Genomic DNA, 72,089 nt, shown 5'->3' on the forward strand with positions numbered 1-72,089 from the left:
GTTCAAAAGTATGGACGTGCTTCAGTGTGCAAACCATACCAGAAAAATAACTTATTCTTTGATAAAACGTCCTGAAAGTGTGTACATTCTAAGCGAGAGTTTAATGACCGAAGCATAGAAAGCTGTAAACGACCTTAAGATTGATTTTAGAACGCCACGGATCACGAATCGGCCGACACATCCCGCAAATCCTCCGGCACAACTGTTAGCCAGTTTTGGAAGAGATCTTTAATGATCCCCTGCCTAAATTCTTGAATTATGTCTCTAGAGCAACGTTTTTCTGAGGATAATTTACCTGCTGACTCATTTCTTACATTCTAACCTCACATAATGTTTCAAATGTCTTATCAAGACTTTTTAAGAAAAACAAAACATTCTTGTAGTTACTACAATTTAAGCGGATTTCTAGGAGAGACTGAACTGCGGTGCACTGTGTCGGAACAAATATATGTGGCAATGAAGGAAACTGAGTTTATTTCGCTAGTTAAGGAAAAACGACTGTCATGTACCATCGAAAAAAAAGATGGCTCTGAGCACTATGCGACCTAACTTCTGAGGTCATCAGTCGCCTAGAACTTAGAACTAATTAAGCGTAACTAACCTAAGGACTTCACACACATCCATGCCCGAGGCAGGATTCGAACCTGCGACCGTAGCGCTTGCTCGGCTCCAAACTGTAGCGCCCAGAACCGCACGGCAACTCCGGCCGGCGTACCATCGAAAGATCGTTCAGTAAGTTACAAAGAGTCAAGACTTAGTTACGTGCGACAATAACGGAAAATCGTCTTGTCGGCCTGTGAATGGTGAGCGTTCATAGAGAGAGGGTTCTAGCAGCACAAAATTAATCTGGAACAGAAATCTTAACCAGATTTTGCCAGAAACCCCGCAGGTTATTGTTGAAGTAAAATTAATTACCAACCCAGCTGAATAAATATTGTTTAATTCGTACTACTTGTCGAATTTTCTTACTTTTGCCCCACCCACAAGCAGATGCTAGGTACACCCATGCGTCTCGTGTACAGACAACACTGTCCTGTCGAAAAATGGCACCACGATATTGTCGCATTAGAGGCAACGCGACAAGGAGACGCTGGATGTGCTTGATGTTCCTCCAACCACCGCCGTTGCGGAAAAGCGTAGCCGACGCTTCACACACCACGACACCAGAAGTAACGTCGCTGTGCGGCTACGAAACATCGGAAGAAGGGTCTTCTTCCCAGGTCGTTGCCATACCTACCGATCATCCGGGGTAATGCAGAGCCTCGATTGACTGTGGAAGACAATGCGACGCTATTCACCAAGCTGACCATGCTTCCCAGTTATGGCACAAACCCAAATGCGACGCTTGTGTTGTGTTGTTAAGGGCAGCCTGCCTACTCCTGGGGCGATGATTCCCTAGTGCGGCTACTGCTGGTTTCCGACTAATGGTGCAGAGTGAAGCAGAATATTGCAGGAAGTTCCCTACTTGTTTTTGGATGGCAGGCGCAGATATGAATGGGGATCCTCAGTCGTGTCGGTCTGACGTCGTCAGCCGGAACCTTGACGACGAGAGTACCTGCTCTTACACTCCCTCGCAGTCCTAACATCGGACACTGTCACGCTAAATCTGAATAGTTTACGGTTTGAGGAGACCCACAATGAGTTTTCTTTTGTGCTGATGACACTGTCTCACACTAGTACACGGTATCTCCGTGTCCTTCAAAGTGATCGCTCAATATCTGGCGCTGTGCGCGCTCCTCATAGAGTGGCGGATACAGAAAAACATCAAGGACCGGGCGCGAAAGATATCCTGAGCTAACTTTACTTTTACCATAATAAAAAATAATCAAGTGACATGCAAAGTTTGAGAAAGCTTTATTTAAACTGTTTATACGCAAACAAAAGTCAATACTATCTCATGAAATAAAAAAGCTACAATTGTAGTTCTCTTCCTTAAGTGATGAATTCTGTGCGCCTATTCTTCCAGGCAAATTGGTTAATTACATCGTCAATAGGACAATCAACGTCAGGGCGAGTGTTTAACTGAGCTAAGCCATTGAGTCGATCCTCCTTCATTGTCAACCTCGTCCATGTTTTTTTACGCAGCAATGTTGAAAAACTTGTTTCTACTGTAGCAATAGATGCAGGTACACAAGCAAGTATTTTGTACATCGTGTGCAAAATAGGATAGTCAGATCTAGGAGAAACAGACAACTCTTGCATAACAATATCACGACCATTAAGGGCGTTTATGCTCGTTTGCTTGTATTGAAGCATCTCACCCACAGTCTCTTTTTAATCACAAAGAGCGATTTTTCTTCAAAGACCGGCAATTCAGTTAAACACTGATTCAATTTACGTGCCAGATCATTGCCGTCATGTTTCTGTAGTTGTGAGGGCGAAGGTATGATAAATATTTTCTTCAGCGAAACGTTGCGGACGAGGGGGGGGGGGATGATCGCCTCGCACGGCCACCATATGTATCCCCCACTGCCCTCATATAACCCACCAGGCCTGGTAACAATACCCTCTGACATTGTATTCGAAGTCTGTTCAAAAAATTCCGGGACATTCGTAATTTCGCGCCAATTGTGTATTGGTGTGAAATGCGGTTGGCAACCCTGCAGAAGCCTATGCTTAATGTGTAACTGCCGGAAGTGTTATTGTTGTTCGTCTGATAGTTATTGTTCGGTGCTGTATTGAGTACTGAGTGTTGCGAATTGAGAGATGGCAGAGTTAGAGGAGGAACGCGTCTGCATTAAATTTTGCGTAAAAGTCGAGCAAATCCTTATAGAGACACACCAAATGATACAGGAAGCCTACGTTGAGGAGTGCTTAAGCCGTATTTGGTGTTACGAATGGTTCACATGGTTAAAAAATGGCCAGACGGAAGTTAAAGGTGACCCTTGTTCTATCGACGAAGCTCATATCAGGAACGTCATCGAAATTTTGCGTGCCAGTCGAAGACTGAATCCGAGAGATGTCAACATTTCAGTTGGATCATGTCATGAAATTTTGACATAGTATCTTGGAAATCATCGGGTTGCCGCTAAGTTCGAACCAAGTCGCATGAGTCAAGACCAGGAAGACCTTCGCCTTGCAATTTGTAAAGAGCTTTTGGATCGTGCAAATGACAACGAGATGTTCCGTAGGTCATTCGTAACTGGTGATGAGACGTGGGTCTGCGGTTACCATGTTGAGAGTAAGATTCTATCTTCACAATGGGTCGGGAAAGGTTCTCCAAAACCAAACAAGTCTCTTCAGGTCAGGTCAAATGTCAGATCGATGCTGCTAGTTTTAATTGACTTTGAAGAATTAGTTCGTCATTAACCGATGGTACTACCGGGATGGCCGGCCGCGGTGGTCTAGCGGTTCTAGGCGCTCAGTCCGGAACCGCGCGACTGCTACGGTCGCAGGTTCGAATCCTGCCTCGGGCATGGATGTGTGTGATGTCCTTAGGTTAGTTAGGTTTAAGTCGTTCTAAGTTCTAGGGGACTGATGACCACAGATGTTAAGTCCCACAGTGCTCAGAGCCATTTGAACTACCGGGATGTGTTGCGACACCTGCGAGAAAATGTGAGAAGGAAACAGCCTGAAAAGCAGCGAGACAATCCTTGGCTCTTGGATCACCATAACGCACCCTTACATTCATCCCCGTTGGTGCGTGATATGGTACGAAAAACGAAATCAGAGAGCTGCCTCATCCTCTGTACTCTCTCGACCAGACGCTTGCGGACTCTTCTTATTTCCAAAGTTGAAAACCCCGTTGAAAGGACGAAGATTTACAACGATAGACGAGATAAAATTCGCAAACGGCGTTTCATAGAACTGTGGGTGAAGCCCGATCAACAGGGACTTACATGCATTGAGCGAAAATAATAGTGCATTGAGAATCTGGATCTGCATATTAAAATTTAAAAAGGACGACTGATTGCTGCAATCTATAATTTACAAACATAAAATGTAGACTAAAATAATATGAAAATCATTTCTGAAAAAAGAATTATCTTAATATCGAATATGATTTTATTTTCGAAATTTCGTTCTGACTTAAATTACATGGTATGTTACTTTATATGGAAATTAAATGTAGGTGATAAACCATGTATACCAGTCGAGAATAAAAGCTTTTGAAGTGTGGTGTTACAGAATGAAAGCTACAGATTGCATGGGTAGGTCAAGTAACTAACAGGGAGGTGCTAAGACGAAACAGCTTTATGGCTCAACTTGACTAAAGGAACGAATTGGTCATTGGGATGCATCCTGAACTACGAGGAATTATTTAATTTCGTAGTTGACGAAAACTATGGGGGAACAAAACTGTACAGGGAGCCATAGGCTTGAAAAAAATTAGTATACACAAGAGATTAAAAGACCTGTAAAGGAGAAGAATGAAACGAATATTTAGATTGGACACCACAACCAAAACATCAGCTTCCGTAACGATTCTACTTATCAGGGGGTAATCGTGTAACCAAATAGTTTACACCTAAGCATTATTTTCCTCTTGTTATGTTTAATGGGACACACATCTGAAAGAACATAGGTACATTTCGCAAGGAAAAAAATTATTATATGTAGAAAGTTTGAAGATTAGGAGAAGATTAGGAAAGAGTTTCCTATTTAATATTAAATGCGAGAATGTTACTGGGACGACTGCAGCTGTCGGGGCGAGCTAAGACGATATCAGCGTTGGCTGGGTACAGGCGAGGTGTCGAGTGCGAGCCGTCAAGAATTTTCCGTATTGTGTTTGTTAGATGCCTGGTTTGAAAGCACTGCCAAGTGTGAAGCTCGATACTGATGAATTGGGCGTTGATTAAGAAACATGGATCTTGTTTTGGAGGAGAAAATGTTAGCTCTCAGCACAGTTATAAAGGCATTCCTCTAACTAATTCTTTGTATCACCATAGATGAATACTGGGATAATTCCACTAAAATGGCAATTGCTGCCTAATCTAGTGAGAGCTTTTTTCACCTCATGCTCTACGAGAGATTAAATTATAATCGTCCTGCGTCTTTCCGCGTGAAGGTCCATGTTGCCAGTGGACCCATACACGCCATAGTTTGCTCTTAAATTACATATTGATTGTAATCGAGCTACGGTTCTGTGCTTCGCAAACGCACTATCTACATCACTCATTTTCAGTAAAATCCTTTTCTTGTAGGCTGGAAAGAAAAATTGCTGTCCGTGGACGAGATTAAAGCAAAAGCCGTCACCACAGAAAGTAACCCTTGCACTGTTTTATGAGGGCGCAGTGGACAATAAATAGCAATCCCTCCGGTTTCCACAGTTCTCCTGAGTAGAAATCAGCAAACGCGTCACCTCTAAAGGAAACCTTCCTACGTCGTCTCTACATACATCAAGCTCGAACAGAGCCAGAGGTTTATCGCCAATTCGTACTCTTCCGCCTTAACTGCCCTTGTCAGTCCACACTCGACAGTTACGAATGCCGTTAGGACACGAAAATCCGATGAACCGGGCAGTTTCCTCTTTCGCAGTGACGGGCCATGAGAGGCAGCCGTTTATTAAAGCAACTTGAACCAATAGCGTCATCAGTTTTCTGCTCAGGCAGTTGATCTAAAGATTACATTACCGCTTTTCATTCCTTTATTGGGACCTCCTGGCACAACAGGTGAGTATCTCCATTTGACTCTGGCTTTATTTGAACGTCGTCCTCCTGAACTGTTCAATAAAACCCTCCACGAATTCCTCTCTTCTACAAACCTCTTCACCTAATGGTTGCATTTGCACCCTACATACGTCTTCAGTTATTTGTTGAGTATATTCCACCTACAGTTTTTAGTCTCTAAAGTACTCTCTTAAACTCTGAAGTTATATGTGTAGCACCACGGAAGTGATTCCCTGATGCCTTCACAAATGTCCTCTCATCCTGTGCCTCCTACTTGCCATTGTTTACCATACGTTCCTTTCTTCGCCGATTCAGGAGAGAACCTCCTCATTCTTGACTTTATCATTCCATCTAACTCTCAACATTCGTCTGTAGATGAGAATCTCAAGCTCTTTGATTCTTTTCTGTTCCAGTTTTTCCACTGTCCATGATTCACAACCACGCACTGCTCTGCTGCAAACGTACTTTGTCAGAAAATTCTACCTCGAATTAAGGCTTCTCTTTAATACACAATAGATTTCTCTCGGCTAGGAACGCACTCTTTTCCTGTGCTTCTCTGATTTTGATGTCCTCCTTGCTTCTCCGTCATGTGTTATTATGCTTACAAGTTACCTGAGTTACATAACTTCTTCTACTTCGCCGTCCCCAATTTTGATATCAGGTTTCTCGCAACTCTCATTTTAGCTACTACCCATTAATTTCGTCTTTCTTCTGGTCACTCTTAGTTCATATTCTCACTGAGGATAGCATGTTATCATTGGTACCTTTTCACCATTTATATTAATCATATTCTTCAACATTTTTTATTTTTCTTTTCCTTCTTCACTTCTTCGATGTATTAGGAGAAAAGAAAGTGCATTCCTGTCTTACACACATTGTAATCCGACACTTGGTTCCTGCTCTTCCAGTTTTATTATTCACTCTTTGTTCTTGTTCACAATCCAATCCGTTTCTCTCTACAGCTGCTCTTATTTTTCTCAGAATTTCGCGCATCTTGCACCTACATGCATTATCCAGCGCTGTTTCTAGATCAACAGACTGTATGAACAACTGTTAATTTTACTTAAGTCTGGCATCCATTATCAAATTAAACGTCAGAACTGTCTCTCTGGTACCGTTACCTTCTCCAAAGCCAAAATGATCGGTTTCTATTAAGTTCCTGATTTTGTTTCCCACTTTTCTGTATAGTGTTCTTGTCAGTGACTTGAATGCATGATCGCTAAAACTCGCACGCATCCGTTCTTGCAATCCTCTGGATTATGTGGATTATACATTTCCCAAAAGGTGATGGTACACCGTCAGTCACATACATACACGACACAGATCAACTTCAGTAATTGCTTTGTTGCACTTCACCCAACGATTCTGGAAATTCCTAAGGATTGTTACCTATTCCTTGTACCTTATTTTACCTCATATTTTCCAGAGACCTTTTAAACTCTAATATCGAATCTCTTAAGTCTTCAATTCCTTCTTCAATCACTTCATCCTCCCCCTCGTAGAGACTTTTAGTGTTGTCTTCTCCGTATCTGCTCTCTTCTGTGTATACCAGTGTAATTTACATTGCTTTCTTAATGTTACCAACCTTGCTTTCAATTTCACTGAAGGTTGTTTTGATATTTTTCTGTGCTGAGCAGTCCTCTCGATGGTCGTTTCTTTTTCAATTTCTTCACATTTCGTCTTGGTTGCCCCGTACTTCATATTTACTTCATTGCCCCTCAGCATTTTTGTATTTCCTTCCTTCGCTAATCAGTTGAAGCATTTCATCTAGTATCTAAGATTGCTTCACGGTTACCCACCATGTCCATATGTGCTGAGCGGTCTAGGGCACTGCGATCATGGACTGTACGGCTGGTCCCGGCGGAGGTTCGAGTCCTCCCTCGGACATGGGTGTGTGTGTTGGTAATTAGGATAATTTAGGTTAAGTAGTGTGTAAGCTTAGGGACTGATGACCTTAGCTGTTAAGTCCCGCCGGCCGGAGTGGCCGTGCGGTTCTAGGCGCTACAGTCTGGAACCGAGCGACCGCTACGGTCGCAGGTTCGAATCCTGCCTCGGGCATGGATGTGCGTGATGTCCTTAGGTTAGTTAGGTTTAATTAGTTCTAAGTTCTAGGCAACTGATGACCTCTGCAGTTAATTCGCATAGTGCTCAGAGACATTTGAACCATTTGTTAAGTCCCATAAGATTTCACACACATTTGAACATTTTGACAACGATCTCGGTCACGGCACCTTCCCATCCTTACTTCAGAAACCCGTGGTGAGTCACCCCTTAGCCGCCGGTGTTGCATTATCTGTCGGTAACAAACGACGTCGTACTAGTGACGGTAGTGGCTCCGGTGACCAGGTCGTAAAAAATCAAACCGATGACGCGGAGTCACGAGCCTCCACACAGGACACGCATATGTCGGACGGCTCAGTTTCGACCCGCCAAATTCACATTGAATCTCTCGACGCAGAAACTGTCAATACGAGTGCAGTCGAGTGTTTGCAGCAATCCGTTCCGATGCCGCTTCTCGACTCGCCACAGGTGGTTAACACACAAGAGGCGGCAGTCAGTCAACTGCACATCGTAAACACAGAGGATGATGCGCGCGGTGTAGAGCATAACATACACACCCGCCACCTCAGAACTGCTTCCAAACAACGCGAGGAACCGGAAAGCTGTATACAAACAGCCAGTGTGGCTCCAAACAAACAGTAGCCTACTGAAGCCGCGTCTTCGGACTTGCCGTCACTCGTTCCGCCGGCCGCTGTGGCCGTGCGGTTCTGACTCTGCAGTCCGGAACCGCGGGACTGCTACGGTCGCAGGTTCGAATCCTGCCTCGGGCACGGGTGTGTGTGATGTCCTTAGGTTATGACCTAAGATGTTGAGTCCCATAGTGCTCAGAGCCATTTGAACAATTTTTTTCACTCGTTCCGAAGCAAGGGCTTTCACATACTGCTTACAGCCATGACTCGCCGACTCCGCCGTCTTCTATGACACTTCGGAAGACTGTGCGGCGGCAAAATAAAGTTAAACAAAATGACTCCGTGGCTGGAAGTAAGTCAAAATGTATAGTCAGTGCAAAAACTGGTGAAAAACCTGCGGATGTAGGTTCGAAGTCCGACGGTGAGATGGTCTGAGATTCCTACTCTTCCCAGCACCCACACGTGTATGACGATCATGAGTCAAGCTTATAAGTTTTTGCCCCTGAACATTAATAGAGTTAGGTCAGATTTAAAATTAGCAATGCTATGGCAGTTTATCTATCAGTCCGAAGCTGATACAGTTCTGTTACAGGAAGTGTCTACCTTTAGTTTTCATGTATCAGGATTTGCAACAATCGTGAACACCGCGGCGGACGGGGGTACAGGTACGGCCATTTTATCAAGAGACGGAATACCAGTGAACAATATCGAAATGTTAGACTCTGGTAGAGGCATAGCTTGCCAAATTTTTGACGCCATCCTCGTCACCATCTATGCTCCATCTGGAACGACTCTACAATCAGAAAGAGTTAACTTCTTTAAACAAGACATCATCTACTTGTTACGCCGCAACCCAATCCAGATGATAATAAGTGGCGATTTTAACTGCGTGATCCACAGGAATGATCAACCGGCAAAATTTAATCACTGTAGGGAACTACATGATCTGGTGCGTCACCTGCAGCTGAAGGATGCGTGGGAACTAAAATTTCCTACCCTGGTAAGGTACAGGTACCTGACTTCCACCGCATGTAGCCGTCTAGATCGTTTGTACATCTCTGAGAACATTTGCCAACATGTTCTGGACGCTGATGTCATTCCGGCTAGTTTCTCCGACCACTGCGCCCTCTGTGTCACGATAAATCTGGCCAAACAGCATACTAAATGTAATAGGATGAAGTGAAGCCTAAATGTTCCTATTCTCGCCGATGCCTTGCTACAAGATGTCATCTCCACGACATGGGCGGATAGTCTCAAGCAATGCTGCAGATATCCGAACAAGATAGCCTGGTGGAATGCTGTGGTCAAACGGAAAATGCGATTATCCTGAAGAAACTACAGTTGGCAACGGGCGCAAGATGTCAAACGCACGATTGATTTTTACCAGAGAGTTGTATGCGACTACGACACCAACCAACACACAGCTGACGACCATCAAACAAATAAAGGCGAAGCTTATAGGCATAAAGCGAACGCAGCTTGAAGGACTGAAGATCAGATCTAAAGCAAAATCGCTTCAAGAGGACGAACGTGCATCGCTGTATCTCCTCATAAAACATCGTGCCCATCGCAAGCGAGCTTTTCTCGGGGAGCTGGACACAGATAATGGACTCCGTTTGACCCGACGGAGTGGTATTCATACTGCAGTTTACCGGTACTTCACGGATCTGTACTCGCAATGCGATACATATGGTGATGATGGCGCGCTCTGCCAACCGTAGTCACGCCTGCTGACAACTCGGCGGTCGTACACGATTTTGTTCCAGACGACGTCCTTGAACTGACTTCTGGCTCGCCATCGAATAAATCCCCTGGCCCTGATGGTTTGCCACGGGAGTTTTATGTGCGCTTCTGGCCAATAATCGGACACGCATTTACAAATGTTCTCAATGAAGTGATGCGAGGGAGTGACGTACCGGCCGTAATGAAGGAAGGTCGAATTGTATTGATACCAAAAAGCAAACACCGAAAAACCTTAGATAACTTCCGACCGGTTACTTTACTCAATTTTGATTACAAAACCTTTGACAGAGCACTCAACAGCAGATTGTCTCCATTAATGAAGCAAGTGATTCACAAGCATCAGTTATGTTTCCCTGGCCGCACAATTATGACGCCCATTTCGGAATATAGAGATGTAATAGCCATAGCGTCAGTTACCAACGTGAATCTCGAATTGCTGTTTATCGACTTTTGCAAGGCATTTGATCGTGTCCGTCACGAGTACCTCCTACAGCTACTGCAGCGGTGTGGTTTTGATCAACGGGTTATTAATGTCGTGCAACATTTCGTCACGGGCATTAAAACCAAAGTCAGTTAAAATGGACAGCTTACTCAGCCCATCGAGGTCCAAAGAGGAGTGCCACAGGGGAGCCCTCTCTCCACGACATTATTTGTTTTATCGATCGATCCACTCTTACGCTCCATTCATGACAAACTTGCAGGCCTGTCGATCGCTGGGACGTTCTTCGTGGTTCGTGCTTACGCCGACGACATCTGAGTGTTACTGCGCAACGACGGAGACGTATCAACCCTCAAGACCACGGTAGACGAGTACTGTCTTGCTTCCGGTGCTAAAATCAACGCCGATAAATGCACCCTCGTCAACATTCGAGGATTCGACGCAGTTATTGTATCTTGGGCGAAGAGGGTCGAAGCCCAAACCACTCTGGGGATGATTATCGACAAATGCCCGCTAAACGTGAATGCAAAAAATTGGAAGCAGGTCACCAATAAAATGCAATGTGCCATCTATGAAAACAATTGGCGGTCCGTTGACATTCTCCAACGCATAAGACTCCTCAGCAGTTATATATTCAGTAAAGCGTACTATACGGCCCAAATATTTCCAGTCCCCAAGATGAAGGCCAAACACGTGATGAAACTCTCTAACAGATTTATCTGGCAGGGGCATCTGTTCAAAGTAAAATACACCACGCTGACGTCTTCCAGACAGGCCGGCGGACTCAACATGCCTGACATTAACGGAAAATGTATTGCGTTATATATTAAACGAATTACCCACTTGTTGGGCAAGGAACCTCTCAGCGTAACCAGTTGGCTCTTCCGAACCTTACAACCCACCGATATGCACCCACCCATTGATGCAGGTAAAATGCATTACAAACTACGACATGTCAAGCAGTTTTTTCTTGAAGTAAGCTATATTGATGGAAACTATCTCAAGCAGGATTTACCGACGACGCACCTGTTATTAAAAATATGGACTTATACAGTAGCCCAGAATCTCATTGTACTTAAATACCCGAGTGTTCATTGGAAGGCAGTTTGGGACAACGTAAGTTTAACCGCCCACACTGCTGATGTGGCGTCTACATGGTATAAAGTGGTAAACGATGTTATATATAATGAAAGGTTGCATAGAATCGGCTCATGTGACAGTAATAAATGCGTCCGCTGTGGTCTGGTCGACACCTTACGCCTTCGCTTCACTTATGGCGGTCATCTCATTAACTGGAAATGGGTGCAGCAGAGGCTGGGCCTGATTACCCGCAGCAGCCCAGCCAGCCATTGCACCGACATCCTGCTCTGGCCGGACACGAAACATTTTCCCGCTACCAAGAACAGCACCGTGATGTGGCTGTTAGGACAGTGTGGGACATATACCATCCTCCACAACAGGAAGATAATCTCATTAGTTTCGAAGCTTATATGAGAACAGCACGTTGGAGATAAAACGTTACCCAAATTTCAGGACGATGTTTGGTAACCTGTTAGACATAATTTTTGAAAAACAAGGCGTAGGGTAATTCTCGACGCCTGTAAGGACACAAATCACATGCACGACGATGTAGCGGACGAAATACACAACGAATAAGGGGTTACACTTGTTCCCAGGACTGCTCCCGACTTCTCAACGGTGTTATTAACTTCATTTGTCGTTTTCCTTAATTTATGTTGCCTGTGCATGTCTTTGTTATTCGTTTTTATGCTCCAAATGACTTTCTGTGAAGAGTTTGGTCGGTTGTGAATCAATTGACTGAACTGCAATTCTAAGTTAAGACCGTCAATTATGTATTTTTTTTAATGCTGTTTAATATCTTTGCGTTTTGGTTCTATGTCTCTGTCTAGACTGAAGATGCTATAGTCAATTTTTGTTCTGTTTTGTAAGCTTAAAAATGGCACTACATGGCACTACATTGAAATTTGTTCTTCAGTCTATTGTAGGATACAATTCGTGTTGAAACAGTTCCAGTACTTCATTGTTTTGTTTTTGTGCTTATGTGCTTATATGATTGTTTAATAAAGAAAGGAAAAAAAAGATGGCAGAGCACTTGCCTACGGAAGGCAAAGGTCCCGAGTTCGAGTCTCGGTCCGGCACACAACTTTAATCTGCGAGGAAGTTTCATATCATCGCACATTCGGCTGCAGTGTGAAAATCTAATTCTGGGTTTAAAGCTGATTCAAAGTTTTTGTACTTTCAACATTGCAGCACAGTCAGCAATCGTGATAATCTGGTATATAAGAAAGTATCAGCCTCGATTGCGGTAATGAAACCAACCATTACCTAGGTTTGAGCACGAAACAATTGAGCCTTCTTCAGAAGATATATCTGAATCTATAGTTTGTCTAAGAGGGCATGGTCTAGAAAGAAAACTAAAAGAGTCTGAATAGGCGTAGTAACACTTTTAAAATGTGGCACGTGATGTCCACGCATTCACCAAACGAAAATCGTTCCATCGGATTGACATGAAGAATAGCGTGATTCATGAGTCCAAATCACTCGTTTCCAGCTATCCTCTACGCAGTGGCATCGCTCTTTTTACCATCTCAAACATCAGCATTGACCTGGGAAATGTGTGGGTTATGAGACTGCTGACCAATGTATCCCATTATTTTTAACTACTTACGCACATTGTGCTAGCTGGACTGTTGTTAGCACTTTGGATCTCACGACGGGCTCCTTTCGCTAATTTAATTCGGTTTTTACAACCAACCCCGCAACACTCGATGGTGACTGCCCGACAGTACATGAGATCTGATGGGTCTTGATTTAGTTGTGGTTGCCGGTGAGCGTTTCCGCTTGACAATCGCAAAACCAAACGTCGACCTGGGCACCTTTAGAAGAGTTGAGATGACTATGATGGATTTATCACTCTGGTGACATCCATGAGTAAGCAACGTCCGTGGTGAGTGAGCTCTTCTGACCGACCCATTCTGTTGTTATTGCGTCTCTAACGAAACAAATGCTTCATAAAATTTATTCATACATTACAGAAAACAACTGTAGCTCCAATAACAGCCAATTAAAGACGTTGATGTTTGTTATGTACTATATTACCAAATTCTAGAGAAATTGTAGCCGTCACCCTCTTACAAAAGTAAACAGGAACAAATAACAGCTCATACATTTTTTAGTTGATGATGGTGGGATATAAGTTAGATTCTTTTGTACTCAGACATGCTGCGATATACTTTGGATCTAACATACTATTTGCATATACTTCTTTCTGGTATACCTTTATGCACAGTTATATCAACGCCTGTGCTTGTTACAGGGCACCGATCCGAGACTAACATTCATTATTTCGAGCAAAGTGCAGTCTCGTTTTGTCTATGCTATCATTTTGCCTTGCACGAAACACAGAACGACTATGTGTGTCCAGGAGCACACACCACTGCCATGTGTTAGATACTGCTTTTTGTTCCCCAGCTACCAGAATTGCATGTGAGACTGTCAAGATGATGTGGATCGATTCCCAATGTAATTATAGTATATGATTTTTGTATCCTGCCTGGAAGGCGGCGCATAGGTCTGCTCCTGAAAACTGAAGGGTAGGCCTTATGTAGGAAGCTAGAAGGAGCAGGTGAGGTAGAACACTTGCTACTGCAATTGAAAGTGGTTTTACTATGTACTTAACTTTGGCAGAGATGAGCACGTAGGTGCGAAGCTGTACATCAAGTTACAAAGTTACAAGTAGTGGCTCGCCCAATATGAAATAAAAACAATGTTGTTTGGTCGTCTACTCGGTATCAAATGGGCTGAACCTGAAGCGGCGCTCGTAGAGCTGCACAGCGCCGGCTAGAGGTCGCTGTCGTCAGTGTCGGTGTCGTAGTGCCAACCTAGCAGAGCGCACCTACGTTGTGGCATCGTAGCTATCGATACCACAGTAATGTCTACTTTGTATGTGTAAAGAAGAATAATTTGAGAATTACAATATCTAATACCATACATGTTTTAATATTTTTGTGGGATCTAAAATTTAAAAACCTCTCTCATACCGGCCTGATTTAGCTTCACTGCTCAGGATAGTAAAAAACATGCGTATATTAAGGGAATTTTCATTCACAAAGCAGGCTTATCACATTCACACAGTTCAATACTGTTCTACCCTGATTAAATTGAGCTTAACTTAAATTCCATAAGGCAGTGAAGCAATTTCGAAGTCTCGGTGCGACGAAAATAGTCAGTCGATCTCCTAAAAACATTTGTAATAATTATTAATTTTCGGTGATCACATGGGGAAGACCGGAGATCTGCTGGTAAGACCGTGTTAGCCTATTTATTTGAAGTAATAAACTGGATACCTTGAGCATACAAAACGGTAGGTTCGTCCAGTGTAAATCAGACGTTCCCCACTGATCCCGTGCAACATAGCGTAGTAAGCAGACACTGTCAATAATAATCAGTTAAATAATACGCGAACACACTTACTTTAGTTTAGTTCATGTATTAAATTACTTCTCATACAGAATCTCATCAAGATAGCGACTAGCTCAACAATACATACATATACATCTTCCTTCTTTCACGGCTAATCGGCAATATCCTTCATTCTTTTCATAAGAGAAAACAGATAGCCGAGAAGCTATTCCATGGAGTAAATGGACGCTCCAAGGAATAACAGGGCTTGAAACTACTTTGCATTAATAATCATCGTATATTAAAGTTTAGGAATCGGTAAGATAAGAAGAGATATTTCGAGATATGTACTGAGTTATATAATTTATAAAATTTCTAAAAATATCGCGGAGAGACCGCTGCAAGAGACATTACAATGTGATTGAAAATGACTGATTGTCGAATTAATTAATGGCACTATTTAAATAAAGATCACTTAAATTTCGGCCTACTATGGATGGCGTTTTCTTCATTAAGTATTTGGTTGTCTGTATCCAAACAGAAACAAAATTTTAAGGTTCAAGATATCTGGTCCAGACTGCACAAAGGCTGATCCCAAACGAAGCACTCGTATTGATTCTCACTACCATGAAATGATGTTAGTCATTCTTGGGCCTTCCTTGTCGTTAGGGAAAAGTCGGCCCGATCAAAAATAACCAAAATTTTCATTGCTATAGAGTGGTAGTGGAGAAGCTTTGCAAACATGCGTTTCTTTTATTACTGTCTTGATAAACGTCTCCTGTACCTAATACTCGTGTTATTTTGACAACGTTCTAAAGGGCTCATTTATTTACAGTTTCCGGTATGTTCTACAGGGTAAATATAAAGAAGGTGAAAAGCAGCTGGTTATATTTCCATTCCATCGTTTGATGTATCGGAATAATTTGCGAACATAGTGGGATACATGTTTCTCCCGAACTATCTCCCGGGACACGGTTTCACCGGTTCCACGTTCTTAAGTGACCTAACGAACTGTCAGAATTCTTCATTAACCCTCGGCCTCGCTAACATTGTTGCGGGTAATTCAATATCATGCTCAGGTTGGCGAACACAGGACGAGAAAATCAATATCACCATTCCTCCTTTCAACTGCTCGTCTTCTTCGTGAAGTATTTTCGCTCATGAATCAGTGTAGGAACTCTTATGAATCAGTATACTTACGCATGGTTTCTTATATAACAATTAGCAGAGATATTAACAGCTCTATGATTCTGCCGTTGGAAAACACAGATGTCTCTAGCCAGCACACGTAAAGCATCACTGTTTAAAATATCTGTTTTAAACTTATTAAATCTATGTTGGATTTGAAATGGAACATGATGTGGACGATATGATAATAATCGCTATGAATAATTGCAGCATTACCAAAAGCAATGTAGAGGCTCTCAATGTACTTATCTTTGATTTTGTCAGTTGCTCTATGGAAGTGAGACACCAAATAACAACGTCCAACAATTTAAGACAATAAGCTGGATCCATGTTAATCACGTTAAAAAACAAGTGTTTCGGCAGAACAGCCTTCCATCTTCACAGGCAGAATTCGTTAACTGGAAAAAACACTGATAAGTAAAAACACTGATAAGTAGACTTCTACTGTTTTGTACGAACCGATTCGTGGTTTTATTCGCTGAGGTATTCCGATTCTTGTGATGGAGTGTATCTGAAGGTGGAAGTTCATTCTTCCGAAACAAATTTGTTTTAGTGAGATGATATTTTAAGATGACTGACATTATAAGTGTGTTTAAGCCGAATTATTGTTTTAAATGAGAAAATACTGGTATTTAGACGTAAAGTGGTTTATCAACCTGTCTCGTTAATCTGAATTAGGTTCTCTGTATTTTTCCATAATGACGTTAGAATCATGACAGGTTAGTTCTAACAAGAAGGTCGTGGCCAAGGACACCTTGCTTTTCTAACTCAAATACTTTATTATCTCTCAGAAAATTTCCAACACCTGAAATGAATGGACTGAACGAATTGAAATAGTCGAAGAATGAATAGATCAACAGTGGTGGGTGGCAGAGTTGCTAATTTGCCCACTGATCCCTCATATGAGCGTCAGCCTACATCACTGAGGCTTTAGTAGCCCAAGGTACTGCCCCAGCTGACAAGTAACTACCCATGTCACATTTCAACAGGTTTATTACCGATCTCATTCTATAACAAGTGAACACGCCTTCTTCACAGAACAGCTACATGTACCATTGACATGTGGCCCATCGAACATGTCTGAGACTTGTTGTTCGTTAGCTTGTTCGTCACGTTCCTCCAGTACCAGCTGTCGATGTTTTCTACATCCATATTCTGTAATCCACTGTGAAGTGCTGTCCCGCAGTTGGGTTCCGTTCCAGTCACATTCGCGTATGGAACGCGCTAAGAATGGCTGTTTAAATGTTTATATGCGCGCTGTGATTATCCCAGTCTTGTTTCTGCTGTCACTACGGTAGGGATCCGTAGTAGACTGTGGTATGCACAGAGATTAATCAATATTAGTACCCGGAAATTTATAAGTATGTTTTCCAGGGATAGGTGATATCTACTTTCGACTAGGTGGCAGTTTGGTTTTTAGGATTTCAGTGACTTTCTCCCTTGGATCAAATACATCTTTAGCGAGTCGTGCTTGCCTTCTTTGCATCGGTTCACTACAGCATCTAAGCTCTATTTGGTGAAGGTCTCACACACTTGAGCAATATTCTACGATGGAACGTACAGAATGTGTAGACTGACGAACGTCTCCCATTATTCTACCACGGAAAGATGTCTGCCACCTGTTTTACCTACGACAGAGTCTATGTGATCATTCAATTTCGTACCTCCACAAATTTTTATTGACAGGAATTTGTATGATCTGACGATTCCAGTTAAGACTCCTTGATGTTGTAATGACGGATTACTCCGTTTTTGCCTTTTGGGAAATGAGCACTTTTATATTTCTTACATTTGAATCAAGATGTTAATATGTCAGCCACCCAGCAGCATAATCTAAACATTAGCCTTAAAGATGGTACTTCGTTGTAGACAGCTGCACCAATCGCAAGAAATCCGGTTTTATTGTTAACATTGTCTGCCTATTCATTAATACACGTACATCAAGAACAGAAAGGGTCCCAACCGATGTCTCTCGCGCCCACCTGAGGCTACTTCCACATCTGCCGACGACTTGCTAGACAAGATAATACGCTGTGTCATTCCAACCAAGAATTCCTCTGTCCTGCCACAAATTCCATTTGGTACCCCTTATTACAATACTTCCAGTAAAAAGTTTTGATGTGGTAGTAAGCAGAATGCTTTTTAGAAGTGAAGGTATACCGACTATAACTGACTGTCTTGATGTGTAGCTTTCAGGGTGTTATGTGGTAAAAGGAAGAGTTGCTTTCACATGATCGACATTTCGGTATCGCTGCTAGTACCACGGATGAGGTCATTTTGTTCTGCATACATTACGGTTGAATTCAGACTATGTCCTAACAGCGTGTAACATATGTATATCAATGACACTGAACATGAGTTTTGAGGATCGCTTCTGTGTACCTTATAGAGACCTCTGTTGTGTATTATGGTAAACAGAGAACCTAATTGTACTGCAAATATTCTGTATAAGGCAACAGAGTTTCAGTCAGGCTTGAGACCTTGTATAAATTTAAAGATTACAGCTGTTTCTCAACATCACTGTGGGTCTTGTCTAAAACAGTCTGGAGAATGAGTATCCAGAAACACGTCCACGGTTTAATGGTAAATATTTTTATGGACTTCACCACGTAGTGACTGCACAGTTATACAATTTTCTTAAATTGAAATGTCCATGAAACACGGAGAAGCTCAAAGTTGTTCAACGTTATTAAAATGGGTGCATATTCTATATTGTCTAATTATTGTACCTGAGCTGTATATTGTAAATCTGAAATCTGATACAACACCGAGAGTCTTCAGCTCTTTGAGGTAGCAAGTCCAGCACATGTGCTAAATTGTCGCGTTGGTTGAAGCAATAAAGAATATTGATGGGTTTTCACTACAACTTCTCCTAAAACATCTTTTCCGCTGATGTGACACGATTTTATGTTGTATTGTTCTGCAATCGGCAGGAAAGAACTAATAGTCAATTTTGACACACTTCATTATAATTAAAGATAAATGCGTGCTTGGCGTACACTAAGTTTTAAAAACATAAACAATGAGAAAACCCCACAACACTTGTGGTTGCAAACCAGATAAGAAAACAAGACAATGGAGGAAATACTGACCAAAATATACACTACCATTTACAAAATACAATGTGCTACTACAATGCTACAGCGAATGTATACAAGGCTACGGGCCGGCGTTAGTTCTGGCCGGAGCTGTTCCTAGCAGTTGGTAAACACTGCCGGTCTTTTTTTTTTTTTCGTTTATTGAGTTTCGATTCCCCCTAAAGGGGGTGGGCCGGCAGCAGCTTATTACGCCGCTCTTCAGCCTACAGCATTTGTTTTAAAAAGATGAAGATAAGAAAAAATAATAACAGTTGGCGATAAAATCGGTGACTTACAGGTAAAATGGCAGAAAATGCTGGAGCTTAAAACATAAAACACAGGGTTGATGATGCTAATAAAATACACAGGAAGCAGAAAAATAATAGACAGACAATTAAAAAACACGGCGACAGTCTGGGTTCTGTTCGCAAGAGATATAAAATGCACACCCAGCGACAGCATGATTTCTGTTCGCAACACTGTGGAAGGATGCACAACACTGAACACTCACTTAAACACTGCACTAAAAAGTTGGCACAAATATGACATACCACACCCGAGAGCAGGTGGGGGAAACTGGTCAGATGACGGGAAAAAAAGGGGGAAAGAGAGGAAAAGTGAAGTGGGAGGGGGGAAAGGAGCCAATGGAAGAGAAGGATCCATAAGAGGGGTGGGGGGTGCTGAGCAGACGTGCCAGGGAGTGGGGAAGGCAGAGGAGGGGAGTACAAAAGGACTTGGGGGGGGGGGAGAAAGGAGATAGGGAGAGGGTAGGTGGGGAGTAAACGCAGGATGGAAGGGGGGAGGAAGAGGGAGCTCAGGAAAAGGACGGAGGAAAGGAGGGGGAGGATCAGAGTTGATAGGAGGGATAAATGGAGGGAGAGAGGGCACCATCTGGGAGGGGGAGTTGATGGAAGCCACCTTGGGAAAGGAGATGTATGGTGTAGAGATGGAGGGTAGGGGGGGGTACAACAGTGAAGACACGGCAAGGGGCGGGTATGGGTGACAAGAGGAGCAACCAGGGGGTGAGAGGGCTCAAGGCGGCGGGAGGTGTAGAAGATGCGGATATTTTCGAGGAACAGAAGCAGATGGGGGAAAGGAATGAGATCATAGAGGATCCGCGTGGGGGACGGGAGGCGTATACGGAAGGCGAGGCGGAGTGCATGACGCTCAAGGATCTGGAGGGACTTATAGAATTTGGGGGGGGGGGCAGATATCCAGGCGGGACTGGCATAACAGAGGATGGGACGGATTAAGGATTTGTAGGTGTGGAGGATGGTAGAGGGGTGCAACCCCCATGTCCGGCCAGAGAGGAGTTTGAGGAGTCGGAGGCGGTTGTGGGCTTTGGATTGGATGGAGCAGAGATGAGGGATCCAGGTGAGGTGACGGTCAATGCTGAGGCCAAGGTAGGTGAGGGTGGGGGTGAGGCGGACAGGACGGGCGCAGACAGTAAGGGAGAAATCCAGGAGCCGGAAGGAGCGAGTGGTACGACCTACGATGACTGCCTGGGTCTTGGAAGGATTGATTTTCAGGAGCCACTGGTTACACCATGCAGCAAAAAGGTCAAAGTGATTCTGGAGAAGGCGTTGTGACCGTTGGAGGGTAGGGGCGAGGGCGAGGAATGCGGTGTCATCAGCATATTGCAAGAGGTGTACTGGAGGGGGGGGGGGGGGTTGGGGTGCCGGTCTGACTGTCCATGCGTGCTTATAAAACCGGGTCGGCGGAGTGCTACATTAGTCATATGAGTTGCGATTGGTGGAATACTGTCACATGTTGTTTGGCGAAGTAGTTCCGTGTTTACTTGGGAAGTCTATTACTGGCGGTGTTTCTCACCGCGCTCCTGGAAGGAGGTCGGCAGCCCATCTTGCGTGTCGGTTGTGCGGGCCCTCTAACTACTAAGGGCTCGCTACAAGATACGTGATACAGAAAACATTAATTTTTCTATATCAAGCACTGCTAATTTCGTTTAGTCATCAATTACTCTTCATATAGTAGTGCCAACACTTGTAAACCTGTTACATAAACCTTCAACAACATACAGAATACAAATACAGAAAGTGCAAAAAAAGTACACTCATTCCATAGAAAACCTGTACTTCGCAATAGTACGATGTTTAAGTATGATCTCTGTAGCTTGTGAACATGAACTCACCATTACATTCATAATTATTTAGTATCTTGTATCTCATTCAGTAATTTCAATATGTAATTAAAGGCGCATAATCTTTGAGCCAGCAGCAATTTATACCACTTCCTAACTACGCCATTGCCGTGCCTGTGTTACCCCGAATTACACTGCGATGTTCCTTCAGACACGCAAGCACGTCCAAAGAAACGGGCATTGCTGTGATTATAGCCATCATGAAACACAAGAAATGCATTCGCAGTTCCGAATATGGACAAGCATCAGCTGTATAATAAATGAAATCTAAATGTCATGTGACTAGGGCATCCTGTCTTGTAGACCATTCGCCAGGTGCAAGTCTTTCGAATTGACACCACTTCGGCGACTTACGCATCGATGGGGATGAAATGATGATGAGCAGAGAAAATCTCCGACCCAGCCGGGAATGGAGCCCAGGCCCTGAGGATTGATATTCTGTCGCGCTGACCAGTTTCTCTCTCTCTCTCTCTTTTTTGCATTTTGCTCATTATTGTTCGTAGTATTTGGTCGTAGCTGACATCACATGACATCCGTGGAAGTTCGCTGTTGATCCTTTCACTGAGTTTTTTTATTACAGAGAGTACCCAGCTCTCTGACCAAACACGCTGAGCTACCGTGCCGGCACCACTCAGCTACCGGGGGGCGGACATCTGTATAATGGAATGATGACAATAAAAATTGTGCTGGAGCGGTACTCAAACTCGAATTGCCCGCTTATCGCCAGCGGTCGCCTCACCATTTGGCTATCCAAGCACGACTCACGGCCATGTATACATGTCCGAGGGAACATTGCCTCATAATTCAAAATAACCAGGTACTGCAATATCGTACTTATCCGCCGACCCGGACAAGTGACTTTCAAGCAAAATGTTTCCCCCATTCGCGAACATACATACTGGATGTACGAGTCCAAGCTGTAAATATGTGGTTGACGACGTGTAGAAGTTTGGGTCTGCCGGTCAGTCGTGATCAGATAGCCAAATAGTAAGACCAACGCTCGAGATAACCGGGAACTCCGGGTTCCATACCCGGTGCGACACAAATCTCCGTTGTCGTCATTCCATTATACAGCTGATGGTTATCCGTATTCGCAACTGCGAATACATTTCGTGTCCTTCCTAACTAACCAGGTAACTGAATAATTAGGACGAGAGAAGGAATGTTGCTACAGTGACACAATATTGTGTCGCATGTGCTAAAACCATGAGTTGTTCCTTATGAAATGATGTTTGTGGGAGAATTACTTTGACCATAATGAAATGAAATGTAGCAGTTTTCCCCTGCTCCTTGCCTAGCTCAACATGAGGAGGTTTGCTTACCTGACATCTTCTAAAATTTTTTCTTTCTTCCCACCGGCTTTCTTCCAAGTTGGCCGAAGATCCTGGCATGCATTCATTAAATAGTGAACCCTGGAATAAATAGAGGGAAAATCTCAATGTCACCACAATGAAGGTCCCAAAATAAAAGGATATCACTTGATTTTATTCTCTCAGTCTCAAAATCAGGAGAATTGGTCTCTATAACTAGAAGCTGTTTGAGAGCCAGTGTAACCGATGTATGCATCAAAGATAGTATTTTTTGTGGAGCCCCGTTGTAATTCACAAAACCATCTTAATATGGTTTAGATTGAACACGGATGCCTTGTGATCTTGCGAGATGCGCTTCCACAGTTCTGGAAGACTGTACCCCTTGTTGCCCACAACAAGACGTGCTTTGAACACGATGGTACACCAGCCCACTTCTATGTTAATGTCCACCAACTCCTGAACAACACATAACCTTATCGTTAGATTGGATAGATTTCCAAGAAATTTGTATCAATAATTTTCTTTTACAAGAATTTACGAACCACATACATTGTGCTTGGTGAGCCAGCCTAATTGTTTAACACCTTCTCACTCAGGGTAGGCTGACCAGTGGTCTGTTAAGTCTTCCAGTGAATTCCATCACTATGTAAAATCTCCAATTAAAATTTGAGCGTTAGTTTAGAATTACTGAAAATGTGGTTAGAAAGCCGTCAGTGTGGATAATTCCAGAATAGTTATAGGCGTGTATGAACTCGTGAACAGTAAATATACATAATGAGAGTTACGCACCTCGTCGCCAAGCCTATAAGGCCTCTCCCTTCCCCCTCTCCCTCTCCCTCTCCCTCTCCCTCTCCCTCTCCCTCTCCCTCTCCCTCTCCCTCTCCCTCTCCCTCTCCCTCTCCCTCTCCCTCTCCCTCTCCCTCTCCCTCTCCCTCTCGCTCTCCCTCTCCCTCTCGCTCTCCCTCTCCACTCCCTCTCCCTCTCCCTCTCCCTCTCCCTCTCCCTCTCCCTCTCCCTCTCCCTCTCCCTCTCCCTATCCCTCTCCCTCTCCCTCTCCCTCTCCCTCTCCCTCTCCCTCTCCCTCTCCCTCCCCCCTCCCCATCCCTCTCCCTCTCCTTCTCCCTCTCCCTCTCCCTCTCCCTCTCCCTCTCCCTCTCCCTCTTCCTCTTCCTCTTCCTCTTCCTCTTCCTCTTCCTCTTCCTCTCCCTCTCCCTCTCCTTCTCCCTTTCCCTTTCCCTTTCCCTCTCCCTCTCCCTCTCCCTCTCCCTCTCCCTCTCCCTCTCGCTCTCCCTCTCCCTCTCCCTCTCCCTCTCCCTCTCCCTCCCCCCTCCCCATCCCTCTCCCTCTCCTTCTCCCTCTTCCTCTCCCTCTCCCTCTCCCTCTCTCCCTCTCCCTCTCCCCCTCCTTCTCCCTCTCCCTCTCCCTCTCCCTCTCCCTCTCCCTCCCTTCCTCCTTCTCTCCCTTCCTCCCGCTCTCCCTCTCTCTCTCTCTCTCTCCCTCTCTCTCTGTCTTTCTCTCTCTCTCCCTCTTTCTACACCCTCCAGTACGACACAGTTTGTGGGTTGGAGGATTGGGTAGGTCTACCGTTCTATACAGCTCGATAAATTACAGTAGAGTCAGCCTTGCAACAAACAGTTTTGCAAGGTTGTTTATTTTGCCACAAAACAGTATAAACAAATGATACTGAAGCAGAAGTAATGTGAAAAAATACAGAACGTAAACGACTGCAACATGCACAGTAGACAAAAATGTTCTTCGTTTTTTCATCTTAATGAATTTTCGCAATCACTCCAACAACTGATTATTGCGCTCAGAATGGAGTGTAACCACTTCTGGGAACAACAAAAGCCCGTTAACGAAAGGCCGTGCTGTCAATGATGCCATACATTCCAATTTGAGGGACTAACGCACATTCTTCCTGCAGAGCGCTGTGCAAGTCTTGGAGAGTGGTTGGTGTACGCTGTCGTGATTCATCCCGTCTCTCTAGTGCATACGAGACATGCTCAATAGGATTCAAATCGACAGAGAGAGCAGACTACTCCATGCATGAAATATCTTCCGTTTCAAAGAACGCATCAACCACCCGTACCCTATGAGGTCGAGCATTATCGTCCATCAGTACGAAGTGTGGGCCGACAGCACGTCGCAACAACCGGTCATGAGGTCCAAAGTTCTCGTCACGATACTGGTTCACAGGTACAATTTCATGAAAATAAGTTCGACTTGTCAACAAAATCCCTGCCCACAGCATTAGGGACCTTCCTCTTTCCAGAACGTTTGTGTCCCGAAATCGTTTTCTACGGTTCCTCCGGATGAGAATCCATCGAGAATCACTCTCCCGACAAAATCGGAGTTCATATGTGGAAAGAACATTGGCACACTATTCGACCGACCAGGTGGCAAGATGACGACTCCACTCTACACGTTTCCTCCTGTGAATACGCGTCAGAGGTACACATATAGCAGGTCTCCGAGAATAAAGTCTACTCTACCGAAACCATCTTTACGCCATTTGTCTCGATACGACAGGTCCAGTTCATGCTACGAGGTCAGATGCAATACTACGGTGGTACTCTCATGTCCTTGCCGCCAAATAACGATCCTCTCTTTCTGATGTCACACGTGGTCCACCCTGTTCTGGTTTTCGGCACACAGTTTCGGTCTCTATAAACTGTCGCCACATCCGAGGAACAACAGAATGATTAACACTAAGCCATCGGGCCACATCAGTTTGCATCTGTCCTGCTTCCATTCTTCCTGTGGCCCTTCATCGCAGAGAGTTTGGAGGCGTGTCATACTGCACCGTGACTGTTCAAAAATGGATCAAATGGCTCTGAGCACTATGGGACTTAATTTCTGAGGTCATCAGTCCCCTAGAACGTAGAACTACTTAAACCTAACTAACCTAAGGACGTCACACACATCCATCCCCGAGGCAGGATTCGAACCTGCGACCGTAGCGGTCAAGCGGTTCCAGACTGTAGCGCCTAGAAGCGCTCGGCCACTCCGGCCGGCTTTTCATTAGGTCACTTCCTTGTCTGTCAATTTGATACATATCAATTTCGGAGCTGATTTTAAACTACTAAAGAATCCTCCTACAGTTCGCTTGTGCCTATTCTGAAAGAGTATTGCTGCATGGTATAGGATGTGTACCAGATAGGGTCTATGGAGGACATCCAGAAAGTTCAAAGGACAGCTCATTTGATATTATCGCGTAGTAGGGGACAGAGTTTCAAGGATTGATACGCTAGTTCGGATGGCTATTATTAAAATTAAGGCATTTTTCGCTGCGGTGAGATCTATTCACGAAATTTCAGTAACAAAATTTCTCCATTAAATGTGAAATCATTGTAATAAAATAATAGAAATCAGAGACCCCAGAGAGAAATTTAAGTTTCCTGAATGAGATTTTCACTCAACAGTGGAATGGCGCTGATATGAAACTTCCTGGCAGATTAAAACTGTGTGCCGGAACGAGACTCGAACTCGGGACATCTGCCTTTCGTGTGCAACTGCTCTACCATCTTTTATTTATTTATTTATTTTGTTCCATATTGTTCGTTGCGTTTGGTCTGGGCGGACGTCACAAGACATCCGTTCAAGTTAATGGCTCTGAGCGCTATGGGACTTAATTTCTGAGGTCATCAGTCCCCTAGAACGTAGAACTACTTAAACCTAACTAACCTAAGAACGTCACACACATCCATGCCCGAGGCAGGATTCGAACCTCCGACCGCATCGGTCGCGCGGCTCCAGACTGTAGCGCCTAGAACCGCTCGGCCACTCCGGCCGGCGCACCGTCACTGTATAGACAGAGACTGTGGATGTGGGACTACCCGCTAAACACTACTCCGTTTCATAGGTAATCTGACGTTATCGCTGGCGTGGTTGTTTGTTGACCAGAACGCCATCTTTAGTGCAGAACGCGATCGTACGGACACCTGTTAACAGTTTGTATGACCATATCATGAATTAGACACGATCATACCACGAATTAGACACAGGACGGGGAACTAGCGGTTAGTTGCTTTAATTTTGGACACCAGCGTATACACACAGCTGTTGTTATGATAAGGCGCAGGCTGAAATTTGCCATAAACGACGCAGATCCTTCTTGCTGGGAAACAAACGGATATGTTGCTGCAAACAGAACAGAAAACATATTTATTTGATCAATTAGATAATTATCTTCATCCGAAGGAATCCTTTGAAATGCGTGCGGTCGCTCCTTTACTCGTGTACCAAGTGGAAACTCCGGATGAAATATCGGTTTCACTGCCAGGATCAGATATGGGTGAAGGGTTAGCGGTGCTGTTCGTTAGAGCGGACCTTTGTCCCAACGGCGAATGAGCCAAAGCAGCAGAAAACAGTTTATCTCTCGAATGCGCTGCAGCTAACATTAATCTTGTTTCGAAAACGTTGCTTGCGGTTCATTGCGAGCGGTGAAGAGAAAGAAAGGCCAGAGTGTTTTCTGTCTCCCTCCGGTTTGGGTCCAGTGAGACGGTCGCTATAAATCAGAGAGCGGCCGACATGAAAAGGCAGAAAGATGCGGGGGTCCGATGCCATTCTAAAACGGCAAGGTCGGAAAAGTGGCGCCGGTACACCGGCAATCGTATTTCATTTATGAATACGAACGGTGTAAGTGATTCGAGAGGAAAGCGATTTACTGCAAAGGATACTAAAGTTCGTCCTACGCCATCTCAGGTTCGAAACGAATGTTGTCAGACATAGGTCACATAAAAATAAAAGTGCCGGCGTTCTTTCGGTTCTTAACCAACGAGTCGCCCTGGCTTCGCACCGGTAGCGAAAGATATTCACGACCGTACAGCTTGTCTGGTGTTGCGGTAGTAGGTTGTATACACAAACCTTCCTCATGACTCAGTCTACCTACTGGAGTAAACCGTATCAAAATCCCTACAGTAATTTCTGAGCGCAGCCTACATAAACATGAAAAATGGCAGATGACTTTAATTTATTAATATGTAGGTATGAATCAGCTATGGTGTGGTTCCTCAAGCGAATAGGAATACGTATTGGCTATAAGAATTCACCAATGTCCTGTCGAAGTCTCTGTGAAGAAAGTATATGTACTACTTGTTCTAGGATATTTATTCCACAATGTAAAACAACAGATCATCTCGCGAAATCAATAATGCCATACTTCCTTAGGGAAGTGTGATAGGACTCTGTATGACAGGTAGGTGAGTATCAATTTTTTTACTGTTGGCAGAAGTGTACATGAAAACGTCGTTGTTGAGTGACTGTAGGATGATGCTGTATGACTTGGATGTAATTTCTTTTTTGTATGATGAACAGCACCTTTCCCTAAATTTGGAAAAATATAAGGCCGATGAGTGGGAAAAAATAGTGTAATGTACGAATACAAAGCGTTAGTGGTGCGCTCCTTGACACACTCACGTCGATTAAGCACCGCTTCTCAAACCTTTCGGGTCAAATGGAAGCAGGTGATAACGGACCCACAAACGATTATATTGCAATAGGGAACCAACGATTGGAAATTGATATTTATTATGCTATGGACATAGACAGCGTACACCACATAACACCAACATAGCTCAAGGTAATTCTTCGAAGTGACGACTGCCAGTCTTAATGCATGCATGACAATAGCGCATACAGTTTTGTCACACTCTGTCAAACATCGCTGGTACCTGTTGAACGAGAAGACAAGCAGGTTGGATCCTAGCAAGAGGATCTTCATCGGTTTATACAGGGCTTTCATGCACCAACGTCTTGACGTAGCCCCAGAAGAAAATGTCCAAAGGTGAGATCCAGTGATCGGCATGGCATTAGGAGAGGACCTCCTCTTCGGAACCAAACATGAGCATACGTGTTGTTCAGGTGCTCGTGAACATTAACATCGAAGTAGGCTGGTGTACCATCACGATCGTACCACATCCTTTCGTGGACAACAAGGGGCACAGTCTCCCAGAACTGTGGCAGCAAATCTCGCAGGAACAGCGGGTAATGTGGACCAGCCAAATGTAGAGGCAGCGTATAAGATCTTATTAAGTGATCTTGGCGAATGCCCGTCCATATGTTGAAAGAAAGTCGTTGAGGGTGGTCACCGATGCGTGTGCCTTTGGGACTAAGCTGCAATACATGCATTGAGACTGGTAGTCGTCACTTTGACCAATTACCGTGAGCTATGTTGTTGTTATGTGGTGTATGCTGTGTATGTCTATAACGCAATAAATACACGTTTCCAACCATTGGTTCCCAATATCAGAGGAATTCGTTCTGGACTCACTGTCACCTGTTTCACTTTCACCCAAAAAGTTGGAGACACCATGAATATCTAGGCGTAGGGTTATAAAACAACAGGAATGAATCACCGTATAAGGTCGGTCATAGGGGAGCTAATGGTCGACTTCAGTTTTTGGATAATTCCCTTCATTATGTGTTTATGAGTCCGTAACATAATACAGAGAAAACAAACGTAACGAACCACAGAAATACACTGCTTTGTTCTGAAGTGCTTTTGCGAACGTTACAGGTTCTCTAAATTAATGGCTGCCACACGATACAGGTTAAGTACGGCGTTCGAATGGCAATATCTCGTGACGTGGTGGAATAAACAATTAATTATATGTGCAAGCTCTACTCTCTTAAAATGTACTCGGAAGTTCTCTCAGTTATTGTACATCATGGAGCAAGTAAATTGGTGATACCATTGGGAAACTGGCTAACTTGCCCAGTCTCATGCACAGAGTAAACTGCAGGTTGCTGTACCGCTTACATGCAAATAATAGGAGACTTAAAATTACATTCAGATTTTCAGTCGCACGAAGAACATTGGCAGGTTCTGATTCGTGTGCGGTAGAGGTGACTGGGGACACTTCTGTAATTCCAGCACATCGTTATCCTGGATATTAAGTAACGCCTACCGCTCGTATAGTTCTTGATCCAGGCTCTTGTAAGAAGAGCGATATGGCGGTTATAGTAATGGCGGTTTCTGTTTAGTCTACTTCCCATTTTTTCTCCATGTATTGCTTGATCTTGATATATCATCACATATAAGATCGAGTGTGCTGCATTCGGGGATAAATAAGTGCTCGTTGTGTTTCGCGTCTTTATGTCGAGGTCCGTGTATTCATTTTCTTTGATGTCCTGCTCCGATCGTATACAGACGCTTATAAAGATTGGCGCTGAAGCGAGCGGTATCTTTTATTTTACAGTTCGGGTCAGGCAGCAAAGAAAATGCTTTAGCGTGGTCTCTGCTTCGTGAGAAAGAATATTTAAACAGAGGGAGTAAGTGACGTTGTGAGTATGAGGGCGAGTTATGCGCCCACATAGGCGTGGTGTTGAGGAGAAATGAAATAGCTGTACGGCTAACACTAGTGGAACCAGGTCAGCCGGCCGGTGTGGCCGAGCGGTTCTAGGCGCTAAAGTGTGGAACCGCGCGACCGCTACGGTCGCAGGTTCGAATCCTGCCTCTGGCATGGATGTGTGTGATGTCCTTAGGTTAGTTAGATTTAAGTAGTTCTAAATTATAGGGGACTGATGACCTCAGAAGTTAAGTCCCATAGTGCTCAGAGCAATTTGAACCATTTTTGAATCAGATCTCAGGGCGCGCCGCAGTATTTGCGGCTTTCGTCTAGGTAACCTGTACGAGCGACTCTAGGTACAAAGACTAGCTGCGTCGCCCAAAATGGGGAAAACCCTTAAGCTGGCCATTTCGACAGCTCTTACTCGAATGGCCTTTGTGCAGGAGATGATCAAGAAATCGCGAAGTGTCAGAGAATCTTAAAGATGTCTAAGTTACAGATCTTTGAGAGTCGATAACAATTTAAAATTAAACATTTATGCGTATCTGAGTACATCGTCTATCCTTGAGAAATGAGGCGCATACAGTGACACAACCATAATTTCAGTATCTTTGGAACTACAGAAGTTAGTATTTCACAGTGAATAAATATTTTCACAATGAATCTCTGAATAAACAACTTTTGATCGCTTCATGCGATTTCAACAAACAATATCTAAGATGGCAGCATTGCATTGTAGCTGTCATCCCTGCAAGCTATGTATCTGTATCAATTTTATTTATTGATTTACGACATCTTTTACATCTGTTTCATTACGCAAATGTTTGTCAGAACATCATATCCGCCAAATTTACACAGAAAATGAATACAGCTTGAGCACTTCATATTTTTTCATACTTGTGGATTTGTTTAATGAGCCGTTTACTCTTTTGCCAATAACTTTATTTAAATTTTGATCGTAAGTGCTGTCAACAACCTGTGCTAATTTAAAAGTGGTCAATCGCTTGCGTCAGCAGACACCACTGTTCAAAAGAGAACAAAAGACGCTTCTGTCGTGAAGGCAGAAGTAGATGCTTAAATAATATTTAACTACAGTTCGTTGTCATTTAACGTCAGCGCACTTGTGAAAGAATATTGGCCTATTTACTTATGGACAAACCTTTACTTATAATTACTGTAAATTATCTGAGTACGAGAGATCTTTTATATCATTTCTTTATTTAAATATTGTTGTAATACATTAGTGTAGGCCGGGAAGTGGTCAAGATGAGTCAAATTATGTCCAGAGCGTTGTATTTTTGGTGGGGACGGCCTTCATACGATGGAGCAGACAACAGCACAACACTGCAAAAATGGTTCAAATGGCTTTGAGCACTATGGGACTTAACATATGTGGCCATCAGTCCCCTAGAACTTAGAACTACTTAAACCTAACTAACCTAAGGACATCACACACATCCATGCCCGAGGCAGGATTCGAACCTGCGACCGTAGCAGTCGCGCGGTTCCGGACTGAGCGCCTAGAACCGCTAGACCACCGCGGCCGGCACACAACACCGCAGAATACAGGAGAACACTGGGACTTTTAGAGTGAACAGCTCAAAGGAGCGATACCGGGCGCTTTATGTCGATTTCTTGAAGAAGGCTAACTTGCCTGCAGTAAAGTGGATGATTCAGTCTTAAAAGTGATTCTTCTGGGAGGTGAGCGGCCGCTGCCAAAGCTTAACTTGTGAAAGGAGTTTATACGACGGGAGGTTTGAATGTGGTTCAGAGTAGGACTACAACTTATTCCGCTTGTTCTGTGGAACTGAGGATACGCACAGTATGAGTTACTATTTTTCGTGTCGCGTGTGCTAATTTGTGAATCATCATGTTGAAACTGTTGAGCTTTTTTAGCCGGTGAATATTTGGTATATTGTAGTCACGCAATGGATTTAGTTTTTGCGATTCTTTGATGACTATATAGTTTGGTAATTTGACTACCGTTCTGGTAGCGTCCTCAACGTAACACTGCTGCATTTGATAAGGATATTTTTATCTGTCTTATAATTCAGTATTGTAGGACCACCTCCAGTTTATTTGAGATTTCCTTTCTTGAATAAACGTTATTCAGCATAATACTCTGCGGACTATTTCAGTTACCGACGTTACAATAGAATCCTTGCCGAGCCGTGGCGGGCCGGCGAGTAGTATCTCTGACATGAGTACGATCGATTTCCTAGTACAGAAGTTTGTCTTTGGGCTTGTGCTGGCTCGGGATATAAGCGAGTGCCACCGATAGTAAGAAGAGAGAAAGGGACAACGCTCTGAGAGTGGAAGGCGGCGGTGCGCGTGTCGGCGATTGGCTGGTGGACAGAAGCGAAGACGGCGTGCCTGAGGCCGGGCGGCGGTTATCACGTGGTTGTACTGGAGTTGGCCGGCACTGTGCATTCACAGCCAACCTCGAGAGCTGTGGATGTGCCCGCTTCCTTGGAGGGACACACTGTTATGGTCTTGCGAAGTGATGGTCTGACATCTTCGCACAATCGCCCCAGCATCAAGACACCCAGTTACGTGCGCTAATTACTAAGAGCGCTTAGTTAACTGTGATTGTGATCGCTCTTTATACAGTAAGACGTTTCAAGGAGTGTGATGTTATGTCGGTTCGATTTCATTGGATGCCTCTTACTAATCGTGTGCTCTGCTTCGCACAATATTGATGTATTTGCAGAATGTTAGTTCATTAGCTGTTATTAGTAGGTGCTTAATTTGCTTACGATATCGGTTAATCCATGTCAATATGTCCTCTGCGGGCAATCTGAGTTTTTATTTCTAAAGGTTACCGTGTTGAGCTTTGCAGGCCCATTTAAGGTGGCCAATATGTGCGTCATTAAGTTCTAGTGAGTGTTGGTTCTCGTGAGCCAGTTCATTTCTCACTCTTAGCGTTTGTTATCAGGTACTGTTTCACTTAAGCAAAGGTCTTGCGAGCGAAATTAGTTGTTGTTGAGCCTTGATTTTGTAGTGTTAATTTGCCGGTCAATCTTGAATGTTAAAGTTAAGAAAAGTTTTTTGGCCTCCTGTTGTCGGGTGTGGTCTGTGTTTCAGTGAGCTGAGGCAGTGGCCAACCGAAGCAAGGTTCTCCAGTCTGGTAATCTGCAATATTGCCCAGGTTGCATTTTAGTAAATATGTTCTAAGCATTTGTTTTATAATTGAGGTGGTGTGTCCACTGTTATTTTACATGTAATGTTAAAGTATTGGAATTGAAGTGTCTAAAATAACGTGTCTTAGCTAGAGTTTTGTTAAAATTATGCTTTCGGAAAGTTGTGCTACAGAAGAATGCTGAAGATTAGATGGGTAGATCACATAATTAATGAGGATGTATTGAACATAATTGGGGAGAAGAGGAGTTTGTGGCACAACTTGACTAGAAGAAGTGATCGGTTGGAAGGGCATGTTCTGAGGCATCAAGGGATCACCATTTTAGCATTGGAGGGCTTCGTGGAGGGTAAAAATCGTAGAGGGAGACCAAGAGATGAATACAGTGAACCGATTCAGAAGGATGTAGGTTGCAGTAGGTACGGATGATGAAGAAGCTTGCACAGGATAGAGTAGCATGGAGAGCTGCATCACAGTCTCTGGACTGAAGACCACAACAACAATAACATGTAGCCTATGCTCTTAAAAATTGTTTGGCATATATGTTTGTCTTTCTCGAGTTTCATCTGCACCATGAAAATCGATACAAGTGTACTTATCAATCCAACAGTATTCTTGGTTAAGTTTTCGTCAGACGAAAGCACTACCGTTATCATTAGTTTCCAGACATTTTGAATTTTTAGGCAATTGTGCCTGAAAATTGATTAAAAATTAGTTTGAAAATTTTAATTAAACACTTAGCTTCATTTTTCAAGACGAAGGTTGGCTTTTAAGTTACAGGGCTACATTATGTCGTGTAAACTACAACATACATTTAAATAAATTCCTAGTTCTTACATCGCAGCTGTTATTTCATCACATCCCACCGCGTTTTTCACGTATCTCCTCTGCAGTACCTTTCTCATCGACATTCCTTACCAGGAGCAGGCACCAACGTCGTCATTGACATTGAATGGAGGAACGGTAGTTATCATTTTGATCTTCTCCATACCATCTCTCTTTTACCATCCGCCGACCGCTGTGGCCGAGCTGTTCTAGGAGCTTCACTCCGGAACCGCGCTGCTGCTGCGGTCGCAGGTTCGAATCCTGCCTCGGGCATGGATGTGTGTGATATCCTTAGGTTAGTTAGGTTTAAGTAGTTCTACGTCTAGGGGACTGATGACCTCAGATGTTAAGCTCCATAGTGCTTAGAGCCATTTGAACCATTTGAATTTTTACCATCGTAAAATTTATTTTGAAGAGTGATGACTTACCTGCTGGCACCTCTCTCTCCGTAGGGTGGATGTAAAATTAATTCATAAAATTCATATATCAATTCGTCCACTCAACTTGATACACGTATTTAAATCTGCACAGTTGTGAGTAACTGTTAAAACGTGACAAAATACGACCGTGTGCTTCAACCGTCATCGAATGCAGATACCTGCGGGATTGGGAATAAAAGAGAGGGAAGGCTAGAGCAAACTCAAAATGAGTCAGTCAGTCAGTACTCTCAGAGAACACTGATTGAATTTTAGTTCATTAACTACCAAAGGCTTGTCTGTCAGCAAATTTTTAACTCGTCATGTTTAACGTGGCTGCAAAGTGGAAGAGTTATCTCACTGTGCCCAACGTTTGCTTCTGTCTATTGTTAGAACGACTTTCACTGCAGTGGTCACGGTAATTCACCACGCACTCTCCATACGTTTCTTGATCATACCAATACCTGTATCACGGTCCGCTTACAATGTTGTTGTAGTCATGTAGTTGTAACTAAGTTAACTGTAACGTCCTTTAAATCCCATTAGTGTTGATTATATCCTTAAGCTCCGTAGTGAAATGTCTTTAGACATTCCTCCCTCATCATTCAAAATCTCGTTTGCAAGACGACTAAAGTGTCTGAAAGTGGTACAAAGTGTGTGCCTGTGACAAAATTATTGCCTGCCTTAATTATAAAACATGTTAGAGTAAAATGAATAAAGGGGTTGAAACGAAAAAGAAGACCGTTTCTTGTTTTGAATTTTATTTTATTGTTGCCAAGTTCTGTAACAGACACAATTTACGAATACGTTAGACCAAAGAAAAAATTGAAGCACAGCTTTCTGGTGGTACGAAATTTTCCTCAAATGTACGTTAGATCAGCTAAGATCTTAACGGTTTTGCTCCATCCACCGCCTCATACCTGGAAAAAACAGCAATAATCGAGGAAGTCAACTAGCGAAAATACTTTAATGTTTCTAGATTTTCTATCGTTGTTATTAATAAGACAGAACACATCTGCATCTTGCGGGACCAAAGCAGCACAACGAGTCTTAGGATGTGAGATTACTCTGTCGCTCTTGCTGTAAATGTTTATTTGTTTCTGTCAGTGTCCGCCTTAACGCTGTTAAAAGACGATCTAATAATTCGTTGGTTGAGGAGGCGTTCTGTGCCGAATTGTAGTGAAGTTTCTAGAGGGTCTTGCATGTTTAGGGCGAAAACGAATAATGTGATACAGTGCAATTGAAGTTCACCCTTTACTGAAAAAACGGCTGCGGTTAGTCCGTGGACGTACCACAGTGGGCGGTAAAAGCCGGAAACGTTAATGTTGCAGTGCCGTACTATGCGTAAAGTAATTCATAATATTGGATTATCTCTCAAAGATGTAATTGTCATCGGTGATTAGCTTAACATTCAACTACAAAGATTGTAATTCTGTCAGAGACAGCAAAGGACTTGGAAGAGCAGTTAAATGGAATGGACAGTGTCTTGAAAGGAGGATATAAGATGAACATCAACAAAAGCAAAACAAGGATAATGGAATGTAGTCTAATTAAGTCGGGTGATGCTGAGGGAATTAGATTAGGAAATGAGGCACTTAAAGTAGTAAAGGAGTTTTGCTATTTGGGAAGCAAAATAAGTGATGATGGTCGAAGTAGAGAGGATATAAAATGTAGGCTGGCAATGGCAAGGAAAGCGTTTCTGAAGAAGAGAAATTTGTTAACATCCAGTATTGATTTAAGTGTCAGGAAGTCATTTCTGAAAGTATTCGTATGGAGTGTAGCCATGTATGGAAGTGAAACATGGACAATAAATAGTTTGGACAAGAAGAGAATGGAAGCTTTCGAAATGTGGTGCTACAGAAGAATGCTGAAGATTAGATGGGTAGATCACATAACTAATGAGGAAGTATTGAATAGGATTGGGGAGAAGAGAAGTTTGTGGCACAACTTGACCAGAAGAAGGGATCGGTTGGTAGGACATGTTCTGAGGCATCAAGGGATCACAAATTTAGTATTGGAGGGCAGCGTGGAGGGTAAAAATCGTAGAGGGAGACCAAGAGATGAATACACTAAGCAGATTCAGAAGGATGTAGGTTACAGTAGGTACTGGGAGATGAAAAAGCTTGCACAGGATAGAGTAGCATGGAGAGCTGCATCAAACCAGTCTCAGGACTGAAGACCACAACAACAACAACTCTCAAAGATGTCGTCCGTATGGGTATTATCGTTATAGTCTATTAAACGATTTGAAAAAGGCAAAGATCAGAATTGAACATTACTTAACGTACAGATGGGGTCTGAAATAAAACGAGGCCTATTACTATTTTATTAAGGTGCAGAAAAGTACGTTACTTTGGCGCTGCATTAGTGGCCAGTCTCAAAGAAACCTCGATTTTGTTTATAGGACTGTGTTTGCATTATAGAATTATTGGCGTACACAATGGGAGTCATTCAAGTTCTCCACATGCTAGCAGGTACATGAGGAAAGGTTATTGCCGCTTGCCAGCGAATGTCCGAGACTGGAGGCTAGGTGCTGGTAAAACCCGCCTGATCTGCATCCATTGAGAAGTACGGTGTGAATGTATGTTAGAATCCTAGCGAACAAGCGAATGTATGATTCATCAACTAATAACAACGAGTACAGCAAGAACGAATTGTGATCCATAGTCGCAGCTCTATCCTTACATGTTAAATAGGAAAATGAATGTCGCAGAATCTCTGTGCTACTAGGGTGTGACAAGTGCATGACTTACGTGTAGCGGAAGCAGGTATCTCCTCACGGACGAGTCTCCAGGCATGGAAACATACTCTTCAACGGGCATGTCCGCCTCGTTCACCAGTCGCCACACGTCGGAAGAAAAGGAGCGTTTGCGGCCCCTGAAAAGAATTATGGAACGTCAGTATATCTATGAATAGCACGTGCGTCAAACGTATATTAATGATCTGGCAGATAAAATTAACAGTAACCTTTCGAGTTATATAGATAATACAATAGACAGATCTTAATACGCTTTCAAAGTGATGCTAAAACTGGCAACTTGTTAACCACTTGAATACAAAGTAGTAATGTTCCACAATAATATTTATTAGTTTGTTATGAACTGGCTTTCGGCTTCTTAAGCCATCATCAGATAACTTAATGCTAAACATATAATCCACACAACTTCAGTGAAAATTCATAGCCGTACAAAGAATGCTGTACAAAAATATGTAAGACATTTTATGATTACATCGATACAAGACGCAGACATGATGTAATACCTAAAGAGACTCTGAACAAATAGATCTTATAATACAGTATATTCAAATATTAAAACTCTGTGAGAGTATAAAACAGAAATGCTCTACAAGTGAGTTGTGACACAGACTCTTATGTCACACGGAAAAACAGGAAGACGTGACAAATTGACCAAATAAAGGGAGGGGAAGGGAGAAGTCTACGGAATGTGGGTGTGGAACAGTTACAACAAGCTTATTAGCTAATGGTGAGAGGAACAACTGACTGCTACTTTAATAAAGGTGAATAATGGAACTGTTTTTGGTCATTAAGAACCAGGTCAGTATTCTTTGATGTCTATTAATGGCCAGCATTTCAAGTAATGTTAATTTCAACCTTTATTTCCCTTATTGTTGATCATATGAATGACATTCATTCAGAGCGTGTTCGTGTTTTCTGAACATGCTACGAATTCTCGCTGAAGTTATGTGTGCTGTCTGTTTAGCATTACGTTACCTGATGATGACCGAAGAAGCCGAAAGTCGGTTCATAACGAACCAATAAATATTATTGTGGAACATTAATAGTTTGTTGGTTCAAATGGTTCAAATGGCTCTGACCACTATGGGACTCAACTGCTGAGGTCATCAGCCCCCTAGAACTCAGAACTCCTTAAACCTAACTAACCTAGGGACATCAAATACATCCATGCCCGAGGCAGGATTCGAACCAGCGACCGCAGCGGTCGTGCGGTTCCAGACTGTAGCACCTAGAACCGCTCGGCCACACTGGTCGGCTAATAGTTTGTACTCAAGTTATTAATATGTGGATCTTGCTCCAGCGACCGACAGAATATTCCATAAATATTATTGGCAATTTGCTTTAAATTAGAAACGTGAAGGTGTGCACTTGAAAAAACGGGAAGCGTGGTAGCAACCTACAACTGCAATGTCAATGAGCCACAGTTGCACTCAGTCAACTCATACAAATGGCAGGACGTAACAATTCTTTGGACTATTAAACTGAATGATCACATACGATCAGTCGTAGGAAGCAAGTGCCAGAAATCTGTTCATTGGTTGGATACTGGGAAAATGCAGACGGTCTACAAAGCAGCCTACATGCAAACTACTCAACTCGTCAAGTGTGTAAGACCCGTATCCAGTAGGAGTGACAGAGGATACTGAACGAATACAAAGGAGGACATCATGAATGGTCACGATTGTCTGTCTTTCAGAAGAACGTCGCAGAATTACTGTACAGCCTGCAGCGGTAGGCATTTGACGATAGGTGTCAATGACGTATACAGACCGCCTAGGAAGTCTCAAAAACCAGTTCTCCGGAAGGGATCCAGACATATACAGACATATACTGCCAGTCTCTAGAGGAACGGAAGGCTCCAAATGACTGGAAAAGTGCACAGGTAGTCCCAGTTTCCAAAAAGGGTCGTCGAACAGATGCGCAAAACTATAGGCCTATATGACATCGAATTTTAGAACATGTTTTTTGCTCGCGTATCATGTCATTTCTGGAAACCCAGAATCTACTCTGCAGGAATCAACATGGATTCCGGAAACAGCGATCGTGTTAGACCCAACTCGATTTATTTGTTCATGAGACCCAGAAAATATTAGATACAGGCTCCCAGGTAGATGCTATTTTCCTTGACTTCCGGAAGGCGTTCGATACAGTTCTGCACTGATGCCCGATAAACAAAGTAAGAGCCTACGGAATATCAGACCAGCTGTGTTGCTGTATTGAAGAGTTTTTAGCAAACAGAACACAGCATGTTGTTCTCAATGGAGAGACGTCTACAGGCGTTAAAGTAACCTCTGGCGTGCCACAGGGAGTGTTATGGGACCATTGATTTTCACAATATATATAAATGACCTAGTAGATAGTGTCGGAAGTTCCATGCGGCTTTTCGCGGATGATGCTGTAGTATACAGAGAAGTTGCAGCATTAGAAAATTGCAGCGTAATGCAGGAAGATCTGTAGCGGATAGGCACTTGGTGCAGGGAGTGGCAACTGACCCTCAACATAGACAAATGTAATGTATTGCGAATACACAGAAAGAAGGATCCTTTATTGTATGATTATATGATAGCGCAACAAACACTGGTAGCAGTTAGTTCTGAAAAATATATGGGAGTATGCGTACGGAACGATTTGAAGTGGAATGATCATATAAAATTAATTGTTGGTAAGGCGGGTGCCAGGTTGAGATTCAATGGGAGAGTCCTTACAAAATGTAGTCCATCAACAAAGGAGGTGGCTTACAAAACACTCGTTCGGCCAATACTTGAGTATTGCTCATCAGTGTGGGATCCGTACCAGGTCGGTTGACAGAGGAGATAGAGAAGATCCAAAGAAGAGCGGCGCGTTTCGTCACAGGGTTATTTGGTAAGCGTGATAGCGTTACGGAGATGTTTAGCAAACTGAAGTGGCATTCTCTGCAAGAGAGGCGCTCTGCATCGCGGTATAACTTGCTGTCCAGGTTTCGAGAGGGTGCGTTTCTGGATGAGGTATCGAATATATTGCTTCCTCCTACTTATACCTCCCAAGGAGATCACGAATGTAAAATTAGAGAGATTCTATAGCGCGCACGGAGGCTTTCCGGCAGTCCTTCTTCCCGCGAACCATACGCGACTGGAACAGGAAAGCGAGGTAATGACAGTGGCACGTAATGTGGCCCCGCCACACATCGTTGGGTGGCTTGCGGAGTATCAATGTAGATGTAGATGTAGATATACGAAGATCAACAATTTATCGTTTTTCTAGGGTCAGTGAAGATAGGCGTAGACTAATTACTGCACACACGGGTATTTAAGAGATGATTCTATATGCGCTTCATGTGCGAGTCGGGCAAGAAGGAATTATTATCCTAATGTCACAAGTTAACTGACTGTACGTCAGCTCCCAAAAACGTTTGAAACAGGGTTCGCAATAACTCCTTCGTTGCTTATTCCTAGCTACATTTAGCAGTCTGTAAAAATTGAAAACAGAAAACCATATACTTGTAGTAGTCGATGCTTTTTTACTTGTCGTTAGCGGTAATTTTAGTCCGAAATTGACATTTCTGTATGCTTGTTTCCTACACTGAAATACAGGGTGGCGCACGTAATGTGTTACCAATTGTTTCTTTCACAATTTACGACGCACATTAGATATCCCGCTGGGATCTCTACAGCAGTACCAGCAGAGCTTGGAAAAACCAATGAGTTACGAAATGACGTGTAATTCACGATACTGTCGCTAGGAGACTAGTAAGCAGCAATGGCTGACAATGGAAGACTGACGACACAGCAACGATCGGCAATTGTGTTACTTTTTCAAGAACGAAAAGCCTTGTTGTGACTCACAGGCGTTTTCGACAACAGTTTAACACACGATGGGTCCCTTGCAAGAAGATCATCCGCAGGTTGTACGATAAATTTGTACAGGAAGGAACAGTATTGGAAGCGAAGCGACCTCGGCCTAAGCCTGTTTGTTCGCCGGAGAATATTGAAGCGGTACGAGTTGTTGTACAGAGAAGTCCTGGGAAATCATGTAGAAAGGCAGCAGTGCAACTGGGAATATCCAGACGCTCCGTTCAACTCATTCTAAAAAGTGACCCCCATATGTACTCATACAAGATGACCTGTGCACAGAAGCTCACTGAAGAACACAAGCAGCAGAGACTACTGTTTACTCAGTGGGCGGAGGATAGGGAAGAAACTCTCAGCAACGTTTGGTTTTCAGACGAGGTGCATTTTCATCTAGACGGTGTGGTTAACAAAGAAAATGTACGCTTTTGGACCATTGAAAACTCACAAGTGCTTCATGAACGACAACATTATGCTCCGAGGGTTACAGCGTAGGCAGCAATCTCAAGTCACGGACCTATTGGACCTTTTTTCATTGAAGAAACTGTGAACAGCGAGCGTTATTTGAGCATGCTTCGCAATAGCTTCATTCCACAGCTTCTTGCTACTGCCTTGCCCTTCAACACGCAGTGGTTCATGCAAGATGGAGCAAGGCCTCATACTGCAAACACTGCGTTGGAGTTTTTACACGAGCATTTCGACATGCGGATTATTTCACTCAGATTTCCAGGTCGATTCAATGCCGGACGAAATTGCCCCCCCCCCCCCCCCCCCAATAGTACAGACCTCAATCCATGTGACTCTTTTCTTTGGGGGTACCTAAAGGAAAAAAATTTCCCCAAACGTCCACGTGATTTAATGGAGCTCAGAAGACTTATTCTTCAAGCTTGCTGTGAAATTACGGAAGACATATGCCGTAGAGTAATCACTAACTTCAGTGTCCGTTTGAAGGAAGTTAGGAAACGAAATGGTGGACATATTGGGCATGTGAGGAGTTAGAACAAATCTCCATGGACGGCTCTTCATTGTAGTATGTGTTACTTTCAGATTGTATTGACAATAAAGTTTATATTCAAAAACAAAATGGTAACACATTTCGTGTGCCACCCTGTATTTATGTATGTCAGCTATTATAAAAACAAGTAAAAGTCTGGTCACGAACTACTATGAAATTGTTGATGCAGAGTGCGCATCCGGTGCTGTACTCACACTTTCATCGGGTCTGGCACAGGGATGGTGTGGCCCATCGCTTTCAGAGCCAACAGCGTCTGGTACTCAGCCAGGCGTTGGTCCGAAAGAGGGCGCTTCTGCCTGCGAACAAGAGGTGTAAAAATGTGATGCGTGTCTTTGAACAATGACTTACACTCAATTTAGAGAAAGGCGTCATCAGCGTCAGACAGCGTATTTTGCTAACACAGAGTCGGTATATTGTTCCAGTAGCAGAAAAAGAAGAAATGTTGATAGGGAGATACACTCCTGGAAATGGAAAAAAGAACACATTGACACCGGTGTGTCAGGCCCACCATACTTGCTCCGGACACTGCGAGAGGGCTGTACAAGCAATGATCACACGCACGGCACAGCGGACACACCAGGAACCGCGGTGTTGGCCGTCGAATGGCGCTAGCTGCGCAGCATTTGTGCACCGCCGCCGTCAGTGTCAGCCAGTTTGCCGTGGCATACGGAGCTCCATCGCAGTCTTTAACACTGGTAGCATGCCGCGACAGCGTGGACGTGAACCGTATGTGCAGTTGACGGACTTTGAGCGAGGGCGTATAGTGGGCATGCGGGAGGCCGGGTGGACGTACCGCCGAATTGCTCAACACGTGGGGCGTGAGGTCTCCACAGTACATTGATGTTGTCGCCAGTGGTCGGCGGAAGGTGCACGTGCCCGTCGACCTGGGACCGGACCGCAGCGACGCACGGATGCACGCCAAGACCGTAGGATCCTACGCAGTGCCGTAGGGGACCGCACCGCCACTTCCCAGCAAATTAGGGACGCTGTTGCTCCTGGGGTATCGGCGAGGACCATTCGCAACCGTCTCCATGAAGCTGGGCTACGGTCCCGCACACCGTTAGGCCGTCTTCCGCTCACGCCCCAACATCGTGCAGCCCGCCTCCAGTGGTGTCGCGACAGGCGTGAATGGAGGGACGAATGGAGACGTGTCGTCTTCAGCGATGAGAGTCGCTTCTGCCTTGGTGCCAACGATGGTCGTATGCGTGTTTGGCGCCGTGCAGGTGAGCGCCACAATCAGGACTGCATACGACCGAGGCACACAGGGCCAACACCCGGCATCATGGTGTGGGGAGCGATCTCCTACACTGGCCGTACACCACTGGTGATCGTCGAGGGGACACTGAATAGTGCACGGTACATCCAAACCGTCATCGAACCCATCGTTCTACCATTCCTAGACCGGCAAGGGAACTTGCTGTTCCAACAGGACAATGCACGTCCGCATGTATCCCGTGCCACCCAACGTGCTCTGCAAGGTGTAAGTCAACTGCCCTGGCCAGCAAGATCTCCGGATCTGTCCCCCATTGAGCATGTTTGGGACTGGATGAAGCGTCGTCTCACGCGGTCTGCACGCCCAGCACGAACGCTGGTCCAACTGAGGCCCCAGGTGGAAATGGCATGGCAAGCCGTTCCACAGGACTACATCCAGCATCTCTACGATCGTCTCCATGGGAGAATAGCAGCCTGCATTGCTGCGAAAGGTGGATATACACTGTACTAGTGCCGACATTGTGCATGCTCTGTTGCCTGTGTCTATGTGCCTGTGGGTCTGTCAGTGTGATCATGTGATGTATCTGACGCCAGGAATGTGTCAATAAAGTTTCCCCTTCCTGGGACAATGAATTCACGGTGTTCTTATTTCAATTTCCAGGAGTGTAGATAGAAACAAGGGACATCTCAGTCACCAGTGGTGAAATGCTGAGGCACCTTGTCACGGCCCCTGCCGCTCCCCCCGTCGGAGGTTCGAGTCCTCCCTTTGGCACGTGCGTCTGTGTTGTCCATATCGTGAGTAAGTTTAACTTAGATTAGGTAGTGTGTAGGCTTAGGGACCGATGACCTCATCACTTTTGTCCCATAAGACCTTACCACAAATTTCGAAATTTTTGCAGTTTTCTCAGACATAACGATAGACATACGATACAGTGTTACGCCTCGTTGTAAAACAATGAGTTGATTATTGCCCGTTAGATTATTTTCTCGCTGCTGCAGGTTATGTCGTCACTTTCTCATAATGTCTCCTGAAGAAGGTTGCACGAGAAAATCTAATAAAATTGGCATAAATAAGGTGGTTTTCGATTTAAATATGAACAATTGGAAGGTTCGTTTCCCCAGGATGTGACATAGAGAGGAAATTGCAAAGTCCTTCATTAAAGGTACTGACGTCTGTGAAAATTTCAAAAACGAATAGTAAATGAGCTCAATATCTCATGGTAGTTACAAGACATGCTTCTCACGAATTCTATCATTTGCGAGAATCAGTCCCGTCGATAACGAGGTCATTATGGAACCCTAGCTCGACTCAAGTGAGAAGGGAGATATGAACAAAACGTTCACTTACAGTGGTCTAGACAGCTCTCCAGAAATTCAATTAGGACGTCATGTCGGGGCTCTCCTTCCCTTCTCCAGTGCCACGTGGAGTGGCCGCACGGTTTGAGGCGTCACGTCACGGACTGCCCGGCCCCTCCCGCCGGAGGTTCGAGTCCTCCCTCGGGCACGAGTGTGTGTGTTGTTCTTAGCGTAAGTTAGTTTGTCAGTTTAAGTAGTGTGTAAGTCTAGGGACCGATGGCCTAAGCAGTTTTGTCTCTTAGGAATTCACCAACACTTGATTTGAACCTTCTCCAGTCCCTTAACCACAGAGTCGGGTCGCTCATTCTTCTGTATCCTAAGTCCGTTTGTAAATGGTTTACTGTGGCAGTGCACAAGTTTGCTGGTAGAACTCAAAGTCGCAATTCCAATAAATGTCTATGCTTACTTCAAACACGCTAAATTGTCTGCACTTAAATTTACTTTTGTTACCTGTTCACTATCCACCGTCATGTAATTTACATTGTGGCTGAATTTGTACATGAACTTTCGCAAAATGCTCGACTTACACTCCGCCGAAAACAATATACTGAGGTGACAAAAGTCGTCGGATAGCGATATGCGCAAATAAAGATGGTAGTAGTAACGCGTACACAAGGTGTAAAAGGGCAGTGCACTTTGTACTCAAGGGATTGAGGTGAAAATGTTTACAAGGCGGTTATGGCCGCACGACTGAAATTAATAGACTTTGAACGCGGAATTATAGTTGGATCTAGACTCACGGGACATTCCGTTTCGGAAATCATTAGCGAATTCAATACCCCGAATCCACAGTGCAAAGAATGTGCCGAGAATGCCAGATTTCAGGCATTATCTCTCACCATGGACAACGCAGTAGCCGATAGCCGCCACTTAAAAATCGGCAGCAGTGGCATTTTCCTAAGTTTGTAAATGCTGACAGAGAAGCAAGACTGCCTGAAATAACCGTAGTAATCAATGTGGGACGTATAACGAACGTATCCGTCAGGACAGTGCGGCGAAACGTGGCTTTAATGGGTTGTGACAGCCGACGGCCTATGCGAGTGCTTTTGGTAATAACACGACGTCGGATGCAGCGCCTCTTCTATGCTCCTAAGAATGTCGGGTGAAGCTTAGACGAACATAAAACCGTGACCTGATCAGATGCGCTGATTTCATTTGGTAAACGTTTATCATAGGGTTCGAGTGTGGCGCCAGGAAGCCACGGAACAAGTTATTAAGAAGATACTACGTGATCTGGTGGTGTCTCCATAATGGTGTGAGCCGTGTTAATATGGAATGAACTGGCTCCTTTGGTCCACCTGATCGGATTATTGACAGGAAATGTTTATGTTCGGCTACTTGGACCCCATTTGTAACTTTTCATGGACTCCAATTATGGATGACGATGTTCCAAGCCAACAGGCCACAGTTGTTCGCGACTGATTTGAATATGACAATATGTAAGAGAAAAATGAATTGAAGTTTGTGTTTGGGAGGGCACTCAGCTTAGGTAGTTCGTGCAGCATTGTTCACCATCCTCCTGCGGTGGTGTAGTGGTTAACATTACTGCAGGAAGACCCGGGTTCGAGTCCTGGCCGCAGAAAAAATTTTAATTCATTTCTACTGCTTCGATTATTATCAAAGGTTTGAAGAATATCTGGACAATTCTAGCGAATGATTTGGCCACACAGATCATGCGATATGAATCCCATCGAACATCTGTGGGACGAAATCGAGAGGCCTGTTCGCGCACAACATTGGGGGTGCACCGGCAACAGTTTCGCTGTTATGGACGGCTACAGATGCAGCATGGCTCAGTTCGCCTGTGGGGATTTACAAACACTTGTTGAGTCCATCCTACGTCGAGTTGATGCCCTACACCGCGAAAAATCAGCATGTATCCCATGACTCTCGACACTTCAGTGTATTGTTCACTGTAGTTTCTTGCAGCACTTCCGGTTGTTCATTTCCTTTCATTTTATTTTTTCTGCTCCATATGCAGATACGCTCAAACGACAGTGTTCCTGTAAAGTTTAGACGAACACCAAATGTTTCAAATGGGTCTGAGCACTATGGGACTTAACTGCTGAGGTCATCAGTCCCCTAGAACTTAGAACTACTTAAACCTAACTAACCTAAGGACTTCACACACATCCATGCCCGAGGCAGGATTCGAACCTGCTATCGTAGCGGTCTCGCGGTTCCAGACTGTAGCACCTAGAAACTCTTGTCCACCCCGGCCGGCAGACGAATACCGCCTGAGCTGATTGCGAAAGTACGTGGTCTGGGATTTGTGTCACTGAAGGGAGCTTTAGAAAACGTAGCACAGGATGTTCAGAAAACACGAGTCGGTCTCTTTGTTGTCATTCATATTTAGCTGTTTCTGTGTTTCAGCCACTTTATCTACGCGCCTCCGTAACCAAGGCTGCTAATTCATGCCCGTGCGTGGCGCTGGAATCGTGGATAGTTCGGTTGGAATCCTGGTGATGGAAACTTACATTACCAGTATTTGAGCGGTTAGGAGAGAAGAGGTAGTGGCCTGAAGTTCCCTATCACCAGTCTTTAGGCCAGTGTCATGGATTAAATTCAAGGTCTCTCCCTACTGTGTCATAAAGTAAGGGTATGCGGTACTGTTTATGGTGATCCATGGATAGCAAGGCTCCGTGGAGCTTGGAGGTTCTCTTAGTGTTATTCGAGATGAGTAGCGTGTCTGCCTGCAGCAGGTTCTACCCAAATCGAAGGTGTTGAACGTCTTTGGCACAGAGATGAGATCGGTAATCACACATGATTGAAGATCGTGTGGCTGAATCGGGCTGGTTTTGGTGAATAAGTAGCACATGCTTTGTCAACTGAACACTTCTGGCACAAGAAGAAACAATTACATTAATGATTTCTCATCAGTCACACTGCCAGAAGCAGAGTTCGTTTTGTTTGCATATGACACAAGTATTGCAATAAATAGTATGTCGAGTGTAGTTCCAGAAAGATCTGATAATGATATTTTCATGGATAGTAGTAAATGGTTTCAAGCCAACTCAGTGACATTTAACTTCGAAAAGACTCACTATATGCAATTCAGAACCTACAAGAGGTTACCACCCAGCATATGCATAAAGTATGAAGAAGAGCAGATAGAAGAGGTTGACAGTCTAAAATTCCTGGGATTACAACGTGATAATAAATTAAGTTGGGAGGAGCACAACACAGAACTGCAGAAACGCCTTAACAAATCTGTATTTGCAATTCGAGTGTTATCAGACGTAGGCGGCATAAAAATGAAAAAGCTTGCATACTTTGGCTACTATCATTCCATAATGTCATATGGTATAATGTTTTGGGATAGCGCTTCAAGTCAAACAAAATTTTTCAGAGACCAAAAGCGTATAATACGTATTATTTGTGGAGTAAATTCACGGACGTCCTGTTGAAACCTCTTCGAAGAACTCGGTATACTAACTAATGCCTCTCAGTATATTTACTCCTTAATGAAAAAAAAATTTGAAGTGTGTGTGAAATCTTATGGGACTTAACTGCTAAGGTCATCAGTCCCTAAGCTTACACACTACTTAAGCTAAATTATCCTAAAGACAAACACACACACCCATGCCCGAGGGAGGACTCGAACCTCCGCCCGGACCAGCCGCACAGTCCATGACTGCAGCGCCCGTAGACCGCTCGGCTAATACCGCGCGAACCGGCCGGAGTGGTAGTGCTGTTCTAGGCGCTATAGTCTGGAACCGAGCGACCAGGTTCGAATCCTGCCTCGGGCAGGGATGTGTGTGCTGTCCTTAGTCTAGTTAGGTTTAATTAGTTCTAAGTTCCAGGTGACTGATGACCTCAGAAGTTAAGTCGCGTAGTGCTCAGAGCTATTTGAACCAATCCCGCGCGGCCTGAATGAAATTTGTCCTAAATAATATATCTCTTTCTTCCAACAAACAGCTCAGTTCATACATACAATACCAGGAAGAAAAATGATCTGAACAAGGACTTAAAAACACTTACTTTAGTTCGAAAAGGGGTCCACTACTCAGGAACACTCATCTTCAATAATTTGCCAGCAAACATAAAAACTTTAAAAATAAAGATCAGTTTAAAAGGAGCCTGAAAGACTTACTAGTGGACAACTCCTTCTATTCCACTGACGAGTTTTTTAATAGAAACAAATGATGTATTGTACATATTCATACTATTAGTATTGTTATTTCAGCTGAAAAAAAATTACATGTTCCATATCCACAAGGATCACTTCAGCACGTATCTATGGAACGAAAAACTAATCTAATCTAACTCCACGAAAAGCCTCAGACTAAAAGTTAAAATGTAACTGTCGTGTGACTAGGGCCTCCCGTCGGGTAGACCGTTCGCCGGGTGCCACTCTTCCGATTTGACGCCACTTCGGCGACTTGCGCGTAGATGGGGATGAAATGATGATGATCAGGACAACACAACACCCAGTCCCTGAGCGTAGAAAAATTCCGACCCAGCTGGGAATCGAACCCGGGCCCTTAGGATTGACATTCTGTCGCGCTGACCACTTTTCTCGTATTGTTCGTTTCCGATCATTGCATGTGCTCAGGGCGCACGTCGTAAGACATTCGTTTAAGTTCGTCGTTGATCCAGTAACTCAGTTTGTTTATTACAGACGGCTGCTAACCCTCTGACCAAACACGCTGTGCTACCGTGCCGGCGCCACCAGCAACCGGGGGCGGACGGACTAAAAGGTGAGGCCTCCAAAGGCTCTGCACTTAAATCAGGGAGTAGCAGTTGACGCTCAACATAAATACAATTCGTTGCATGCACATAGGCACAGAGATAGACTTTTGTCTTCTTAAACGGTTGCCGAGCAATTAAAAAAATGGTTCAAATGGCTCTGAGCACTATGGGACTCAATTGCTGTGGTCATAAGTCCCCTAGAACTTAGAACTACTTAAACCTAACTAACTTAAGGACATCACACACATCCATGCCCGAGGCAGGATTCGAACCTGCGACCGTAGCGGTCGTGCGGTTCCAGACTGTAGCGCCTTTAACCGCTCGGCCACTCCGGCCGGCGCCGAGCAATCACCGAAGATAGTCCCACCCATTAAGTATCTCAGAGTATACGGACGGAGTGATGTAAAGGAAAACTACCACAACGGTTCATTGGAAGAATCGTCACAAAGTGTGGGCAACCTACGGGAAAGCTAGCTTACAAATCACTGGTTGGCTGATACTGGATTGCTGTTGCACGGTTTGGGACTCTTACCAGATGCGATTGATAGAATAAGCTGAACACGCAAAGAAGGGCAGTGCGTTCCATCACGGGTTTGTTCCACGAGCGTGAAAGCGTCACGTGGTTGCTCGTGCAGCTCGAGTGTCAGACGCAGCCATAGGTATTGTGTATCACGCAGTGGTTTACTGTTGAAATTCTGAGAGTGTGATTCTTAGTAGACTAAAGGCAAAATTTCCTCCCTACTATATCTCACGAAGAGGCCGTGAAAGTAAAATTAATGAAAGGAAAGTTTCTAAAAGTGTGTAGGAAAAATGTTAATGTAAATTTGAAGTAGAGCACAATACAGCATAAGTACATAGACGTAACGTTGCAAAGCGACGTGAAATGTAAGTTTGGTTGTAGGGGAGGCGAATGGTCGACCCCGGAAGAATCTAGTAAAGTGCAGCTCATCGATAAAGAATGCAGTATACAGAAACCTTGTGAGACCAGTTCTTAAGTACTGCTCCACTATCTGGGACCCCCACTAGGACTGATTAAAGGAAGACATGGCAGCATTTCAGAAACGTACTGCTGCATTTGTTACCGGTGGGTTCCATCACATTACAAAGATGCTTCCTGAACTCAAATGAGAATCTATGAAGAAATGAAAGCCTTCTTTTCGAGAAACACTTTTGAGAAAGTTTATAGAGCCGGCATTTACGACAGACTGGAGAACGATCCGACGGCCATTAACGTACATCTGTCTTAAGGACCTCCAGAACAGGTTAAGATACTTCAGGGCTTAAACGGGTGCATACAGGCAGTCGTTCTCCCCTCGCTCCATTTGCGAGTAGTTCTGCAAAGGGAATAATTAACTGTAGTATGAGGTACCCACTACGATGCATTCTATATTCTATAACGTAGATGTAGGTGTAGAAATTAGATTCGAACTCACAGGAATGTGTGTCTATGACCGTTATTTCCGAGCACCGTACACGACCGGAATTGAAGAGACGGGGAATTAATAGTCTTACGCGACGTACCCATCAGCACGTACTGTGCGTTGGCTGCGGGACGTAGATGTAGAATCTTTTGCAGCGGTAGTGGAGCGGTTACAGCCTCAAGACTGAACTCTTAAGAAACTAAGGGCCACTGTGGGACAAGTGGAGTCTGAGAGCCGTTTACAACCCCCCTAGAAAGCTCACCTGCTGGAGACGTCAGCCTCACCACTGCAGAGTGCCGCTAGCAAAGCAACCAATAGGGCACAGAGCACGGTGTTGGATGCCATGGTGGAAGCTGCAGGACTGACTGACAGGCTGCGCCGAGGTCCGCTTATATACCCGGCACGGGCTGCTGCTGCCAGATGGGACCGCCTGCCAATCCAGTTGGTCGATGAGCTTCCCTTGTCTAAACGGCTGCACTCTGGTGACTGACCCAATAAAGTCAAAGCGTGGCCTGCCCAGGTACATCTTGTGCGGCGACCTCTAGAGAATGGGTCCTACACTATTTCTCCATGGGTCTCGCCACTCACAGTAATTCATGATTGATAATATCTGCAAACAGTGGTATTAAATTTAATTTGCAATAAAAGGAGAGCACAACCATGTTTTACTACTACAGTCTTTATTTTAGGTGAATGTGAAAAATTACGACATATTGTGGCGACTGTAGGTCCACATATGGTGAAACTCTAAGAAAACAAATAGAACTTGTCGTTGCATTGGAAAAAGAAAATCACAACACATGGAGAATATCCACAGAGTCAACTAAAAGGTGGTAATAAAGGATTCTCTGGTGAATCTACATCTACATCGTACTACACCTAACGATGTATGACGGAAGGTACTTCAGGTACAAATAAGTAATCCTCCCATTCCCTGCTCCACTCGCGGGCGGCAGATGTGAAAAATGACTCTTATTTCTACACTACTGGCCATTAAAATTGCTACACCACAAAGATGACGTGCTACAGGCGCAAAATTTAACCGACAGGAAGAAGATGCTGTGATATGCAAATGATTGGTTTTTCAGAGCATTCACTCAAGGTTCGCGACGGTGGTGACACCTACAACGTGCTGACATGAGGAAAGTTTTCAACCGATTTCTCATACACAAACAGCAGTTGACCGGCGTTGCTTGGTGAAACGTTGTTGTGATGCCTCGTGTAAGGAGGAGAAATGCGGACCATCACGTTTCCAACTTTGATAAAGGTCGGATTGTAGCCTACCGCGATTGCGGTTTATCGTATCGCGACACTGACGCTCGCGTTGGTCGAGATACAATGACTGTTAGCAGAATATGGAATCGGTGGGTTCAGGAGGGTAATACGGAACGCCGTGCTGAATCCCAACGGCCTCGTATCACTAGCAGTCAAGATGATAGGTATCTTATCTCCATGGCTGTAACGGATCGTGCAGCCACGTCTCGTTTCCTGAGTCAGCAGATGGGGACATTTGCAAGACAACAACCATCTGCACGAACAGTTCGACGACGTTTGCAGCAGCATGGACAATCAGCTCGGAGACCATTGCTGCGGTTAACCTTGACGCAGCATCACAGACAGGAGTGCCTGCGATGGTGTACTCAACGACAAACGTGGGTGTACGAGTGGCAAAACGTAATTTTTTCGGATGAATCCAGGTTCTGTTCACAGCATCATGATGGTCGCATCCGTGTTTGGCGACATCGCGGTGAACGCACGTTGGAAGCGTGTATTCCTCATCGCCATACTGTCGTATCACCCGGCGTGATGGTATGGGGTACCATTGGTTACACGTCTCGGTCACCTCTTGTTCGCATTGACAGCACTTTGAACAGTGGACGTTACATTTTAGATGTGTTACGACCCGTGGCTCTACCCTTCATTCGATCCCTGTGAACCTTACATTTCAACAGGATAATGCACGACCACATGTTGCAGTTCCTGTACGGGCCTTTCTGGATATAGAAAATGTTCGACTGCTGCCCTGGCCAGCACATTCTCCAGATGTCTCACCAATTGAAAACGTGTGGTCAATGATGGCCGAGCAACTGGCTCATCACAAAACGCCAGTCACTACTCTTGATGAACTGTGGTATCGTGTTGAAGCTGCATGTGCAGCTGTACTTTTACACGCCATCCAAGCTGTGTTTGACCCAATGCCCAGGCGTATCAATGCCGCTATTACGGCCATAGGTGGTTGTTCTGGGTACTGATTTCTGAGAATGTACAAACATGTTCTGGGAAAATCAGGAATACAGAAATACAAGTCGCTGATGAATGAAATAAATAGGAAGCGCAGGGAAGCTAAGACGAAATGGCTGCAGGAAAAATGTGAAGACATCGAAAAAGATATGATTGTCGGAAGGACAGACTCAGAGTACAGGAAAGTAAAAACAGCCTTTGGTGATATTAAAAGCAACGGTGGTAACATTAAGAGTGCAACGGGAATTCCACTGTTAAATGCAGAGGAGAGAGCAGATAGGTGGAAAGAATGCATTGAAAGCCTCTATGAGGGTGAAGATTTGTCTGATGTGATAGAAGAAAAAACAGGAGTCGATTTAGAAGAGATAGGGGATCCAGTATTAGAATCGGAATTTAAAAGAGCTTTGGAGGACTTACGGTCAAATAAGGCAGAAGGGATAGATAACATTCCATCAGAATTTCTAAAATCATTGGGGGAAGTGGCAACGAAACGACTATTCACGTTGGTGTGTAGAATATATGAGTCTGGCGACATACCATCTGACTTTCGGAAAAGCATCATCCACACAATTCCGAAGACAGCAAGAGCTGACAAGTGCGAGAATTATCGCACAATCAGCTTAACAGCTCATGCATCGAAGCTGCTTACAAGAATAATATACAGAAGAATGGAAAAAAGGTGACGATCAGTTTGGCTTTAGGAAAAGTAAAGAGACGAGAGATGCAATTCTGACGTTACGGCTAATAATGGAAGCAAGGCTAAAGAAAAATCAAGACACTTTCATAGGATTTGTCGACCTGGAAAAAGCGTTTGACAATATAAAATGGTGCAAGCTGTTCGATATTCTGAAAAAAGTAGGGGTTAGCTATGGGGAGAGACGGGTCATATACAATATGTACAACAACCAAGAGGGAATAATAAGAGTGGTCGATCAAGAACGAAGTGCTCGTATTTAGAAGGGTGTAAGACTAGGCTGTAGCCATTCGCCCCTACTCTTCAATCTGTTCATCGAGGAAGCAATGATGGAAATAAAAGAAAGGTTCAGGAGTGGAATTAAAATGCAAGGTGAAAGGATATCAATGATACGATTCGCTGATGACATTGCTATCGTGAGTGAAAGTGAAGAAGAATTAAATGATCTGCTGAACGGAATGAACAGTCCAATGAGTACACAGTATGGTTTGAGAGTAAATCGGAGAAAGACGAAGGTAATGAGAAGTCGTAGAAATGAGAACAGCGAGAAACTTAACATCAGGATTGATGGTCACGAAGTCAATGAAGTTAAGGAATTCTGCTACCTAGGCACTAAAATAACCAATGACGGACGGAGCAAGGAGGACATCAAAAGCAGACTCGCTATGGCAAAAAAGGCATTTCTGGCCAAGAGAAGTCTACTAATATCAAATACCGGCCTTAATTTGAGGAAGGAATTTCTGAGGATGTACGTCTGGAGTACAGCATTGTATGATAGTGAAACATGGACTGTGGGAAAACCGGAACAGAAGAGAATGTGGTGCTATAGACGAATGTTGAAAATTAGGTGGACTGATAAGGTAAGGAATGAGGAGGTTCTACGCAGAATCGGAAAGGAATATGTGGAAAACACTGATAAGGAGAAGGGACAGGACGATAGGACATCTGCTAAGACATGAGGGAATGACTTCCATGGTACTAGAGGGAGCTGTAGAGGGCAAAAACTGTAGAGGAAGACAGAGACTGGAATACGTCAAGCAAATAATTGAGGACGTAGGTTGCAAGTGCTACTCTGAGATGAAGAGGTTAGCACAGGAAAGGAATTCACCCAAATTGGGTGAAAATATAATCACATATCAGTTCTAGTATAATATATTTGTCCAATGAATACCCGTTTATCGTCTGCATTTCTTCTTGGTGTAGCAATTTTAATGGCCATTAGTGTAGAATTTTCTCTTAATGGTAATTTCGCAGGATGTACGTGGAAAGATGTAATATGTTGTCCGACTCTTCCCACGAAGTGCTCTCTCGAAATGTCTGCATGCATAACGCGTCTCTTGTAACGTATACCACAGTAGTTCGTTGAGTATCTCTGGTAAGAACCCCAGACAGGTGAACAATACTCAACAATCGGTCGAACAAGTGCCTTTTAAGCCACTTGCTATGTCGATGGTTTACATTTCCTTAACAGTCTACCTTCGAATCTGTGTGGCATTTGCTTTTCCTGTTATTTGCTTTATATGGTCATTCCACTTACGGTGGCTCTGGATAGTTACTCCTAGCTATTTTAGGTAGATACTGTTTCCAGCAATTTTTCGTCAATAATTTAACTGTGAAGCAGTGGATTTACTTTCCGTGCATAAGCGATATGTTACATTAATTTACCTTTCATTATCAACTACCAGAGAACACATAACTCTCTGTAGATGATCTCATTTGATCCATTTATTAATGGTTCTGAAAGCCTGCGACTGTGAAAACTATAGGTTTGTTTGTAAATAACTCATCTGCTACCAGTCACGATTTTCTTTAATTTATTTTTCGTAGGACGCGTTTTGGGAAATGATTCCCATTTTCAAGTGCGTTTTTTGTGTTTTTTATGTCATTCCTATGTGATGTCGATGTATGAGATACTGCTTCATTCAGTTGACTTTACTGCAATATATAAGAAAACGCGATATTTAGTTCGTTGTCGATCTTTTTGTGAAGTTAGTGGCGAAACTGAGAAGAATTTGTACTGACGGTTTCCTTATGGTCCATTTCTGCACAAATGGATCATAAGGAAGCTATGAAGTGATGGAAGCATCTGTACTCGTACTTGAAGGAGATTATCGACAAACATTTCCAGCTCTCCCAAACTCAACACCAGCAGACGGAATCAATGCACGCTCTCTGGCCACACATACAAATGCTGCGACTGACAAAAAAATTAGTGCTGAACTGTCGAAAGACGAAACAACAGCACATTTTGCTGAACAACTTTTACAAACAGGCGAAGCACATATCCTACTGACCAGAGGATGTTCCTCATTAAACTCAACAGTGATTTCCGGAATATAGCCACTGCTGAAAACGATGTCATTGACCGAATTTATCCAAACATTGTTCACAACTATACCAATCCGGACGGGCTGTTTGAAGGGGTAACTTGGCCAACTAAAAATAATACTGTTGACTATATCAACTTTAACATTAAAAAGAAAATTCCCGGGGAAGAGAGAATATACAAATCGATCGATACGATGGTAAACGTTGAAGAAATTGAGAACTTTCCTACAGAATTTCCAAACTCTTTGCAAGTACTAGCAATACCATTACACTGATTCCTTCATAAAATTGAATCTCCATCGCATTACTCAGAAATTTCAATTTACCAAACTATGCAATGGATGATCGTCAAACAGCTAACGAATAACATCATCAAAGCCGAACTTATCATTGGAAAGTACAGAGGACATACACTATTTATCCCCAGAATACCAGTGATGTCAACAGAACTGCCATTCCAATTTAAAAGACTGCAATTTTCAATCAAATTAGCCTACGGTTTTACAATTAACACAGCACAAACACAAACTTTAAAATATTGCGACATAAGCCTCAAAGACTCCTGCTTCTCTGAAGGCCAGCTGTACGTAGCTTACTCTGAAATTGGAAATTCGAAGAATTTGTCAGTATATACGCCGGATAACAAATTGAAAAATGTTGTTTACAAGCAAGTATTGTAAATAGCGAGAATATGTTTTCCATAAAAATTCTTTACCTCGTATCCTTTAAAGTTGGTCCTTTCATCCCAAATACCACACAGTCTCGTATCAGTTCCCTGAAAGAAGCCGGGGATCCATTTTAGTAATTCAATATCCTCTTTACTTCTGTTATGCCGATTAAGAACTCAGATGGAGATCAGGAAATAAGCAAACAAGGTAAAGCTGAAAAGCGGGAGGAATACGTAGAATGGCTATGCTAGGAAACTGAAATTGAATATGGCCAATACGGAAGAGGAACTGAATGTAGATGAGAGGGAAGATATAATTTTCCGAAGCTAATTCGACGGAACACTCGAAGACTTAAGCCGAAATAAAGCCTGGAATAGACGACATTCCCTCAGACATATCGAGATCCTTGGAAGAGCTAGCCATGGTAAATTTAGTCCAAGCGTTTTGCAAGTTATATGAGACAGGCGAAATTCTCTCAGACTTAAAGAAGAACGTAATAACTCCAATAGAAAGATGGCAGATGCTAACAGTTTTGAATACTGCCGAATAAACGGTTTAAGAAGTCATGTTTTCAAGATATTGAAACAAATTATTTACAGAAGAATGTAAAAACTGGTAGAAGCCAACTTTGGAGAAGATCAGTTTGAACTCCGGAGAAATTTAGGACCACGTGTGAAACCGTCGTGTCGCTACTGCTTATCTGAGATGACAGATCAAGGAAAAGCAAACATACGTCTATAGCATTTGTAGATTTAGAGAAACCTTCTAACAGTATTGAGTGGATTGCAGTGTTTCAATGTCTGCAGTTGTTGTTGTTGTGGTCTTCAGTTCTGAGACTAGTTTGATGCAGCTCTCCATGCTACTCTATCCTGTGCAAGCTTCTTCATCTCCCAGTACCTACTGCAGCCTACATCCTTCTGAATCTGCTTGGTGTATTCACCTCTTGGTCTCCCTCTACGATTTTTACCCTCCACGCTGCCCTCCAATACTAAATTGTTGATCCCTCGATGTCTCGGAACATGCCCCACCAACCGATCCCTTCTTCTAGTCAAGTTGTGCCACAAGCTCCTCTTCTCCCCAATCCTATCCAATACCTCCACATTAGTTATGTGATCTACCCATCTAATCTTCAGCATTCTTCTGTAGCACCACATTTCCAAAGCTTCTATTCTCTTATTGTCTAAACTATTTATCGTCCACGTTTAACTTTCATACATGGCTACACTCCATACAAGTACTTTCAGAAACGACTTCCGGACATTTAAATCTATACTCGATGTTAACAAATTTTTCTTCTTCAGAAACGCTTACCTTGCCATTGCCAGTCCACATATTATGTCCTCTCTACTTCGACCATCATCAGTTATTTTGCTCCCCAAATAGCAAAACTCCTTTACTACTTTAAGTGTCTCATTTTCTAATCTAATTCCCTCAGCATCACCCGACTTCATTCGACTACATTCCATTATCCTCGTTTTGCATTTGTTGATGTTCATCTTATGCCCTCCTTTCAAGACACTGTCCATTCCGTTCAACTGCTCTTCCAAGTCCTTTGCTGTCTCTGACAGAATTACAATGTCATCGGCGAATCTCAAAGTTTTTATTTCTTGTCCATGGATTTTTATACCTACTCCGAACTTTTCTTTTGCTTCCTTTACTGCTTGCTCAATATACAGATTGAATAACATCGGGGATAGGCTACAACCCTTTCCCACTCCCTTCCAAACCACTGCTTCCCTTTCATGACCCTCGACTCTTGCCGGCCGCGGTGGTCTAGCGGTTCTAGGCGCTCAGTCCGGAACCGCGCGACTGCTACGGTCGCAGGTTCGAATCCTGCCTCGGGCATGGATGTGTGTGATGTCCTTAGGTTAGTTAGGTTTAAGTAGTTCTAAGTTCTAGGGGACTGATGACCACAGATGTTAAGTCCCATAGTGCTCAGAGCCATTTGAACCTCGACTCTTATAACTGCCATCTGGTTTCTGTACAAATTGTAAATAGCCTTTCGCTCCCTGTATTTTACCCCTGACACCTTCAGAATTTGAAAGAGAGTATGCCAATCAACATTGTCAAAAGCTTTCTCTAAGTCTACAAATGCTAGAAACGTTGGTTTGCCTTTCCTTAATCTTTCTTCTAAGATAAGTCGTAAGGTCAGTATTGCTTCACGTGTTCCAATATTTCTACGTAATCCAATCTCATCTTCCCCGAGGTCGGCTTCTATCAGTTTTTCCATTCGTCTGTAAAGAATTCGCGTTAGTATTTTGCAGCTGTGACTTATTAAACTGATTGTTCGGTAATTTTCACATCTGTCAACACCTGCTTTCCTTGGGGTTGGAATTATTATATTCTTCTTGAAGTCTGTGGGTATTTCGCCTGTCTCATACATCTTGCTCACTAGATGGTAGAATTTTGTCAGGACTGGCTCTCCCAAGGGTATCAGTAGTTCTAATGGAATGTTGTCTACTCCTGGGGCCTTCAGTGCTCTGTCAAACTTTTCACGCAGTATCGTATCCTCTACTGTATTTCTTTCCCCCATTCCTGTCAATTGTTCCCTTATGCTCTCCCTGAAACTCTGTACAACATCTGGTTCTTTCAGTTTATCCAGGTCCCATCTCCTTAAATTCCAACCTTTTTGCAGTTTCTTCAGTTTTAATCTACAGTTCATAACCAATAGATTGTGGTCAGAGTCCACATCTGCCCCTGGAAATGTCTTACAATTTAAAACCTGGTTCCTAAATCTCTGTCTTACCGTTATATAATCTATCTGATACCTTTTAGTATCTCCAGGGTTCTTCCATGTATACAACCTTCCTTCATGATTCTTGAACCAAGTGTTAGCTATGATTAAGTTATGCTGTGCGCAAAATTCTGCCAGGCGGTTTTTCTTTCATTTCTTAGCCCCAATCCATACTCACCTACTATGTTTCCTTCTCTCCCTTTTTCTAGTCTCGGATTCCAGTCACCCATGACTATTAAGTTTTCATCTCCCTGCACTACCTGAATAATTTCTTTTATCTCATCATACATTTCATCAATTTCTTCGTCATCTGCAAAGCTGGTTGTCGTATAAACTTGTACTACTGTAGTAGACGTGGGCTTCGTGTCTACCTAGGCCACAATAATGCGTTCACTATGCTGTTTGTAGTAGCTTACCCGTACTCCTATTTTTTTATTCATTATTAAACCTACTCCTGCATTACCCCTACTTGATTTTGTATTTATAACCCTGTATTCACCTGACCAAAAGTCTTGTTCCTCCTGCCACCGAACTTCACTAATTCCCACTATATCTAACTTTAACCTATCCATTTCCATTTTTAAATTTTCTAACCTACCTGCTCGATTAGGGGATCTGACATTCCACGCTTCGATTCGTAGAACGCCAGTTTTCTTTCTCCTGATAATGACGTCCTCTTGAGTAGTCCCCGCCCGGAGACCCGAATGGGTGACTATTTTACCTCCGGAATATTTTACCCAAGACGACACCATCATCATTTAATGATACAGTAAAGCAGCATGCCCTCAGGAAAAATTATGGCTGTAGTTTCCCCTTGGTTTAAGCCGTTCGCAGTACCAGAACAGCAAGGCCATTTTGGTTAGTGTTACAAGGCCAGTTCAGTCAATCATCCAGACTGTTGCCCCTGCAACTACTGAAAAGGCTGCTGCCCCTCTTCAGGAACCACACGTTTGTCTGGCCTCTCAACAGATACCCCTCCGTTGTGGTTGCACCTACGGTACGGTTATCTGTATCGTTGAGGCACGCAAGGCTCCCCACCAACGGCAAGGTCCACGGTTCATGGGGGGATGTCTGCAGTATCAAGGATAAAATACAGAGCGAAAACTTATTCGTAACTTGCGCAGAAACCGGACTACACTCTAAGGTGCCAAGAGGGACGCAGCAGTTGCGAAGAAATTAAGATAGGGTTGTAGCTTATCCCGAATGGTGTATAATCTGTGACGAACAAGAAATTTGTAAAATGTTTTCAAGTTCAGAGAGAAAAAATAAAAACTTTGAGAACTGATGTGAAATTGTAATTCTGTAAGTGATCCAAAGGACTTGGAATATCATTTCACTGGAATCAGTTAGGTCTTCGTAATTTGTCATATGATGCCCCTAACAAAAGTGAAGAAGTGCAGTTGAATATAGTCGAATTAAATTAGATGATACTCAGGAAATCACATTATAAACTGAGACACTAGAAGTAATAGGTGAGTTTTTCTTTTCAGCAGGAAAACAACTGATGGCAGCTGACGTACAGAGGACATAAAATGCAGACTGGCTACAGCATGGAAATCTTATCTGAAAACGAGAAATATGTTAACATAGAATACTAAATTAAATGTACGGAAGTCTTTTCTGAATGTACGGATTTGGGTGTCCTCTTGTGTATGAATGAAACATTTACATTTAAACAGTTCAGATTAAATGCTGTGCTAGAGAAGAATGCTGATGATTATATGAGTGTACGGGAGAAATAATGAGAAAATACTAAACCAAATAAGAAACCAGTTAAGAAATTTATGGTGCAACAATCCTAAAGGAGGACATCGGTTTATGGGCATCGTGATGCGTACAAGAGTCGTTAAATCGATAATGTAGGGAACTGTGGGGTAAAAATATGTTGTAAATTACTTTTAAGTTTCTCCATAGCTTTGCAGTTCTCCTTAGACTAAGAAGAAACTTTCCTATTTTATGTTTGGTATGACAACGACGAAGTGCACAAATGAGTTTTCCCGTCCACTAAATCCTGCCCCTGTTTCAAAGGTAATTGACCTTATTCTCGTCAACACTTTAGAAATCCCGGATGTGAGACTCAAGTTCCTTGGTATGACAACAACACTGTCTTGAAAACCGACGGGAAGTCTGTGTTCCATGAATTTTGGACACTAGATGGCGTAACCAGTAACTTCAAATCTATTTGATTTCGATTTCTAGTGTATTTAGTAAGATCCTGATTTTCTATACCAAATTAATACACCACTAATCTACACTGCATCACGCATTTCATGTATATCAACCGCTTTCTATTCTATCTTGCAGCAGAGCAGTGTTCCCTGTCGGAATGACTTAAGAGATACTCTTGTTGTCAAAAATTTGTAGATTTACCGCTAGTATTCTAACAGACCCGTAAGGTCCATAGGAAAATATAACACGGAAATTTAGTAAACCTAAATTGGAGTCTTTCTGAGACAGAGTCATTTCCCTTCGAAAACCATTAGGATATATTTAGAGAATCGGCACTAGAGAAAGCCTATCAAACAATTCTGTCTTCATTGTACATCTCTTGTTGGGGCCATACCACTCAGATAACAGAAGCTAGGAGTCGTATTACGGACTTAAAGAATTCATTGAGCACTCGTTGTAGAAGCGAATAGTCCATCTCCAAATTAGATTAATACCCTCCACCGTCTACTATACACTATCTTTTCTTGTATACGTATAACGTTGGTGTAGGTTTCCTGTTTGCATTTATCACTGCATTGGAATTGTTAATTAGGTAGTGGCAAGGCACCATTTCAGATGTTTTGTAAATTTGTAAATTTCTGGTAAGATCTAATGAGACCAAACTGCTTGGGTTATCGGCACCTAAGCTTACACACTGCTTAATCTAACTTAAGATAATTTACGCTATGGACAACACACACAGACACGTGCCAAAGGGAGGACTCGAAGCTCCGACGGGGGGAGCCGTGCGGACCGTGACAAGGCGTCTCAGACCGCGGGCCCCGGATGTTTTAGATCATCTTGTTGTGAGATTCGGTGAATGAAGAAGCTAACTTTGAATGCTCCCGACTGTTACATTTAAAAAGAGCTCGTACTATAACCAGAAGGTCAGTTGTATTTGCTGCGCGAGGTAGCCGCTCGGTCTGGGGCGCCTTGCACGGTCCGTGCGGCTTCCCCCGTCGGCGGTTCGAGTCCTCCCTCGGGCATGGGAGTGTGTGTTGTCCCTAGCGTAAGTTAGTTTAAGTTGGATGAAGTAATGTATAAGTCTACGGACCGCTGAGCTCAGCAGTTTGGTCTCATAGTCCCTACCACAAATTTCCAAAATTTCCGTTCTACTTGCAAAATGTCAGTAGTGTGCGCATGACATGCATACACTGTAGCAGGTAGGCGTCTACTGAAACGGAAGACAGTTCATTAAATTTTTAGCGACTTTTCTTTTAAAGTAAGCGATAATCTTTGTTTGGGGCTAGGCATGATTGTTCAGCAGAAACGTTTATAGCATTCTGTCTTTTGTGTACTCGAACGCACAGCAGACACGAACTTCTTATACGAAATTGTATGGCAACACTTTTGGATTAGGTCAAACTGAGTTTATAAGTCAGTCTACCAAGGTGACTTTTTTTTTCGACCAACCTAAACTACACTACTGGCCATTAAAATTGCTACACCAAGGAGAAATGCAGATGATAAACAGGTATTCATTGGACAAATATATTATGCTAGATCAGACATGTGATTACATTTTCACGCAATTTGGGTGCATAGACCCTGAGAAATCAGTACCCAGAACAACCACCTCTGGCCGTAATAACGGCCTTGATACGCCTGGGCATTGAGTCAAACAGAGCTTGGAGGACTTCAACACGATACCACAGTTCATCAAGAGTAGTGACTGGCGTATTGTGACGAGCCAGTTGCCCGGCCACCATTCGCCACACGATTTCAATTGGTGAGACATCTGGAGAATGTGCTGGCCGGGGCAGCAGTCGAAAATTTTCTGTATCCAGAAAGGCCCGTACAGCACCTGCAACATTCATTATCCTGCTGAAATGTAGCGTTTCGGAGGAATCGAATGAAGGGTAGAGCCACAGGTCGTAACACATGTGAAATGTAACGTCCACTTTTCAAAGTGACGTCAGTGAGAACAAGAGGTGACCGAGACACGTAACCGCCGGCCGCGGTGGTCTAGCGGTTCTAGGCGCACAGTCCGGAACCGCGCGACTGCTACGGTCGCAGGTTCGAATCCTGCCTCGGGCATGGATATGTGTGATGTCCTTAGGTTAGTTAGGTTTAAGTAGTTCTAAGTTCTAGGGGACTGGTGACCACAGATGTTAAGTCCTATAGTGCTCAGAGCCATTTGAACCATTTTTGAGACATGTAACCAGTCGCACCCCATTCCATCACGCCGGGTGATACGCCAGTATGGCGATGACGAATACACGCTTCCAATGTCCGTTCACCGGGATGTCGCCAAACACGGATGCGACCATCATGATGCTGTAAACAGAACCTGCATTCATCCGAAAAAAAGACGTTTTGCATTTCGTGCACCCAGGTTCGCCGTTAAGTACACCATCGCAGGCGCTCCTGTCTGTGATGCAGCGTCAAGGGTAACCGCAGCCATGGTCTCCGAGCTGATAGTCCATGCTGCCGCAAACGTCGTCGAACTGTTCGTGCAAATGGTTGTTGTCTTGCAAACGTCTCCATCCTTTGACACAGGAATCGAGACGTGGTTTCACCATCCGTTACAGCCACGCGGATAAGATGCCTGTCATCTCGACTGCTAGTGATACGAGGCCGTTGGGATCCAGCACGGCGTTCCGTATTACCCTCCTGAACCCACCGATTCCATATTCTGCTAACAGTCATTAGATCTCGAGCAACGCGAGCAGCAATATCGCGATACGATAAACCGCAATCCCTTTATCAAAGTCGGAAACATGATGGTATGCATTTCTCCTCCTTACACGAGGCATCACATCAACGTTTCACCAGGCAACGCCGGTCAACTGCTGTTTGTGTATGAGAAATCGGTTGGAAACTTTCCTCATGTCAGCACGTTGTAGGAGTCGCCAACGGCGCCAACCTTGTGTGAATGCTCTGAAAAGCGAGTGATTTGCCTATCACAGCATCTTCTTCCTGTCGGTTAAATTTCGCGTCTGTAGCACGTCATCTTCGTCGTGTAGCAATATTAATGGCCAGTAGTGTATGATGGATGATGTAATCCAGCACTCGAATGCCTGTAAGTAGTGACATAGGACATGACATTGTTACCACCAGTTACGCTGCGGTCTTAGCTGGTATCGTAATAACTGAACTAGCTTACCTATTACGTGGTTCAATACTGGCCACCCTACTAAGCCTAGCAACCAGGTTCCTTTTCGTCAATTAGAGTATCCAAAAGTTATCTCTGGAATTTGATACCTGGATAAGAATTAGGAGATGGGAAGCGATATCAGCGATTGTATCCATCCGTGGCCACAGATAATAATAGTAAACCTAGTATTAATAATTCTATCAATTTTATTCATATGTGGATCGCTTTGAGGAGGATACTGGAATAGTAGTACAGGGTGGCGCAGATGGATCAGGTGGTTTTAAAATACTTGTCAAACTGTCAATTGTAAAGGTATTGGATTGAAATAAAGTGCAAAACGTGTAGTTACAATGGAAGTTTATTAACAAAAAAATAGTAATGTTAGTTTTTAAAAATTACATCCATCAAATGCCCTCCTTCTCGAGCGACGCATTCTTGGAGTCGGTCCTTAACGTTCCGCATTGCCCGCTCAAGCACATCACCAGGAATTGATGTGATTTCGGTGTGAATTGCTGCCTTCAACTCCTGAATGGTCCGGGGTTTGTTCATGTAGACCCTTGCTTTTAAATAGCCCCATAAGAAAAAGTCACATACCGTGAGGTCCGGCGAGCGAGGGGGCCAATGGACATCTCCATTACGGGAAATCAAACGGCCAGGGAACAGAGCTCGTACAGCTTGCATTGATATCCTAGCGGTATGTGCAGTTGCCCCGTCTTGTTGGAACCACATATTGCCCATGTCGTAATTGTTCTCTTCAAGTTGTGGGAGAAGAAAATCTTCAATCATGTTCACATAACGCTGCGAATTAACAGTAACCGCCTGCTCCCTTTCATTTTCAAAAAAGTAAGGACCAATTATCCCTACCTTAGAAACCCCACACCAAACCGTCACTTTGTCACTATGGAGGGGCCGTTGGTGTAGATCTCTTGGGTTAGTGTCGGCCCAGTAACGGCAATTTTGCTTGTTTACGTATCTGTTAATGTGAAAGTGAGCCTCGTCAGACATCATGATAATCAGGTTTACATCTTCCAATAACTCCAACATCTGTTGGCTAAACTGAAGCCTTTGAAGATGGTCTGTTGGGAGAATCTTCTGTACCAACAGGATTTTATAGGGGTGGAATTTCAGTTCTTCGTTAAGTATCCTTTGAAGGCTCCGACGTGACATTCCAAGAGCTTGAGCACGACGTCTCGTTGATCGACGTGGGCTCCCAGTGACATCACGTCTCACACGCTCCACGTTCTCAGGCGTTGTTATTGTTGGCGGTCTAGGCGTCCATTTTGGAGCACATGAACCAGTAGTGCGGAAATTATGCACCCAACTCAATATCCTATCTCGCTTAGGAACACTACCGCGAGGTGGGATGTTGAAACGCCGGCGAAAGGCACGCGTCACAGCACCAATTGACTCGTTATTGCATATGAACTCTTCCACTGCGAAAACACGATGCTCAACGGACCACGTAGCCATCGCGACTGACTGCCAGCCTGCAACTGAAACTTCCCGTCCCCCCCCACCACAGGACGAAGTCGCCGAACACCTGGCTCCCCCCCTCCAGACGTACAGTCCACTTCAAAACCACCCGATCCATCTGCGCCACCCTGTACATATTAAGTACTCTCTTGTTTGAAATTAACTGGATTTAGATTTTTCGGTGATAATATGAACAAAAGACGTTGGTTTACTTCGAGAGAGAGTAGCTGTCCGACCTGGTCGGACAATGTAATTTGGAATAAACTGCCTGAACCAGGAAGCAGAAGCCCATCACGGTGCCTCACTCGCCACACAGGTCGCACTCGCACGGGCAGACTGAAGCGGAAAGCGACGGCCAGGCGGTCTACATCAGCAACGGCCAGGCGGTCTACATCAGCAACTGGCCGCCGACTACGTCACAACGTAGTTGGCCACACGGGGCAACACCGTAATGAGGAACTGCAGATTGCGTTTGCGAGTGTGGCGGAGTGGGAGTATGGTTTGTCACACCCGAGTATCTTTTGATTACACCCGGTATATCGAGCAGCTCAGAGGAAGACGTGGTTCTCCGTTACTATTACACGTGAACTAGAAAGCGAAAGAAATGTCCATTGTCCAAAGAAGTGCAAACTGCAGGCTGTATATAGCAGCCAAGGAGCTGTAACAGACATATTCAACAATCATAGCTCTTTGTAGAATGACTTAACAGAATTAGTGTGTTTTGGCGGAACTTCTTCCACCACTGCGACAGCATATAGTTTTTTTTTTTTTTTTTAATTGAAACTCATATTGTGGTATCGTTATTTGTGCTTGTTAATTAATTTGCATGTGTCCACCATTGCCATTGCATATGTAGGAGAATTGTGGCTTTACACAGTAGGTTTACACATAATTATTTAATTTAGGGAATGACAAAGGCTACTAGCCACACAAAAGAATCCTGTCGGTATGATTTACACTTTTTTGTACGTTTGCTTACATTGAAGTACCAGTAATTTTATTTTGAACAATATATGTACAGTACGTTATAAATACACTACTGGCCATCAAAATTGATACACCACGAAGATGACGTGCTACAGACGCGAAATTTAGCCGACAGGAAGAGGATGCTGTGATACGCAAATGATTAGCTTTTCAGAGCATTCAGTGACACCTACAACGTGCTGACATGAGGAACGTTTCCAACAGATTTCTCATACACAAACATCAGTTGACTGGCGTTGCCTGGTGAAACGTTGTTGTGATGCTTCGTGTAAGGGGGAGAAATGCATACCACCACGTTTACGACTTTGATAAAGGTCGGATAGTATCCTATAGCGATTGCGGTTTGTCGCATCGCGACATTGCTGCTCGCGTTAATCGAGATCCAATGACTGTTAGCAGAATATGGAATCGGTGGGTCAGTATGAACCCATATTACTCTAACGCAACACTATGGCTGAGGTCGGTGAACTAACAAATGAACAGCAAAAGGAAAAAAATATCCAGTTTGGTAAGGTACTTTCATTACAGCAATTATGCGAGGTTACAAGTCCCTTTATCAGAATTCTAGGAGATCATGCGTTGGCGACTACTTTCGAAGAACCCGGCACTACAGCCACGAGCGGAACAGTTACGCTTGTATGAAGCTATGATTCTACGCTGCTGCAGTACTGCTATAATGTGCGGCGTATGACTTTTACTCTGTGACACATGGGACTTCAGAGCACTACGCCAGGACTGTCTTGGATTTGATGATCTGATATTCCCCAAGGCTCACAATGATATTAACTCGCCGTTGCAACCAAGAGGTCATAAGCGATAAACTAATTTGTAAACTGAGGCAGTAAATATCTAATCAAAATCGTCCCAATTATCGACATGTCACTGAGTGACGCCGTATTGCAAGATGGTGTACATTTATGTGAAACAGAGCATGGGGAAAGAATGGGAAAGTAATGAGTTGGAATTCGTGACTTCCAGCTACAACAGTGCGTTGTGGTAGTACAATAACGAAACTTGTGAAATTTTACCGTACCTGGATAAATGTCCGTTCTGTCGGACATGAAGCATGCATCAACCTGAGAATCTAAGTTGGCCGGAAAGCGTGTCTAGATGATCGATGCGGTTAAGGCAACTGAACAGGTGCGGAGCAGTCCGGAACTGCACGACTCCTACGGTCGCAGGTTCGAATCCTGCCTCGGGTATGGATGTGTGTGATGTCATTAGGTTAGTTAGGTTTAAGTAGTTCTAAGTTCTAGGGGACTGATGACCACAGATGTTAAGTCCCATAGTGCTCAGAGCCATTTGAACCAGGAGCGGAGCATCCAGGTTCGAGTCCCAGTGTCGTACTAATAACTTTCGGTATGACGTAACGACAATGTCCTCTGCGATTTTCCTTTCTTTTCCCTTCATCTACTTAATATATATCTACCAGTCCGGTCATCGTGAGTGGTGTGTGTTCTGTGGACATACCTGACAGATTAAGCAACACTCAAATATATGAAAGACAATCAAAATATTCTTTCTCAACAGAAGTCAGAAACGCTGTCTGTTCGACTGTACTTGATTAAATGCTGTGAATAGGACATGAGCAAAAACAAAGCTTATTATCCTTTCTTTTTAATAGAGGTGGAGCCCTTCCACGCCCACACCGGCATGATGACCAACACAAAAGGTCTACTGCCATCTGTGTAGAAGGGTTAGTTTTCACTAAAGTGAGGCGTGGCAGGATGTGGGTACTGCGACGCTTGCGTACGCCTGGTTAAGGTTAACCATTAATACGTGCTCATCTGGAGATGGATTGGGTCGAAGTCGAACGAATGGTAGCGGTCTGAAGGGCAGAGGAAAAAAAGTGCCAAGGCAAGAGCCAAGGGAAAAAAACATCTGCGATAGTTAGGTCGGGTGGTAAGAGCAGTAGCGGATGTCTTGTTGCCTGAGATATGTCGTGCAAGGTGTAACATCATAGATTAAGGGTCGACCTACGACAGCAATCGCACAACTAGCGTACGGGCCGCTAGACGCCGCCGCGGCCGCTACGAGTGCATTGCGGTCGCAGGCGCCCGTGTTGTGTACGGGCCGCGACGTGCCGCCACGAGCCGTATGAAAGTGCCGACGGAGTTCGGCCATCTCTCATTTTATTGGCATCTGATTTTTGCCTGTTCTCTTATTTACTTAGTTGCTTAGCTCTTATTCGTTTATGGCTCATGTTATTGTGCTCTCTTTCAGCCATTCTGATTGTTTTCATTTACTCCCAATTGAGAAGTGTTCATTTTGGCATTTGACTTTTGCATATTTCTCATTTCGCTAATAATATGCTCCTTAGCTTTTTACAGTTGAATTGATTAACATAGTCTCATGAACTGTTTGTTCATTTCAGCCTGTTCATATTTTGAAGTTCTTGAAATACTGTAATAATTATCGGAAGCATTTCTTAAAAAAAAAATGGTTCAGATGCCTCAGAGCACTATGGGACTTAACATCTAAGGTCATCAGTCCCCTAGAACTTAGAACTACTTACATCTAACTAACCTAAGGACATCACACACATCCATGCCCGAGGCAGGATTCGAATCTGCGACCGTAGCGGTCGCGCGGTTCCAGACTGAAGCGCCTACAACCGCTCGGCCACACCGACCGGCAACCATTTCTTCCCTTAACCTTGTGTCACGTATTCTCGATGTAGGATTTGTTCTGTGACACAGGTGTAAGGTTTTGAATGTAAATTATATACGAAACTGTGCTTTAAAAGGAATTTATTTTTCAGTTTGTACTACATCAGACGACAATTTTGTGTTATGAGGGAGACATTTGAGGGGCGAACCCATAGAAACAGTTGTAAGTGATCCCCTTTAAAAATAAAAATTTGTGTGACGCTGAAAGATGTGACACTGTAGGCACAGGAAATATACAGGGCTATTACAAATGATTGAAGCGATTTCATAAATTCACTGTAGCTCCATTCATTGACATATGGTCACGACACACTACAGATACGTAGAAAAACTTATAAAGTTTTGTTCGGCTGAAGCCGCACTTCAGGTGAGAGACAAAATGGCGACAGGAGCCGAGAAAGCGTATGTCGTGCTTGAAATGCACTCACATCAGTCAGTCATAACAGTGCAAAGACACTTCAGGACGAAGTTCAACAAAGGTCCACCAGCTGCTACCTCCATTCGGCGATGGTATGCGCAGTTTAAAGCTTCTGGATGCCTCTGTAAGGGGAAATCAACGGGTCGGCCTGCAGTGACCGAAGAAACGGTTGAACACGTGCGGGCAAGTTTCACGCGTAGCCCGCGGAAGTCGACGAATAAAGCAAGCAGGGAGCTAAACGTACCACAGCCGACGGTTTGGAAAATCTTACGCAAAAAGGCTAAAGCAGAAGCCTTACCGTTTACAATTGCTACAAGCACTGACACCCGATGACAAAGTCAAACGCTTTGAATTTTCGGCGCAATTCGCAATTCACCAAAAGTTAACGTGTTTTGTGCAATCTCACGGTTTAAAGCTTACGGCCCCTTTTTCTTCTGCGAAAAAAACGTTACAGGACACGTGTATCTGGACATGCTGGAAAATTTGCTCATGCCACAACAGGAGATCGACAGCGCCGACTTCATCTTTCGACAGGATGGTGCTCCACCGCACTTCCATCATGATGTTCGGCATTTCTTAAACACGAGATTGGAAAACCGATGGATTGGTCGTGGTGGAGATCATGATCAGCGATTCATGTCATGGCCTCCACGCTCTTCCGACGTAACCCCATGCGATTTCTTTCTGTGGGGTTATGTGAAAGATCCAGTGTTTAAACCTCCTCTACCAAGAAACGTGCCAGAACTGCGAGCTCGCATCAACGATGCTTTCGAACTCATTGATGGGGACATGCTGCGCCGAGTGTGGAAGGAACTTGATTATCGGCTTGATGTCTGCCGAATCACTAAAGGGGCACATATCGAACATTTGTGAATGCCTAAAAAAACTTTTTGAGTTTTTGTATGTTTGTGTAAATCATTGTGAAAATATCTCAAATAATAAAGTTATAGTGGAGCTGTGAAATCGCTTCAATCATTTGTAATAACCCTGTATATATATATATAAAATTATACGTCACATAGGGTAGGCTTCGTTAGTAGTGGGTATCATGCATGTCGATACCTTTGACGTTGTGCGGTGGTGTTGCTCGGAGGCTGCCGCTGGGTGCCGGTGTAGAGCTCTCGTTCAGCAAGAGTTAGGTTTACTATCGTTTTTGTGTCCCAGCTGCACAGGGTAGGGCGATGTTGGCGAATTGCTTGCGCGTCAGTGGGCGAGCTCGTCGGGTTCCCCGCTGTGGCCTGTTGGTCGGCTCTGATAGCAGCTGGTAATTACCAGTCAGTGTTGCTGATATGCAGGGGCTTGCCGACGTTTGTCGCTTGTTTGTGTATGTTAGTTTACCATAGGTTGATATGCCCTAGCTAGTAGTGTCTTTGGCCGCTCGTGCTTCCATAGAAGCACGTCTGACATCTTCCAACACCTGGTGCGTTCTCACTGAACAATGGCTTGTCACACCTACTTCTAATTCTTCTGGGCAGTGAATTCAGACAATGCACGACGTCGTCACTCGATGAAACTTGGGCCATACACGGAAAGAACTGCTACAGTAGAGTACAGAAAGTAACTCAAAGATATGCGCAGTGAGAACTAAAGTGATAAGGCAATAATTACACTTAAGGCATCACTTTTTATGGTGGTCTCCTGGATATAACAAAGGACAGGAGATGGTTCTTGATAGAGTGTGTGACTACGGCGAACGGCGTTGCATGATCTGCAATGTGCTCCCGTGCTGAACACAAGTTGGTGAGATATTCTTGCGGTAGTGAATTCCATTCCTCCTGGCTGGGTGATGGTAACTGCAAGTGTTCTGCAACGCATCTTTCCAACGCATCCCACACATGCTCAATGGGATTTAAGTCGAAGGAACGGGCAGGCCAGTCCATTGGGCAAATATTGTCTCCTTTCAAAAGTTCCTCCATCAGCACTGTTCGATGAAGCATTGTCATGCGTAAAAATGTACTCAGGGCCGAATTAGAATCCACGCACATGGAGAAG

The 72,089-nt window shown here is 43.8% G+C and overlaps 1 protein-coding gene across 2 annotated transcripts; it reads right to left on the reverse strand.

Annotated features, from left to right (window-relative positions):
* Nucleotides 1-35,092: 35,092 nt before the first annotated feature.
* LOC124625815 lies at nt 35,093-50,933 on the reverse strand. 2 transcript variants are annotated; one of them, XM_047149276.1, is made up of 4 exons: nt 50,843-50,928; nt 42,094-42,195; nt 37,056-37,179; nt 35,093-35,222 (listed from the first exon to the last, which is right to left on the reverse strand). In XM_047149276.1, the coding sequence occupies exons 1-4, from the start codon at nt 50,923-50,925 to the stop codon at nt 35,217-35,219; spliced, it is 315 nt and encodes a 104-aa protein (XP_047005232.1). In that variant the 5' UTR covers nt 50,926-50,928; the 3' UTR covers nt 35,093-35,216. The 2 variants fall into 2 exon arrangements, 1 of the variants encoding a protein (XP_047005232.1); XR_006980727.1 differs by lacking the exon at nt 42,094-42,195 and having other exon boundaries at nt 50,843-50,933.
* Nucleotides 50,934-72,089: the final 21,156 nt, after the last annotated feature.

This window comes from Schistocerca americana, chromosome 8 (genome assembly GCF_021461395.2).
Source record: "Schistocerca americana isolate TAMUIC-IGC-003095 chromosome 8, iqSchAmer2.1, whole genome shotgun sequence".
Classification (NCBI taxonomy): domain Eukaryota; kingdom Metazoa; phylum Arthropoda; class Insecta; order Orthoptera; family Acrididae; genus Schistocerca; species Schistocerca americana.

Excerpts from the sequence above, each read along its gene's own strand:
- LOC124625815 (XM_047149276.1), bottom strand. The coding sequence starts at position 50,925 with ATGGCATCCAACACCGTGCTCTGTGCCCTATTGGTTGCTTTGCTAGCG. Across the intron at positions 42,196-50,842 it reads GAGGCTGACGTCTCCAGCAG|GCAGAAGCGCCCTCTTTCGG; the intron begins GTGAGCTTTCTA and ends TCTTGTTCGCAG. Across the intron at positions 37,180-42,093 it reads GTGCCAGACCCGATGAAAGT|GGGCCGCAAACGCTCCTTTT; the intron begins GTGAGTACAGCA and ends AATTCTTTTCAG.